The sequence below is a fragment of the Saccostrea cucullata genome, unplaced genomic scaffold (assembly GCF_032062105.1).
Source record: "Saccostrea cucullata isolate Sc308-1 unplaced genomic scaffold, CSIRO_AGI_Scuc_v1 ctg799, whole genome shotgun sequence".
Taxonomy (NCBI): Eukaryota; Metazoa; Mollusca; class Bivalvia; order Ostreida; family Ostreidae; genus Saccostrea; species Saccostrea cuccullata.
This window is the reverse complement of record NW_026918155.1, coordinates 21,253-93,341: the sequence shown is the minus strand read 5'-3', so window position 1 is coordinate 93,341 and position 72,089 is coordinate 21,253. Positions and strand designations below refer to the sequence as shown.

Sequence of the window (72,089 nt, the reverse complement as noted above, 5' to 3'; positions counted from 1 at the left end):
AGATAACATTTTGTTATATGGTTGTTATAAATTTAGAAATTATGAACTAATGTTAGTATACGAAGAATCAGAATGATGACATGTTCTGTTAAAAATAAGTTCAATAGAAAAAAAGAATAAAATCATAAAAAATGTTTTGAATTTGAAGGTCCATGATGTACTCAAATAACGTGACAATGGAATAGTTGCATAAAGCGAAGATGAAAGTTAAGCTAATCTTTCTCCCTCAGACTCTTACACGCTTCATGCCTTGCTAAGAACTGCTTGTCAAGATTCGAGAAATTAAGTGGATGACAATCATGCCTAGTATTAATTATCACCATTGAATTTCCTCTACGTTGACAGTCCGAGTATATCACTTATGCCACTGACACAAGAAGTTTACAAGAAAACGAAGAAAAAAATTTGTGATGAAACATATGTAAATAACGAATAGCATTCAAGATCAAAAATCCATAAAACAAAACAAAATAGAAGTAAAGCAAACACGGACCTCCAAAACATCAGAGGTGGGATCAGGTGCCATGAAGGAGTGAGCATCACCTGCCGACCGGTCACAGTCGCAGAGTGATCCTCGTCATGATGGGGAAATAATGGAAAAATCCGTCGTCAATTCAGTATTTAAATAATGGACTAAAATTAATATTGAACAAAGTCAGCCAGCATTTGACTCAATGATAAATTGTATTTGCTGACAAGGTCATCGTATCTACCTTAGAACTTACGAACTGACGACTTTAAACGAGACTGCTGTTATTCTTGTTTCATCAACTTGTTTGTCAATAATTTACCTCGTTTTAGAAATTGTTAATATGTAGAGCATGCTCTTGCGTATCGAATCAACTGAGATATATAAACTCCGTATGCAGGTGACGAAGGTATATTGCTGCACTAGTAAAGGAAGCTGACGATTGTAAAGTTAAAAGTCATCACATTTATCATAAAGCTTGGTTGTTAGATTACCAGATTATGATCTTTTTCAAGTAAAATATTCAAATATGAAACAAATGTGTCCGACTCTGTGGTTTATTTTATCTCAAGCTCACCGGGATATATTGTATCGACATAAGAATGGAAATTACCATTATTAATTAACAATACGTCTTTCATAGATCTAAATGTCGAGTTGAAGGACAAAGGAAGTTTTTCTTCTGTTTACGTATGATTTTGGACAAATTCTGCTTCATATAAATATAAAAATAGATCTGCTAATAACAGGGCGTATTTGGTACAAATGGGAATCCCAATAGATTGTTGGATATGGTGTCCAAAAACCACATAGATATTGTCAATCAGAAACTCAAGCATCTTTTTGATGTCAACTTCAGAGTACTTGTATGTAAATCAGAATTGATAACTCTCCACCGTTACATCATGCCCCTTTACTCAGTTTGCTAAATTCAGATAGGATTGTGTCAAGAAATGACTTTTACACCATTTTTACCTTTTATTTGTTTCTATTACCTTTGGCATTTCATTGCCTATACAGAGTAACAATGAATTTACGAAATCAAAGACACCAACGAGTCTGATACAATTGTTTCACATGGATACTTTGCTTGTATGTAAACTTATTTTTTTCGACATGTATGCATAGCAAAACATGAATATTGCAATTTTTCTATAATTTTGAAGGGTACCCATCTCTTTAATATATGCAAATCCTTCTGAACCAATAAACAAAATTTGATGATACTTTCACAGATTCTTTAATTATTTCACAAGTAACAGCTTTTTAAAAAGCTTGCCTGACTAAATCAATCAATTTATCTGCATGAAGAGTGATAACCCTTTTGAGCAATACTTTGTGAGTTTAAAAAATATCATAACTTTATATTTTGATAATTAATTGAAATCCTGGTTCTTGAAAAGTGGGAGGCATACTAAAGAACTTTGTAATTGAAGGGGGGGGTCTGCAAGTGATGTCCCCTTGGATCTAAATTGATTTCAAGTCATTGTAACACCTGTTATAAAATCTGTTATCAAATCACCTTGTGAACATTTTAAAAGATGGATATAATTGAAATTTAAAACACATTTTGTTGAGCACCCATCTCTTGTGTGTTCATTATTTTTGTTCGGGAGGGGGGTGACACACTCCAATACATGATATATTGAGAATGAATGAAATTCAATAGTTAGGCTTTGTAGACTTATTCACTACTTTTTTTATTTATTGTGTGCATACAAAGACATATACATTGGGCATTTTCTATTTTCCTTTTATGATCAGATAAACAAATGTTTTCTTTAGTGTTACATGTCCATATACATAGCAAAACATGTTATTTTAAAGATATAAAACTTGTAGATAGAATATCCATTAGAAGGAAGTTAAAAGGACTTTTTCCATGGAAGTTAGCACACCCATTCATACAATAGAACAATCCAAGGAAAAGGCGCGAAGATATCTTACTAGTGACATTTGGCTTTTTAAATATAATATATGCAAATCACTCATGTTGAAACGGCAAATCATATAAAATTTAAAAAAGATTAAAGGAAGTACTTTTGCACAGTAATATCTTTCTTTTTTCTGAAAACCGTTTCTTTTAAAATGCAGCCAATGTAAATCAGCTGCACAAATTCTAGCTCTTTAGATATGGTCGCACATTTTCGGATCTTGGAAATATCAATCCTTATACTGCCTGACGCCGTGACGTCAGGCAATAATGCCATATGGCCTCCATTTTTTTTACTTTTTGATATAACACTTATTTCTTGTATCCCAGAGGAAAAAAACTAATAATCATATGAGATGCAGGAGCATTTTTAGTGAGTTGTATAATATGTAGATTCTATTTAAAGTACAAATTCCCTGAAAATAACAGAAAAACATACTCAGGTTGTTTAGTTGTTTATTTTAAATCATAACACAATATTACATACATCTTATGCCTTACAAGACTTCTAATTAAAAGTACTCTTACCAAATTCCATACACCAGTGAAATTAAACATACGTATAAAATTAATATGGGCAAATGTCCTTCATCAACTAAGCTTCGAAGGGAAGTCAATCTTTACATTGAATTTTTTCACGAGAACTTGAAGTGTTCTCGCCAAAATTAAAATTTGTTTTCCGTAGGAAAATACAGAGCAATAATTACAATTCTTGAAAATTTTGTCTCGCATATAGAAAGTAAACGAGCATCTCGCGAAAATAAGGTGTCGCTTTAAACAATATGTCAAACTGATCTCACAATATGATTTTTATATTCAGACTTTTTCAGTAGAAATGAATTAACAAGCAAATTGTGTTTTGTCTCGGTCATGTCCTTTTGTGATGTACATGTAATAGGAAGTAAAAGTAAAAAGTTTATCACAATATATTTTTTTCCAATTTTATATTTATTGTACATGTACTTTTTACAACAAGATATGTTTGTGAAATGAAATTAATAAGCATTTTGTTTTGTCAAGGTCACAAGGTCATGTCTTGGTGTCATGTTTATGATGTATATGAAGATCTCTCATGTAAAAGTTAAAAGGTTCAAAAAAGCTATTTTTAGCCTATAGGTCATAATCAAGGTCACAATGTCATTGACCTAAAACATTTAATTGATATCTTTCCACATAAATTTGATTTGGATATGCAGTTATTGTACATGTACATTCGAACAAAATATATTGCAAAAATATGATGTAATATTGAACTTGCAGTTAAAACAATGACTTGGTTATTTTTCGAAATGGAAATTAAATTTAAAAAATTCACTTACATGTATATGAAAAGAAGGAAAGTTATGCTTTAAGTAAGTAAATGTATCTAAACTAGAAAACATTCTTGTGAAAATGATATGATCTTTGTAGATTCTTTTAAAAACCAAAACGGATCATTCTAATAAAAACACAAAAATTTTAATTTTATATGGACAATATTCAACAACGGCTTACAACAAAATCATATTCAATAAGGTTATTAACCATTCATTTGATCGTGATTTTTTTTTACACAAAATAAATACATGTACACTATTAGTCTGTAATTTCATTTTACCCCGGCTATACATGTACCGGTATAAAAGAGTAAAATAAAACTGTTCTTGAAAATATGTATACATAAGTACATACCTGGCCCACGGATCATGAAATTTATGTATATGCTTAAAACTCTCCCAAGAATTTGCAGATAATAATATTTTGATTAATATGCAATGATGTACAGGTTTTTAAATTTTAGTCTGTTTAATAGCATTTCAACACACCATATATGTTAAAATCAAATACTGTAAGTAGTGTTGGAACGCTGTCAAACGGATCAAAATATTTATATATTATTGCATTAGCAAACTGCTTTAATCTACAAATTTTATGCAGAGTATTAAGCAACTGACAGATGACTGAAATTTTGACTTAAGTCTAAGTCAATCCCCTGATCCAGGGCCAGATCAATTTTTACACACATACATGTACCATATTTTACAAGACGGGCGAATTCTGTGAGGTACCATAGTATTATAATTCGCGTGTACGTGTTAATGAAATTCTTTACCAATTTTAGTGGTAAATGGAAAATGTATGTATTTTAATGATAACACCGAATACAAGATCCAGTGACTATTTTTAAAAAATGTGGATGAAAATTTATGTCGCACAGTAATTATAAGGTTTTATAGCAGAGCGGATCGAAAGACTTTGAATATGTATAATAATTATTTTTCCAAAGACTCGGGAGATAGTGTTAATAGTTCAAGTGAAGCGTAAGCCTTTTTTACCCCATGTTGACCAAGAAAAGACTCTTAAACAAATCATACTACAGTGTAGTTAAGTTGACATTTAAATTTTCAAAAGTTAATAAGAATTTTTTTGTATCATAAACTTCTTATAGCAATTGCCATTTCCTTCAAAATTGCTTCAGTTGTCGTTCTTAGGCCTAAATTTGCAGCCCTTCACCGGCAATGGTGACGTCTCCATCAGTGAAATATTCTGGAGAGGGACGTTAAACATTATACAATCAATCAATCAATCATGAGAACAAATGAATGCTATACTTTTATAATACTTAGGGGATGCTTACTCCTTCGAGTTACCCGATCCAAACTACCAGGGAGCCGTGTTTCATGTCCATTTTACAGTTGTGTATTGGTTAGATCTTTTGGAGATCGAACACTTTTCATATTGTTATCTTCTCATTTTTTATATATGCAAAAATTAGGATTGTAAAAAATTCATCACAGAGGCAATTTTTTTTAAGTACCATATTGAGCGTCTACAGAGTTACAATTTTTTACTTATTCTGAACCTAATGAATAGCATGGAGTTTCATAAAATTGTGAAATTGTACCCCCTGTAGTATCAGAAGCCTAATTATTGCCTTGATTTGATTTGCGGTCTTAATAGCACACATTGCATGTTACATCAATATCGACTGTTCAATGAAACTGGAGGATTGGAACAGCTTATCCTCTCTAACAATAACAGTTTATCCAATGATTCATTCAATTACATAGTAATATGAGATAATAGCACTATGCATTGCTTAAATAAAAAAGAGTTTACGTTCCTAAAAAAAAAATTTGAGCGAAAAATTTTGAATATGTGTATGTTCAAAGATTCTCACAGTTTGAGTTGATTAATGAACAATTTTGACCCATCCTTTCTCACACAGCTCATAATATGATCAATTCTTCTCAAACGAAACAACAACAAAACAAGCACTCACGGACTACAAAATAATGGAGAACATAAAAGGACAAAGATGGTCTAATACATTATTTTTGCAATGTTACAAAGAGATGGAGAGAATAAATATAATGATTCCACAAATAACAAATATAGGTTTGGTGTGGAAACTTCAACGTCTTTATGTCTTAGCTTTGAAATGCCCTTTTGAACAATTATATATATTAGTTATTGATTTTCTGAAATCCCGTAGCATACAGCTGCCAGTATTCTTTCTGAAAACGAGCCTTGACACCCTGAAGACCTTTACACATTGATGACCTTGACACGATGATGACCTTCATACGCTGTTGACCTTCATACACTCGTGACCTTGGAGAACTTTTGAGAGTCCGAGGAATCTGGTGTACCCACTTCCGATTTTTCTTTGTCTTCCAAACTGGTTTCCCGAATGACCTTGAGCGGGAGGTCTGACACACTTCGGTACGGGGGAGGGGGTCGATTAGTCTCTGGGTCAGACATTCTTCTTTCCTTTTCCTGTAACCTGATCGTGGGGAATACCGACCTGATTTGAGACGACTCTTCTAATTGGCTGTCTTTGTCTAGCAAGTCCTCCTGATTATCTGTGACTATCTTAGGAATTATGCTAAATCTCATATCTTTAGTCTCTACCTTGAATCCTTGAAAATCGTGTTTCTTTTCATTAGGTGTAGTGGCCGCAGTAGAAGATAAAATGGTATTTTGTTCTTTTTCAAAAGAGTTTTTCGTTGCATGTTTGATTACCCTGCTGTATACGTCATTGGAACATATTGCTGAGCCGTAAAGCGAATCGCTGAATACAGACGGGTCTATCGGCTTGGATTCTATACAGACTCTTTGATCACTCCATCTGACGCTTTCTATTGTACCAGTAGTAATAAATTCCACCGTCGTCTCAGTATTAGAACCGATTTTCTCTTTGGTAACAGTTATATTGGGATGATTCAAGTCTGCAAATACATCACGAAGATCGGACAGCAACATAACAGCATGAATGTGGTTATCTCGTCTTCTTTTAAGAATGATAGGTGCCTCCCCAGTCGGCATTCGCAGACGAGATCGAACTTCAAAGTCCGCCATGAATTCGTCTTCGGTCACCATTAAGGTAACCTTGGTGATATGATAGGGGTCAACGGTTATATCACTGTCACATTGCCACGTAAACAATTCTTGGATGTTTTCTTCGCGTTTGGTAACTCTCAGATGGCCGTCTGCCGTCGCTGTAACACCACAATGCCCGTAATGCTCCGGAACTTTTAACTTAAAATTGGCATTATTCTTAATCACAAATCCCCTTTGGAAAGAAATGTGAGTTCTTGCCTGCGTCTGACGTTGTGTTTTTAGATTATATATTTGTTCTTTGGCAGTGTTATTTTTATAGTCAGTAGTAAATAATTCAACTTGCTTTTTCTCTCTGAAATCCTGTCTTAGCGTACTTCCTTGGGGGTTTCGAGTGCTAAATTTCGTAGTTCTATGCTCAAATTCATAAAAATTCCAGGGGATTTCAATATCGTAGTAAGTTCGACGCAGCAGGGGGCCCTGGTACCAGCGAGCATCTCTCTTAAGTTCCCTCCATGCGTAATCTTGAAGGACTGTGTCAAGGTCAATAATGGGCCCGTAATCCCCCGACTCTTCGTTACAAGACGAACACAGCATTACTTTTGTAACGACATTGTACCATTTCAGAACATGGCTGGACACTATGTGGTCCACTCGATGCAACTTTGACTTCTCTATGACTGGAAATTGGTGTTAACCTACAGAGTAGATACGTTACCAAAACTTAACAAAGGTGAAAAATGACTTGTAGCCAATTGCATAATTTAGAATTGCAACAAAGCTCTACTAAATGATTTTGTGAAAACTTGAAAATAAATTCAACTTCAGTTAGATTATATATTACTTAAAAAGTAGGAAAAAAACTAAATAGGATAATTCAACCTGTTTATCAGCTTATGTAATCCCCTGTTTAGATTGAAAAGTTCCAGTACTTTTTAAAGCAATTTTCTTATAATTCGGCCTTCAGAGAAAACTAAGCGGAGTTTAAATGGATGACTGATTCCCTCTCTCCGTCGAGCTCGGGGGAATGCTCCTATAAATGTAAACTAATCGATTTTACATTCGATAAGTCCGGCGGATTCTGTGTCAGGCTTTTAGTGGTGATATCCCGGCTTTTATGCATGGTAGATTTGAATATCCCTTTACGTACTTCAGTAAGCTAATTACTTTAAGTTAGTTATCATTAGCTTTTAATGCAGAACTTTTATTTCATGTCTGAAGGGAAGGTTTCCTCTTTACACCATTTCGAACTTGAAAATTGTTTGTGACATGATGAATGGTTTAAAACAATTGTTTGATACGTATTTAGGATAATTAATTGCGGGTATAATATTTATAGGTAGAGTTTTTTGGGGATAAAGACAAAAACAGAAGCATTAAAGACTATTTATAACCACGGGTTATCGAGCTTCAAATAACATTTTGATTTTAACTTAATAATTATATTTTAATTTTACTGATATTTTGACTAATGACTGATTTTAAGTAATATTTTATTGTTCAATTAAGGAGATAAAGCTCCCGATTTCAAAAATAAGCTTTTTAAAGTAAATAATCGAACTCCATGCTCCAATTGCATTAAAACAGACTAATCACTTTATCGAAACGTTGGAAACGAGGAAGCCAGTGTATTCATACATTTGTTACATTTGTATCAATTTCATTTACTTACTCATAACCACCATTATTCCTGAAAATATTGTGGAAAAAGTATTTCTTTATTTCTTTTCTTAACTTTTTATTACATTTTTTGTGGAATACCTAAACTGTGTGTATATCTAATAGTACATCTCCAGGCAATACTCTTTAAAATAATTTTAAGTACAAAATAAAGGGAACCTTGGAGGTCAAAGCATTATAAAGAAATGTATTTACCTGTTTTGTTCGGAGAACATGTAGATGAAAAAATCACATCTGGATCTCTATTAAATGCAACAATAGGAAAGACTATCACAAGCGCTATTATTTCAATTTACCCCTGAGCCACGTTAAAACTTCATTTCTAAGAATCCAAGGGTTGGAAATCGATCATTTTCCGAGGAAGCCGTAGGAATATATTACCGGAATTCATGTCACTTTCTAGGAATCTGGTCCCCCAAGCCAACAGATATGGCACGATTTTCACTTGAAAATTAGTTCTCTATCACAATATAACGATAAAGTATCTTCACTCACAGCGTAAAGAAAAAAAATAAAAAAATATAATAAAATCCTTGACACAATAATGACGGAGGGGAAAAAAAATAACACAGCAAAAATGCTTACTTACTATAGAAGGTATAAAATATTAAACGTTGACTGTAGGATCAGCGATTACAGTGAAGGGTCTGGGAAGACAGAGCGGAGATACCGCGCACTCTCCTAGACCTTGATCGATCACGACTATCAGAAAAGATAGTAATGAACAAATTTTAGCAGAGAATGTCTCCCTCGCTTCTTGATGTTTCTGTGTTTACAAGTATATCAATGTAGAGTCTTAGATTTCATTCGCTTTTGGCAAGTGTAGGAATCTGGAGAAGAAGTCCGTGATTTTGAGGCATGAAGGATATGGAGATAAAGAACAGTATTTAATATCAAAGTTCAAAAACAATACAATAACGGAAAAATCTGTTATCATAATTATGTTTCTTTGTCTTCATGTATTCTTGAAACAAGGGCATACTACGATACTTACTATGAAAATAAACTTGAATAGTTTTGGGAAGAACAGATAAATTATCAAATATAAATCCGATAAGTAAAACCCGCTTAGTTAAAAGAGGCAATGAAAGAAAAAAAGAGAGAAAAATATTTTTTTTTCTAGATTTAAAGACATAGATTTCATAATTGTACATGTAGTTGATATTATTTTAAAAGAAACAATTAATATAAAGTGCATATTATCAAAAGATTACCAGTGATATATATATTTAAAAAGATTTTTCGTAAACTAAGTATTGCAAGTAACTTTTTGAAATCTTTTTGTGTTATCAATAACTTCTGAACCTTAATTTTTATACCTTTTTTACATTCTCTATACACTTGTACATCTAGAAAATTCCAAGAATATCATTTAATATCTAGAATAGCTAGAACTTTTTATTAAAATTATAAGTTTATACACTTTTAATATATTTAAAATATTTCTTAAGTTGCTTGACATAAAATTTTATATTATTATGTTTTTCAATTTAGATTTTTTTTTCAATACAAACAATGGCTTTATTTTTGCCTAAGTTGCCAAAGTTAAAAAAGTATAAAATAAGGCGATTAAGCTAGATTCGAATGTTTAAATTTTTCAGTTGTCAATCTATTTACTTATTCCTTTTTTGGCAGTAAAATAGTATGACATCATTCTGATTCTAGAACTTCAATTACTGTTGTGAGTAACTGATTGAATACCAGTCCACGGGGAAACCCGACCCGGCGGTGATACCCACTTCTCTCTGGCACCTGATCCCATCCGTGATTTATTTGGAAGCCCTTGTTTGCTTTGCTCTTTATTTGTATTGTTTCAATGTACTTTTAAACATGATTAACTGTTCTTTATTTTCATATTTTATTCATTCATTCATTCTTTACTTCCTCATAATAAAATATCAGAGAAGCAGTGGGCGAATTATCATTGAAAAAGAACAAAGCAAAAACAATATTTTCTTGATTTGCTGATGAAGGGAGTAATGTGATAAAAGGTACATTTCTTGATTTTGTAAAATTTTAACACGAAAGAATTACCTATTAGATATAAGGATTACTTATTAGATGATACCTTCAGAAAGTTCATGGAACTTTTTAATCGAAATTGCTTTCGAAGGGTGCAATCTTTATCGCCGTAACCCAAGAAAGTATACTAGTTCCTTAATAAGTATTAACACATATTTTACTTTTTTTATCTACTATACATATATTTAAGTTAATGGACAATCGATACAACAGACAAAGCATGGACGTGATAAGAAATTCTTAGAAATATATTAAAGAAAGTGTTAAAGTACGTGATTTTGACGTCTCCTCGTCAGTTCGAACACGCTACGGAAATCCTGCTCATGCGATGCTGTTTTCATAAACAATCAACATGGCGTGGGATTTATACTGAAAATGTTGCTCAACTGGGCGATGACATCAGTGCTGATCAATGGCTAAAAGATTATCTCACTAATCGTTAAACGTTTCATCAGTGTGATAGGTTGTCAATGAGTTCTTTTTGCTGAACCAATCAACCTCTTATTACTTCCTTAATGAAGTCGCAGCTTTCCACCATAAATAGTCACCCGATACGTCGGAAGGAATCCATAAATGGGTAAGGCACCCGGTGCAAGGTTTGTTCGGTAGAAATGTGTGATTGGATTTGGTTTAAGTAAATAGGGAACTAAATTTCTTTTTAACAAAAAATGTCAAAAACAAAATGTTAAAGTGGTCCGGTCTTTCAAGTATGACAGACGAGACGACTTAGGTTTTTACACATCAACTTACCTTATCTATGCAGTATGTGCAATATTATGCTGTCACCTGTATATGGTGTTTACGTTTTCCTATTTATTTGATACTCAAGAGCATGTTCCGAGTGCGATCAATTTTTAAAACCCAAGGCAGGCTACTGACAGATAAGTTGATGATACTACCTGTGTATTTTAACAACATCATTTCAAGTCCTCATTTTGTTAAATAATGGACTTTATTACGAAACATAACATATCACTGGGTTGTCTTTTGGCTGATTTTTACTTCATTGGCTACAAAAACATCGTTTTCTTAGTGTGAACATTGCTTTGCCTCAGTATATCATTGTTTTTTCTCTCTTTTATAATCCTTCTCTGTTCGATATGTAAATGGTTTTATTTTTCAGATTATACCATATACATGTATTGAGGAAAAAAACGCTATAAAGTTTTATTTCACCGACAATCCTTTTTTTTAAAAAGAGAGTATAAACTTTATATTTTTAACCCATTACTTTCTAATTAATACCATTAAACGAATAAATGTAACACTTTCACTACACTTAATGTTAGTTTAATGTTACAACTCAGGAAAAAAATGGATTACATTTCACGCCCATTAAGGTTAATTTTATTTCTCAGTCTCCGTAGATCAGGAGGCGTTGATACGTCGTGTCAGGATTTATAGGAAAGGTGTCCGTAGACCGAATAACACACGGCATAGTGATAAAGCTGTCAGCAGTTCAGGGCCCTTTGTGCGCATGTGTGGACGCAGGAGTTCGTCGCCGTCTGCCCACATCTATAGCTATGTGTGGCAGGATGGTACAAAAATCAATATGGCGTCTAATTTATTTAAATCAAAGACGGGATTAGATGTAAATGAATTGGGATACGTAGTTTTCGGAAATCTGATATTTTATTTGTTCAAAAGAATAAAACAGATGTTCAAAATGTAAATTACATCATACTTTTGAAAACTTTTTCATCATATAATGAATTTTAAAACACAAATTGGGAATCCTTGTTCCGTATATTGCAAACTATCACAAAAGTACACCAAACTTCTCTTTTTATCTTTACTTAATTAGTTTTTCATCGTTATTTACGGGAGTATGTAGTAATTAATGTTTACTATCACCTGTACGATCAGTTTTTAAAAGAGGCATGTTATGCACTAATAAGTTGATGTTACAGAAATTAAAAAAAAAAACGTTTAATTCGGCATTTCTTGAATTTAATGGTCCTTTTAATGACCTTGTTGGCAAATACATGTAAAATATCCAACCATAAAATGTTAAAAATTTATATCTATTTTTCACACAATAAAGTTGCGCTTATTTGTTACTGAAAAAGACGTTAATGTTAATATAATAACTAAGCTCTAGGATAAACGTTCTTTTAACTTTTCTCAATTCGCAGAAAAAATATATGATTTTAAAAAATCCCTGAGTACTTTATGAACAATTTCTAAAACGTTAATATTTGTCACATCTGAACAAGAAGTTCGTTAAATATCATTTGAATTATCTTGCAGTAAATAAAATGGCAAATGTAAAAAGACGTTTTTCATACTAATTATTAGTCCATTATTTACAATTGACGATGGATTTTCCCATTATTTCCCGATCATGACAAGGAGCACAGACAGGAGGACTATTAACAATAATAATAAATATTCGAAATGTTTAAATTGTCAGCCTCTTTGGTGAGGTATGTAAGATTTTGAAAATCACGATGTTACAAAATGTATTTTAAAATTAAATAAATAATCACCAAAGAAAAAATTCCGTAAATTTTATGGTCATAATAATGACCTTGTTAGCAAACAACCACTTTTTTGTGCGTTAGGTCAATAAATATACAGTTTTTACAATAAGGTGGCACTGTTTCCAGCTCTTTTTTGTCTTCTTCAATACATTGTTTTTCGATTTTTTCTGATCAATTACTGTTCATTATTTTCACCTTTTACATTTATTTACATCAGTGAGATCAGGTGATTTGCTTCTCAAACAAATTAAATCGTGTGTGATACATTTAGGTGCAGTCATTATGAACGTTTATACATATTTTATGATATTTTTTTTAAACGTTATACAAATAAAGCACCGTTTAATTCTTTTTCATTATTTTAATTCTATGTTTCTGTCATCTATCATCCCACACTCGAACATTTTTTTCAATATTATTCAAGCAATTGTCGGAAAATCAATATTCTTGACAAAAATTTATTTACGCTGTTTTGACAGTCTTAACAGACATTAATTTCTCCAGTGGTTTCTAATCTTATACAAAATTCAAAGCGGGGAAATCCAATTATACCCATTGTTTCTCCATTTTTGGAAAAAACAATTTGTTCAACTAGCGAGACACGTACAAGAAATGTTTCCCAAAGATCCAAATAAAAGATATCAATTTTAACTTTATTTTATTTTCTCTCTAAGTTTCCTCTCTAATGGACGTTTATATTCAAATATCATAGAGCATTTAAATATTTTTTAAAAAATCTCCAGTAAGCTCTTACTGAATACTAAATTTTTAAAGTTTATACATATAGATAGTCAATTTTCTGTTACAAGAAAAATTGGAAAAAATATTTGCAAAATAGATTTACAGGCATATAAACATCATATTGCGATATAAATAGTTGGGGTTGTAGATAGACAAGATGAACATATTTCATTATTCATGCGGTTAACTTGTAAGTCTAAGATTAGTAAGTGTCCAGATAATAAAAAAAAAAAACAAAAAAAAAACGATGTATCATACTCAATGTAATACTCAATGTAATTTTTTTGTTATATATCGAGTCGACATAATTTATGTATTGAATTAATATCTCTCTGTTGAATAAAAAGCCAAAGTTGGAGAAATTTCTGAGGAAAAGGATCTGCTATGTAGGTTTTTTAAAAAAAAGTTTTTGCTATTGGTATTCCAAATCAATGTAATTTAAACATTGTCGAGGAAGAATTTCAGAATATGTGAAGAATCAGAATGAATTCAACTTGTAGATAACCGATCAAAAGCTATAAAATATTTTTAGTTTTTTTTAGGTTTTCCTATAAGGAAGAATATTAGGAATATTTAGAGTAATTTAGTGTAAAAAAAAAAGTCTGGTAAATATTTTTTTTAAGGAATGGTTGTTCAGAAAACATTCCTATCAATTTCTATTTACAAGAACCGTCAATTCAATCTTGAGAAGCTTATTTTGTAGTTTATATCGTTATGAACAGTAAAGCTACGGATTTAAAACATTAGTAAAATTTATTGTACTCTATTTTATGAACTTTTAGAATAGTATCAGTATGTGGAGATAACGAACAGTATTCGAGCTCAAAAGTCCAATAAACTTTACAAAATAGGAGTGAAGCAAACACGGACCTCCAAACATCAGAAGTGGGATCAGGTGACATGGAGGGGTGAGCATCACCTTCCGACCGCTCACACCGCAGTGTGTTCCTTGTCTTGATCAAAAGAAAATCCATGAACAACTCGATGTGTAAATAATGACCAAAAATTAGTAATATGTTTTACGGTGTGACCGTTGGGGCGAGCGCAGATACGTACTATCATAAACCTACACGTGTACTGCCTATCATTCAAGAAAAAGAAAGCAAAAAAGAAGAAAACAAAACAATAAAAAGAAATCACTTCCCAAGCATCGGGATCGAGATTCCGAACTTCTAGGAAGTTTTCGACAAAATCGGAAATACCTGAACCGTTAAAGTGACGAAAGTATGACGTCAGATAAAAAGTCCTGTTGACTTAGGACGCAAACGATAGTTTTGTGGCATGGAGATTGCATTAAATCATTGTTTGTAATTTTTTTTCAAGTAAGTTGTTGCTATGTTTTAGACACCATGTTGCTATGCACCGCAAAGGATTATTGGGAATTTCGAATTTTTTCAAGTGGACTCGGAACAACGTGCAGATTTCAACCTGAATTTCATCTGTTCGTACACGTTAGTCTATGAGCTCGCTACGCGAACGGCGCTTCGCGCCGCCTCGCTGCGCTCTCTATAAAAAACGTCAGTCAGCATTTGACTTAGAGATAAATTGTATTTGCTGACAAGGTCATTGTATCCAGCATAGATTTACGAAATGATGACTTTAAGGTTCGTTGATACTCTGATAAGAGGAATGGCAGTTAATGACATGGATGGCTATCATTTCTTTACAAATTTGTCAAGTTAAAGTATCTTTTTTTGTCAAATTTTCCCCCGGAAGCTATGCTACAATTGTTTGTATTTTATAAAACAAATACATTTCTTCTGGACAATCATAAGAGTGAAAGAAATATGTTATATGAGTGAGCAGAGGGTTTATGAACCTTAAGGGTACTTACCACAAACAAAAAATGGATGTGCGGGTTGATATATATTTTTTGACTGATTTTGTTTTATAATGACATAAATAACAAATCCCTGAAATATAAAGAAATCGTAGGTTTTCCTTGGTGCTTAGATTTAAGATTTTATTTTGCCTTCTATATAATTCCATATAAAATTTTGCACAATTTTTTAACTTTATGACAAAATCTTTAAAATTCTCCCACTCTACTTGGTAAACATTATTCAGGTTGTCAATATAAATGTAAATCTATGAGAAAGTATTCTTATTTCTGAAAAAAGTTTGTTTGTGTTATTTATCCTTAAACGAGTGCTGATATTCTTGCTCCCAACTTATTTGTCAATAACTTACCTCGTTGTTCATATGTAGAACATGTTCATTCTGAATGTTCTCAATCTGTGGTCGATATTGACCTTGTCAGCAAGTACAATCTTTTTGTTCAGTCGATTTCTGACTGAAGTCTTTCATACCCATTGTTATACTACTATTTACACACTGAAAGTCTCCGGATTTTCCCGCTTGTCCGATCATAACAAAGAGCGGGTACATGTATAATCGATCGACAGGGGAGTGAGGGGATGCTAACTTCTCTGTGGCCCCTGACCCATCTCCAATGTCCTAGAGTTCCTTCTTTGCTCTGCTCCCGACTTGTATTGTTTTAATATATTTTTTCAGCTTGAATACATTCCATGATTATCTCCATATTTCATTCTTAAATTTAGACGTCTCTGTATGAGTTAAAAATTCTCGAATGGGACGAATACAACACACCAACAATCAAGCACTTTTAAATTTAGAGTCCAGTAAACATACCAGTAATTATAATCAAGATCAAATAAATAAAAGATGTGTCATGTTTGTGAAATGATTGATTGATCTTTACTTCTTGGTTGTGGTCATTTACGTATTCAACTTCATGACTTATAGCTTGTAAAAGTTTAAATGATTTTTAAATTAGTTATCAACATTAAAACTTGATATTAAATGGAAAGCTACAAAAGTAACCTTGGCAACCGTTTTGTGCAAATGTTTTCGTTTTATTAAAAAGAAGGTGTTGCAGTTCTTTTGTTATTTTCCCTAAATGTGTAGCAGATTAAAAGAATAATTTTTATGTTGCAGAAACTCATATTAATTTTTTTCAAATGCAACAATATATAAAGCACAACGAGATACGGTATTTGAAAGCTGCGTATTGACTTTCAATTTGCCATTAAATGATGTGAAAATTAGTCTCACGGCAAAATATGTCAGATTTTCCGTTTTTTAAATAGGGAATCCCCATTGTTCTGAAAAAGTGCCTCCTTGAAACAGAATAATTTTGATATATACACAAAGAGGCAGGAATTTTCTTCAAAACTGCCATTTCCGATTTTTGTTTCAAAGAGGCACATTTTTGAAAAACGCAAAAATTGAATGAAAATTATTCTCCAAACAAAATGCAAAATGTGAACATTAAATAACACCCATTCTATCGTGTCAGTAATGGTCTAGAGGATATGCTGGTGGGCTTCCAAATAGTACTAAAAACAGAGAATGGGTTCGAATCCTGGAATGGATCATTTTTGCATATTTTATTTTTTTCTTATTTTTTCCCATATGTAATGGTAGTGTAATTATATATTTTGAAAGAGAGAGAGGGAATGTGGTTAATTGAGTAATAATTGAGAAATGCAGGATTGAATTCTCTTCCTCCTTTGACTTAAAACTAATGCTTTAAAAAATTTTAGTTTTGTCTTGGAAAGTAAAGTTATTGTATTGTTTAAATAATTTATTTTTTACATACTTTAGTTATTGCAATTTTGAATAATTTTGGTCTCTAAGTTAGTAGCCAAGATTTGATTTGAAACAAATGAAATGCCTTGGATGTAGCACCAACAGTGTGATTATGGGACGCAGTTTTATTTCATGAAAAACATTTCTGCACGATGTCTACAGTATATCTTTCAAAATACTGCTTTAGCTTTTGTGCTTTTTGTTGTTCCAACCTTTTTCGTGCAAAATGACGAGAGTGTTTTGCTGTGTCAAGCAGGAAACACCCGCCGTAAACATAGTCCTCTACGTAGCTGTAACTATATTTAGACATAACGAGGGTATTTAAATGTCATTCTCGATATATAGGGAATAATCGCGACTTTCTGCAACACTCTCTTTTAAAACAATCAATGTAAATTTCATTAGATATCATGTGTTCATTCAACCATAACCATTAAAATAGTAAACTGTCAAAAATGATTCCCACATAATTTTTCTCAGAAAAGAATATAATGTGTTTAATGGAATTTAGTTTTAGAAACGGATAAACCCACTCCTCCTTCCCACAGTGATTATTAGATCGCACACCTATAGGTGGTATATTGTGCCCTACATATAATTACTAATTCATCGCTGACAAAACGAAATTCCCAAAGGTTAATATCTTCCTTAGCTATTCCCTCTGTGTTTAGTACTTGTAATTGACCAGAACAACTTTCTTTAGACACAATACACCTCCGTGAGCTATTTTTATATCATTCTTATGTTAAATCGATGTCCATCTGGTCATATGTTTGCCAAGTAGCAATTGAAGACTGAACTGAAGCTGTAATGCATGGGTTGGACACCGTTAATTGCCCACAAATGTCCCCTAAATTCAGAGCCTGATGGACATCCCCAAAGATCAAAACCGTCAGAGAAACTTATATTTAAGAATTAACGATAATTAGGTCATAATGGAACGTATATCTTGGGAGGAGCGGGCTAATATAATAATGTTGGAGCATCAAGAATGTCCTGTACATGTCAATAACAAGAAAATGTTTTATTGGTGAGATTCATTTCATAAATGAATGATCGTGATGTGTTTTTAAATACACGTGGAATAAATGAGTTGTGCTTTGCATAGATCTGCCCTCCCTCCCCCCTCCTGCTTTGATAGAGAAAGATTTTATATGAAAGTGATCGAGATGTCCGTCCGTTCATCAGTTACGCTTTGGATGATGCATTTTGAGTTTCCCATAGCAAAACATGGACACGGCCTTTCTTTCTATAATATTGAAGGGTTACCCCATCTCTTATCCGCAACTCCACCCATACCACTGAATAAAATTTATAATGATACTTTCACAGATTTTTTTTTACATAAAGCTATTGTGCATCTCTTATTTTACTTTTTGATCTGACACTATTTCGGGTCTCCTAGTGCAAAACATATGGACTTTGCCATTATAATCAAATGGAAGGCGTAGGTATCATTTAGTGAGCTAAGCGCTCAAGAAAGTAATTCTTCAGACGTCTTTTGTCCACAAATTTGACAGATTTTACGTAGTTTATATATTCGTACTGGTACGTAATTAAACCAGAAGTCTCTGTCGAGACTGTAGCTCTACTGGTTTGTACTTATCAAAAACCAATTCCACTATTTTATGTATCTTTGTGTAGTCTACTTGTGTGCCAACTTATTTTGGAATCAAACTAAAACTGTAGAAGGAGTAGTGTTTTAAAGGAATTTCACAGATAATTCTATTTTTAGTAACCATGGTTACACCGTTCATCGAAATCAAAAACCGATGCACTATTCTATGTATCTTAGTGTAGTCTACTTGTGTGCCAAGTTATATTGAAATCAGACTAAAACTGTAGAATTTTCAAAGGAATTTCACAGAAAATTCTATTTTTAGTAACCATGGCAACACCGTTCATCGAAATCAAAAACCGATGCACTATTCTATGTATCTTAGTGTAGTCTACTTGTGTGCCAAGTTATATTGAAATCAGACCAAAACTGTAGAAGGAGTAGCGTTTTAAAGGAATTTCACAGAAAAAATCTATTTTTAGTAACAATGGCAACACCGTTCATTGAAATTAAAAACCGATGCACTATTCTCTGTATCTTAGTGTAGTCTACTTGTGTGCCAAGTTATACTGAAATCAGACCAAAACTGTAGAAGGAGTAGCATTTTAAAGGAATTTCATAGAAAATTCTATTTTTAGTTACCATGGCAACAACGTTCATCGAAATTAAAAACCGATGCACTATTCTCTTTATCTTAGTGTAATCTACTTGTGTGCCAAGTTATATTGAAATCAGACCAAAACTGTAGAAGGAGTAGCGTTTTAAAGGAATTTCACAGAAAATTCTATTTTTAGTAACCATGGCAACACCGATCATTGAAATTAAAAACCAATGTACTATTCTATGTATCTTTGTGTAGTCTACTTGTGTGCCAAGTTATATTGAAATCAGACCAAAACTGTAGGAGGAGTAGCGTTTTGAAAAATTGTTTATTTACAAAAATGGTCTTTTTGAATAAAAATCTGTGGGTTTCAAATTTTTCAAAGATTATTTTCCGCAAACCATTATAAAACCATTATAAATTATCGTCATCTATTTATGTACTTCAATAAAGTCAAATCTAGTTACGTAGAATTAAATGGAAAATATAAAGATAAAATTCTTTATTGAAAATACAAAATAGTCAAAAACATAATTATTATTTATATTTACAAAATCTCTTTCATTAAGTAATTGATGCTATCATATTATAAGGAAAAAAAGCTTCAATATTATATTCAAATGAATAAACATATAAAGAATTGTTTGAAAATATACAAATTTTAAAAGTTAACCAATAGATTCAATCCATAAATCTTAAAGTTACAAAACATACTTTGTTATATTAAGCAAATACTTGCAATATTTACCATTCTTTCATTTGAATAAAAAAATATTAGAAAGAAAACAATATAAAGATATTAAAAAGAAAACAATATATCGTCAGTTTAAATGCTTTTTAACATACTTTGCATGACTTGTGGCAGTAGCGCAACATATAAGCGGCGTTGGAATTGCAGTGGTTGCTTTTAGCCCAGAGTGTGCAGAGTGTATGCTGGTCTGTGCAAACTGAAACAAAAAGAATCAGTCAGCTTCTGTCTTAATTATTTGATGGTTTATAATTTTACTAGGGATGATAGCGAGTCTGAGAGTACTCGACTAGCACATAGTCATACCGACTATTGACTATTTTTTTTCTATTGATAAATATTCAATTATAAATTTCAATTCAAGTTTATAAATAAAGAATTTCTTATCAGCTTATCTTTTTGGTTTCATAGAATTTAACCTTGAAATTGTCTTATGAGGATCAAATTATTTTTTTTACCAAGAATGACTACATATAATCTGAGCAAGATTCGACGATTCTTAACATTTTGTCTTTTTTTTGACTATTACAGAGTGACAAACAAATGATTCGAGAAATCTTCCTTTTTACCTTTAGAAAAAATCAGTACATTTTTTTTAGTCTAGACTAATCTTTATATAAGGTAGACTTCGTACTGAACCATACATGTAAAGAGCATTACTAAATGTGTATACATACACTGTTTCAGTTTTTAGACTACATTTTCAGAAAAAAAAATATTTTCATAATGTGTTCCATTACTTTTGTTAATTTATCTTAAACTATTTTTTTCAAACGAAAGGGAAAAATGGCTATACCTTCCTTGCAGTTGTTACAAGACTTTCTACATTGTACCAGAGCGTACACTGGGTTTGTGTTACACACTCCAGTTTTAGCCCAGGAAGGACAACTCTCGTTGAAGTCCTCACATGCAGCTGAAAAATAAAGGCATTTCATGCGATCCATTCTTATGAGAATAATTGGTTTACTAATCACATCACAATTTGGTGTTTACAAGTGAATTCTAAATTTTGTTGGTAGTAATAAAATGAAAGTTTGCCGTCACTATTCCAAACCCCACCCCTAACCTCCATCCCCAACACGTACACAATCCCTCCTCTCTAGCGACAGCCTTACATTGTTTTGGTGTATTCTCAGTCGTTGTTGAAGCATCGTACGACTCGTCACGCTGTTCTTTATCATCTACTACTACAGGGTCCCTCGCCCTCTCATTCGTGTCCTCTCTGGTTCCTTCCTCGCACTTGTTGCAGGCTTTCTGGCACATCTTAGACATATAAGATGGGTTTATTTCACAGTGACCATATTTTGCCCACGTTGCACAATCTCTGTCGTTGTGCTTATTACTGCAGTTTGGATCTGAATCTTAAAGTAGTATTCAAAATCATCTCTAAATATTTGAAAAAAATAGGTTTATGGAGACGCTACACTTATTTTTTTTCACCAGTACAAAATCCTACGTGTTTGATCCAAAACAATTGCCAAACTGCTTAAAAAGCTTTAATTTTAAATCAAAAATTTCATCAAAATTTTTTATACTAATACTTCGACCTCTTTTGACTTTTGCTTTAAAATTTCATTCATTTATCGTACTGATGTTACATACTGTCATCTTCATCATCTTCTTCGTATTTTTGTCTTGGTCTTCTCGTCGTCGCCGCACCATCGTTCACATGAACTTCTATGTCATCTTCATGTGTCTGATCAAAGTCATTATTTCTTGTGTTCTCGTCATCGTTGTTGTTGGTGTCATGTGACCCATCAAGTTCTTCACAGCTGTTACATGATTCAGCGCAATTCTTTCTCATCCATGAAGGATTTTTAAAACATTCTCTCTCTTTTGCCCAATATTTACATTTTTTGTCGTCATACAAATTTTTACAGCCACCTAATCAGGAAAATGATATAATGACTTAAGGTTACTTTAATAATTCTTTAAATATTTGTAGAAATGCATCAGATTTATCGATAAAGTAATTTTACTTAAATGTCCTACGATATCTTGATTAATTCTGTTTTGGAGACATAATATTGAACTAGAATACTGTATAATGATAACAAAAGTAATTAACCATCTTTGCATCTGCCACAAGATTCTCTACAATTTGGAATCATCCATTTTGGATTTCTTCTGCATTCATCGCGTTTTGCCCAGCCTGCACACTCTTGTGAATTGTGTTTATCACGGCATCCAATTACGACTGAAAACAGAGATTTATAATAAACTGGAGGAATGAGCACGCAAATAAGAAAAAATTCCATTTATGAATTTATGTGTATTGAATTTTGATGTAGCCCTTTGTGGTTTGTAACGTAACGATGTATTTCATGTGGATTTACAAGGTTTTACCCAATTTTTTCTTTGAAAATCTCATTCAGGGTTGAAAGAGCTTCTAAAGAATACATTAAATTGAACAATTAAAAAAACTTGTAAAAACTCGTTTAAATTAAAAAAAGATATCTATGTAATCGTAAAACATATCTATCATAAAGTGTTAGTTTCCCATTCCTACATGTACTTGGAACCCATTATTAGCATTAATCCTAATGGATGTTAGAATTAATTTTTGTATATGCATGTATTTGTCCTGATATGTTGTTACTATTTTTAACTACCATCTTCGTCATCGTCCCTGTTTCTGGGTATGTTTTCGGTGCCATTATCATCAACATCATCATCATCATCTGTTTCATCTGCTGCCTCACACAACTGACATGCTTTTCTACAGTTCTTATGCATCCACGTTTTCTTTGTGATACACTCTCCCTTCATCGCCCACTTGTTACAACTTTTGTCTCCTTCAATGTTGACGCAATTCTTCGCTGTAAATTATATGATATACAACAAGAAAATAAAGCTAATAAATAATTCTTTGAAAATGATTGTTCATTTCATCTTTAAATATTCAGACTGAATTGGTGTTTGATACACCTCCTCGAAAACTAAACAGTTTTAGAATTTAACATCTTGGCATATCTTAAATTTTCCCAAAATATCCAATAAAAAGTATTATATTTATATGAAGTGATCTTGGTATCCTTCCTACTTTATGCCATATCATTTGTAGTGATTATTTGAGCTTACATGGCGTTTCCTTCGGCCCAGAGTTACATTTGCCGCAGGACTTCTTACAGAATCTACCCATCCAGTTGGCATTTGTAATACAATCACCGTTTTTGGCCCATTCCTGACATTTATCATTCTTGAAGTGATCAACACAGTCACCTTTGAAGAAAATTAACAAGATTAACATGAATAACTAATCTTATTAAAAATGAATAGGTATGGTAAATTATTGTTTGTGTTTAAAATGTTTAAATTAATATCTTACTCATAGCCCAATCCCCTGGAAATAAGTTAGCAAACAATCCAAACCATTGCCAGGACCATGCTGCCACGTGGTTTTCTGAAGAATTAAAATACTTTCCAAATTAAAAGAAAGGCATTTTGTAAACACTCAACCTGCTCCAATTGTTAATAGTTGATATTTACCTTAGCAATTCACAATGACCTCTCACAACTCAATATAAAATTCTTTCAAATTGAAGGATGTCTCTCAAACGGACGGGTTTTGGTCCTGATGAAGGATAAGGTTATAAAAAAATGATAAACTGTACACCTTTATATTTTAAATGGAATATATGGAGATTACGAACAGTATTCAAGCTCAAAAGCCCATAAAACAATACAAAATAGAAGCAGACCAAACACGGACCTCAAATCATCAGAGTGCCACGTAGGAATGAGCATCCCCTGCCGACCGGTCACACCCCCCGTGTGTTCCTTGTCATGATCGGGAAATAACAGAAAAATCCATTGTCGATTCAGTGTGTAAATAATGAACTAACAATTAATATGAAAAACGTCAGTCAGCATTTGACTCAATGATAAATTGTATCTGTTGACAAGGTCATTGTATCAAACCCAGAACTTAAGAAATGATGACTTTAAACGAGACTGCTGATATTCTTGTTTCATCAACTTGTTTGTCAATAATTTATCTCGTTTTAGAAATTGTACACACCTAGAGCATGTTCTTGCGTATCGAATTAACTGAGAAATATAAACTTTGTATGCAGGTATATTGCTGCATAAGTAAGGGAAGATGACGATAGAAAAGTTAAAGTCATCACGTTTATACAAAGCTTCGTTGTTAAATTACCATTAATGTCATTTTCAAGTAAAACATCCAAATATGAAACAGATGTGTCAGACTATGTGGTATCTTTTATTTCAAGCTCACCGGGATATATCTATCGACATAAGAATGGAAATAACCATGATTATTAATTGACAGTACGTCGTATATAATATATATATATATATATATATATATATATATATATATATATATATATATATATATATATATATATATAAAAATGTCGAGTTGAATGCCACAGCAAGAGTTTTCCTCCTTTCATGTATAATATTTGGGACAAATTCTGCTCATATGAATAGGAAATAGGTATGCCGATAACGGGGAGCAATTGGTACCCATGGAAACTCCAACAGATTGTTGGAAGACCTCTAAAAACTACAAAGATATTGACAATCAGACACTCCAGCATCTTTTAGATGGCAACTTCAGAGTACTTGTGCGTACAATTAGAATGTTTTTAACATGAAAACTTGGAATCAGTTTTGTTATCCTTTTCATGAACTTTGAGGGTTTATATTTTTATAGTCCAATGCTCTACAATGTTTTTGCCAGGTCCTGATTTCGTATGTCGTCAATCTCTAAGGTTAAATCTGATTTTTCAAATTTTCATCATATTTTCATACACGTTGACTACCTTTGTGTACTCTGGTTCAGATACTATAGGATAGTTTTAATAGGTTATTTTACAGTCTTTGTAACAATCGTTTCTGTACTTACCTCCGGTCAGCTTTCTCCTCTTCGTGACCACAGACTCGACACACCCTCTTACAGGAAATTTAATTTATATCTTCACTATTTTCAGTAACAATCGTTTTTGTATTTACCTCGAGCTTCCTCTTCTTCGAGCCCACAAACTCTCAACACGCCCTCTTACAGGACTTCCTGTTTGCATTTGCTCTATTTTTAGTAACAATCGTTTCTGTAATTACCCCCAGCTTCCTCCTCTTCGTGCCCACAGACTCGACACGCCCTCTTACAGGACACCTTCATAAAGTCCGGATTAATGTCACATTCGCCTTGAGTGGCCCACACATGGCACTGCCAGTCGTTATAGGTATTGATGCAGTCTGGTGAAATGAATAAATGACTAGTAACACTGATTCCTTCTTCTATTCAATTTTAGCAAAGTAACGAAATGATTTTTTAAATTAATACCATATTAAATCAGTTTATTTAGCGTTGGTTAAATGTTGCATTTGCCTACTCAAATGTATGCCAGTGATTTTTTTAGGAACATTTTTGACGTTAAGTAAAGTTACAAACTAGTAGCATGAATTGTTGCAGGTTTAGCAACCCGCTAATCACAGCTTTAAGCTAAGGTGTTTCTTATTTATATGACTTAGCTAGTGAGAAAAATGTAGATGTTATATATCCAATGCCTTGAAAAAGGTAAAGAAGTTTACCTTCAATCAACACTTTTATCTCTTTGATACGTAACGTTAGTTCATAGATATCGACCAATTCTTCCTCAGGATATTTTTTGAATTAACATCGAGAATTGATACATGTACTGATAAATCACTTTTACCTCAAACTATTTAGTATTATTTTTAGTTTGAACTATAGAATTTAAGAATTTAGTACTAGATTGATATATTCTCACCACTGGGTCTGTTCGTCTTTAGGGTTTCTCCGGGATTCGGTGCTGTACACTCATCCGATCCATCAGGACATATGCACTTACAGTTCTGGTCCACGAATCCTCCTCGAATACACTTGATGGTTTTAGGACAATGTGCTAAAAATAGTTTGGATAGTATCGAAAAATTTTACAAACGGAATAAAGGACGCGTTTTAATAGAGATTACAAGAAGACTTGTAGTTTCAGACACAAGAATACGTGCATAAGCAAACTTTAATGCTGATTTGATTATATCCTCTTGCCATTGCTGCTCATTTAATTTTATGTTTAAATACATGTAGTTTCAAAGAACTTAACAAAAAAGTTCAAGACTTCCAGCTTTTCAATTATTTTAACAAATATATACATTCTTCTTATTATATTACTCCTAGTATTTCGATTTCATGATTAATTGTCTCATATTTCCTTAATGTGTTAATATTTTATAGATAATAAAAAAATTTAGATTATTGTACCTGCGCACTCATACATTCGGTTGACAGCTTTAACGTCACTGAAGGCTAGCTCTTTTTTCCACACTTTGCCTATTATGTCGGTTGAGGTTTTATTCTTAGGGCGGATAGTCGTAGACCTCCCGTCTGAAGAGAAAGCCTGCAAGGACAAACATTTAGTAAATATCCACTGGTATATTTTCAAGAGACATTCAACATTGTATTCAACTTGATCAAAAAAGTATTTATCCGGTGCCATTAAACTATATGTTTACATTCCCATGCCTACCGTTGTTCCATAATGCATAACAGACGTCAGTTCGTAGTTGACGTCATATTGGTTAACTTCTCTGGTCCTGTATTTCTGGAACCACACGCGCATGCTTGGAGCAACATTTGCAAATATGATGTCTATGTAGTCATCTCGGTTTGGAAGTTGGTGTTCGTGAACAAGACCAATGGCGTGGCCAATTTCGTGCAGGTAAAGTCCTTTCTTGATTAGTCGAATGAAATGAAATATACATAATGTATAAAGGTACATCGGTGATTCCTAAAGTGATTTATGATTATAGCTTGAAATTTTCTAGGAATATGAATATTCAGAGTGTCGTTTCATTTCACTTCGATATGTACATGTATTTGTCGAAAATCATACTCCAAATGCTGAAATATATAAGTTTATACATACATTTCAAACAAACTTTTGAACCTAACATACTTTTTGAATGTACATTTTAAGAATATATATATATTTACTGAACAATGGCGCAGAAAAAAGATATATCTGCAATTTTTTTTAAGTTTCACATTATTGATTTGTATTTTCTTTTCTAACATATACATGTTGTTGCTTCCTTTTGCATAAAATATAGTATTTTGTTAACTTTAAAAGCGTTGACTGACGTTTTCACATTTAACATTTAACATTTAACGTTTTAAGAATCTGAGATCAATTCCCACTGATTTCTCCAAAATGTTTTTTTTAACCGTTGACATGCTTTCACCAGAACCCTCTTATTTCACTTAATGTTTTTAACACTGAAGGCATGGTTCAAGGCATTTTGAAAATATATAATGAACATGTTCTATTTCTTACCCATCGGCATCCATTGATATCTAGATTTAGGATTTGTTCTCCTCCAACCATTCCAAGTTGTGAATTGCATCTAGATATAAGAGGTTTTCAATGATGATTTATTATAATAAACAATTTCTAGCAATCTCAATCTAGCACTTCCATTATCCTTTATTATTTTCATGTACGCACGTATAATAATTATAAAGGGCCTACCCGTGCCCATTCTGAATGCGAACAAAATTGACATCGCTGCTCGTTTTTTCCCGGAATTTGATGCAGGTATACTTTTCCCATTCTCTCATTGCTGTTTTCATGATGTACAATTCCTTTGTTGCTTTTTAAATAAAAATGTAAGAAAAAATATATTTTTACGTACAAAGATCTTCGAGAATTATTCAAACACTGAAACCACAAATGTCTAATGAACATCCAACATCCAAAACTGTGAATATGTTAATATAATGAATTGACGCCATTCGGAATTTTAATAGATGTATTTTTTTTCTGATTTTCACTTTAATTTCAAGTACAAAAACACCCAATAAACTAATGATATATTAATTAGTAGCTTACTAAAGTGTCCATTTGCAAAAGTATAAGGCATGACCCCATCTGTCCATCGTAGGTCTGTTCTCCTCACTGCTTTCCTTTTCTTTCGCTTTTGTTCAAAATATGGCATCATCTCTAAAGAACCACTAGAGTAAAAAAATAGAAAGTATAACACAACATCTTTTCCTTAATGATCTACAATTAACATTCTGACCAACTAGAGAAAAAAATAAGCTATTTGGTTTCTGGAGCAACGGACATAATTTGCATACAATGTCAATAACAATGATTTGATTACATTAAATATGATAAACATAAAGATAAAATCAAATTAATTTCTACAGAAATGCCCTTGTCACTTAAGTTTTTATCTATTTATTTAAAAAAACGAATAAATGATTATAAGATTTTTGTACTATTCTGGTGCACTGTAGAAGAGTTGATACTGTATATAAAGTATATAAAATAGATAAATGATTATTAGATTTTTGTACTATTCTGGAGCACTGTAGAAGAGTTGATACTGTTCCTCCGTTAGGTTCATATCCAGTTCTGCCAAAATATTTCCTCCAGGGGTGATCATCTTCTGAGCAGCTACTGTAAAAGGAATAAATAAAATGAATACTTTTTCCAGTCATATCACTTGCAAGTACGTAATGTTAATTCAGTGTGCTATTGGTGTGCAATGAAACATTCTTATACATGTACATAATTTTCTAGGTTATGGGGTTCTCAAAGTGATTAAAGTTTCCTTCGACTTTTTTTGTAATTTTTCTGGACATTTTATCAACAGCTAATTCCACAATTGTGCAACCTAAGTATAATTCTGCACTAATATTCCTGGTAACAGTCTTCAGTGTCAACATTTTGCCATACTTACGGTCGATCCCTCCTAGTGCCTGGGTGATGATTTCGTCTATGGTTAGATCAGTGTATTACTTACGGTCAATCCCCCCTAGAGCCTGTGTGATGATTTCGTCTATGGTCAGATCTGAGTATTACTTACGGTCGATCCCTCCTAGAGTATGAGTGATGATTTCGTCTATGGTTAGATCTGTGTATTACTTACCGTCGATCCCTCCTACAGTATGAGTGATGATTTCGTCTATGGTCAGATCAATGTATTACTTACGGTCGATCCCCCCTAGAGCCTGTGTGATGATTTCGTCTATGGTTAGGTCAGTGTATTGCTCCACACCCTCTATGTTCTCGGGGGAGATATCTAGCTTCTTCAGCTCCTCCAACATTTGACCAGAGCACCCAGCGGCCAACGCCAACGTCTACAATAAGTCTTGCATCTATATATTGACATACATTACTTTTCATTATGTTGGTAGTTTCACGTTTTATCTCTGGGGATGATTTCTTCAATCACATAATTATACAAAGTAGACGTTGAATATGTGTGAAGAAGAAATGAAACTATTTAGAAATTGTTATTCCTTTTTTAATTTGAATATTTCCCAAATTATCTTAATAGCAAATCAGAAAAATGAAGATGGGGTTCCACCATCTTAGGAACAATGTCATCATTTAAATACTGTAGACAATTTAATGTACGCGTTCACAAATTTTCCGAAATTTGTCGCGTACTTAATATAAATGTAAGGCATAAAGTGACAGTCTGTTTAATTTTCTACACGCGGATTCCAAAATTCTTTTTATGACCCCGTGGAAAAAAGTTCGTTTACAGTATCAGAAAATGTAATGGAACGTGCTGCTCGTTTTTCCGACTTCTTTTAGAAGGAAATCAACGAAGCAGTATATGTTGTAATTCAGTTCACGAAAGGTGGGTAATACATGTAGTTTACTTAAAGGAGATTGAATAGCATAGATCTGCATTAAGTCACCTTTTAAAACCCTCAGTAATCATTCAGTTAACTGAAAGGTGCAGTTTTAACTGTGATCTTGCAAAAGTAAAACTAATGCCATTTCATTTTGTTCAGCAGCATGGCGATGGAGAATGATATGGAGATAACAACAGTATTCAATATCAAAGTCCATAAAACAATACAAATTATGAGCAGAGCAAACACAGACCTCCGAAACATTAGAGGTGGGATCAGGTGCCATGGAAGAGTGAGCATCCCTTGCTGACCGGTCACACCAGCCGTGTGCTCCTTGATAGGGAAATAACAAAAAATCTGTTGTCAATTCAGTGTATGAATAATGGACTAACAATTAGTATGAAAAACGTCAGTCAGCATTTGTTTCAATGATAAATTGCATTTGCTGACAAGGTCATTGTATCGACCATAGAATTTACAAAATGCTGACTTTAAACAAGGCTGTTGACATTTTTGTTTCATCAACTTGCTTGTTAATAATTTACTTCGTTTTAGAAATTGTTCATACGTAGAGCATGCTCTTGCGTATCGAATCAACTGAGATATATACACTCCGTATGTAGGTGATGAAGGTATATTGCTATATAGGTAAAGGAAGTTGACGATAGAAAAGTCATCAGCACGTTTATCATATAGCTTGGTTGTTAGATTACCATAAGCGTCCCTTTCAAGTAAAATATCCAAGTATGAAACAGATGTGTCAGACTGTGGTAACTTTAATCTTAAGCTCGCCAGGATACTAGTATATCGTATCGACGTAGTAATGGAAATGACCATTGTTAATTTACAATACGTCGTCCATATATATCTAAATGTCGAGTTGAAGGCCACAGCAAGTGTTTTCTTCTTTTCACGCATTAGATTTTGCACAAATTCTGCTTCATATGAATATAAAATAGGTCTGCTAATAACTGAGCGCAATTGGTACCCACGGAAATTCCAATAGATTGTTGGAATACCTGGTCTCCAAAAACCACATAGATATTGTCAATCAGAAACTCAAGCCTCTCTTTGATGTCAACTTCAGAGTACTTGTGTGTGCTATCAGAATGTGTTTTAATAATAATTTTGCAAATTGACTTCTCTGGAATGAGTTCAAGAAGGAAGTGTGCAATACTTTTAATTTCTATATGTGAATTTGTACACTTCTTTTGAAACAATTTTTGATGAAAAAAATCTGGAATTTTTGTTTTGTAATTTTTGTACATTTTTCTTGGAATAATGCAAAGATCATCAAAATTTGATATCTTTTCGAAATTCCTGGTAACGCATGCTGATTTTTGTCTAAGAACATGTGATGGCATTATAAGTTTAAATTTAGAATATCTTGAAAAATTTTCAGTAGGTAAGGTACCTTGCGTATGTCCTTAACAAAATAATTTTGCAAATGACTAATGGCCAGGTAAGTGAATTACGAGTTCCATTTTTATTGAAAAAAGCAGCTGTCAATGATATAAAAAAAGCCTGGACTTTAATTTATCGTGGGGTATGGTTGTGTATAAAGTTGAAAAGTCGTAAGTTTTTAAGCTGTTGATTTTGGTAAAATCTTGAGTATCCACATCTGATTCACACCACTCCTTGAATATATTGTAGCACAGTACTCTTAAAGTTTTTCCTTCACTGCTGTCAATATCTTAGTGAGGAGTAACGAAAGAGGCTTGGTAGAACATTTACTGGAACCCACGATATATCTTTGTTTGTAAGGATTTTATGAAGTTTCGGAATCCAATACATGTAGGGTAGTTCAAATTCATTTTGGCTCTGCGGAATATTAAAAAAATTTAAAACTGACAAGATTTTGAAGAATTTCTTCCTTAGAAAGGGAAGTATGAGTATAAGTAAGATTACCACTTGTAGATTTAAAACCAAGTTCTTCTAAAATACAATTTATATAATGAGCCTTACAAACGAAGACAATGTTGTTGCCTGCTTTGTTTATAGGAATCGAATTATGACCATCGGCGTATTGCATTGGGAGTTACTTGGAGAATTCAAACATACTTTTGATATTGTTAAAACCCATCAATGCATTTACAGATGCATTCATTTATAATTTTCTCTTGCATTCAATCTCTGGCTGGGGGTGGGATGGGGTGGGGGTCATGAAACTTATACAGCTCACTTTTGATATCAATCTCGCTTTCACTGAAGGAATAACTAGTGGAAAGTGAGACTGAGATCAAAAGTGAGCTCGTCTAAGTTTTATGACCCCCAGGCCTTAGGTTTTCGTTGGCCGAGTTTGCTCTGGATCTGCTTCCGATTCCGATTCGTATTATTTCAATGGACTTTTACTCTTTAATACTGTTTGTTATCTCCATGTTTCCTTCTGCAGTATTTTCATATAAGTCGACTTAAATTCTATAAAACTGATCAAAGTTTGCAACCTTTTTCCATGGTTTTTTTGCAAAATAAATTTGTTGAAAGACGCTCCAAAATTTCGTTCAGACAGTAATTTCAATTTAAATCAGAAGAGAGTGAACACATTGAACAGTCATCAACACCTTCATGTAAGACTAAATTTAGATTAACTTTCCAAAAACTCTAATAGGGAAGGAATTTATTGTACATCTGCAGTAGTGAATTGCCTATGGGCAGAATTAGTACGTAATAAATTATATAATTGTTGTTAATTAATTATTATAATAATACATCATTATAGCACACAGAGAATAACTATTTTTCTCTAAGATGTATCATCAGGCAGTGGTTTTCATCAAGAAGGACTCATTTCCTGTTGTAGATTTTCCTCTTGGATGTTAATTCATTTGTTCTAGATACCTAAGTGCATCATTAATTGCAAGTATAGTCTAAAATATGTATGCCAATGACACAGACATGTATTCTATTTCGTTGGCATATTTATAGATTTGATTTTTGGGACCACAAAAGTGTCCTCATTTTACATGTAGCTTTAACTATGCCTTTGAAAAAAAAAAATTGGTTATATTTGTTAACTAATACTGATAAGATTTTTTTTTTATCAAATAGAAAATGCTACCATAGGGAACATTCACATCTGTGGTTATGATGTTCCAAACTGCACAATGCTGTCACATACCTGGGGTATTTATACAATGGATGTTAATAGATTAATACATGCATAAGTATCACGCTTTCTATCTTTAAACAGTATACATGTTCAATATTTTGTGCAAATTAGCAAATAAAACCTGTTTATGCATTAAAAATATTTAAGAATTCAATGGCTGAGAAAAAATAACAAAATGTTTAAAAAGTCCAGTAGCTTGGATGCTTCAGAAAACCGAAATGTATGGGAGAGAGGAAAGCACGTGCAAAAAAAGTTTTACAATTAGGAAGCATCTACATTATCTTTGAAAGATACTACATATCAATACGTATTGTAACACACTTACCGTTAAAACCAGCAGCTGAAACATTGCTGTTATATCACTGGTATATCGACATGGACGTTGTATTCGATGACTGTGGAAGGAAGAGAGATTGGTTTTTGTATAGTTGTCGACAGGACGACAATGACGGAAAACGCTTCAAACAAAAGCACTTCTTCAAAGTGCTCTCGGTACTTTTTTTCTTTAATTGGGTTATGTTTTCATTTTGAAAGTGAACCGTATGTGGTTGACACGATGGTTGACTTGAAGTGGATAAAGTAATGACCATGTGCATTTTCTGAGTCGGTTAATTTTAGATCATCTTTTGATTACTCCATCGAAGGGATTGTTCTCAAGGAAACCGATTCCTGAATGCTTCACATCTAAAACATCAAAGCTGGGGAAGAGCTGAAAAAGAAACACTTTAAATCCAGAATATGTGTGATTCATATATTTAAATAAAGTACATTTATTTTAGAAAGGAAGAGCATTTAAAAAAAGTATCGTCCTTTTTTTACACTCTGTACATCTGCCAATGAGAAGTAAACTTCGGATCCCCTGTGAACAGGTCACACCCGCCGTCCGTAGACAATGCGGTAAAAATAAATTATCAGATATCATTTCGTTTTAATTTTTTCAACATTAAAACGTCGATTCAGTATGAATATCATTGCCTTATCACATGTATCAATCTACATGAAAAATGTCAGTGAATATTCGACTTGTATATTGTATATTTGCAACAAAATGTTTGATATCTTGTAACATCAACTTTTATAAGTAGAAAGTTTTTATACTCAAAACATGCTCTGGTAAATAGGATCAATTGGACAACATTCATAAAGACTATTATATTCAAATTTTGGTATATTTCTACATGTATGCACATGAGAGAAGATGGGTGAAAATCTAAAATGTCAAAAATTACGCATCTGCATCGACCAGAACCTTTGAATGAGGGATATGGAGATAACGAACATTATTCAATATCAAAGTCCATAAAACAATACAAAATAGGAGCAGAGCAAACACGGACCTCTAATACATCAGAGATGGGATCAGGTACCATGGAGGAGTGAGCATCCCTTGCTGACCGGTCACACCCGCCGTATGCTCCTTGTCATGATCGGGAAATAACGGAAAAAATCCGTCTTCAATTCAGTGTATAAATAATGGACTAACAATTAGTATGAAAAACGTCAGTCAGCATTTGACTTAATGATAAATTGTATTTGCTGACAAGGTCGTTGTATCGACCATAGAACTTGCGAAATGATGACTTTAAACGAGACTGCTGATATTCTTGTTTCATCAACTTGCTTGTCAATAATCTACCTCGTTTTAGAAATTGTTCATACGTAGAGCATGCTCTTGCGTTTCGAATCAATTGAGATATATACACTCTGTATGCAGGTGATGAAAGTATATTGCTGCATAAGTAAGGAAGATGACGATAGAAAAGTTAAAGTCATCACGTTCATTACGCATCTTGGTTGTTAAATTACCATTAATGTCATTTTCAAGTAAAACATCCAAATATGAAACAGATGTGTCAGACTCTGTGGTATCTTTTATCTCAAGCTCTCCAGGATATATCGTATCAATGTAGGAATGGAAATTATCATTGTTAATACGTCGTCGATATATCTAAATGTCGAGTTGAAGGCCACAGCAAGTGTTTTCTTCTTTTCACGCATAGGATTTTGCACAAATTCTGCTTCATATGAATACAAAATAGGTCTGCCAATAACGGAGCCAATTGGTACCCATGGAAATTCCAATAGATTGTTGGAAGACCTGGCCTGGGGCCATAAAACTTAGACAATCTCACTTTTGATCTCAGTCTCACTTTTTCCAAAGGAACGTATAGCGGAAAATTGAGACTGATATCAAAAGTGAGCTCGCCTAAGTTTTATGACCCCCCAGGCCTGGTATCCAAAAACCACATAGATATTGTCAATCAGAAACTCAAGCGTCTTTTTGATATCAACTTCAGAGTACTTGTGTGCACAATCAGAATGTGTTTTAACAAAATAATATTTTGCAAATGACCAATGGCCAGGTAAGTAAATTTACGAGTTCCATTTTAATTGTAAAAGCAGCTGTCAATGATATCAAAAAGGCTGGACTTTATTTTATCGTGGGGAATGGTTGTGTATAAAGTTGAAAAATCGTTTTTAAGTTTTTAAGCTGTTGATTTTGGTAAAATCTTGTGATTTCAAATTGTCCAAAAGTTCTTTGGAATTTTTGAGTATCCACAACTGATTCAGTCACCTTCTTGAATATATTTATGCACAGTACTAGTACTCTTGCAGCTTTTCCTTCACTTCTGTCAATATTTTAGTGAGGAGTAACGAAACAGGCTTGGTTCAACATTTACTAGAACCCGCAATGTATCTTTGTTTGTAAGGATTTTATGAAGTTTCGGAATCCAATATATATAGGGTAGTTCAAATACATTTTGGCTCTGTGGAATATTAAAAATATTCAAAACTGACATATACGTCTCCATATGAGTGAAAAATTCTCGAGAGGGACGTTAAACAATATACGAGGGGTGTTAGAAAAGTTCGCGGACAAGTTCTATTGTGATCGCGCTATTTCCATGAAACCGGTCAAACTTTTCAGATATAATCTTGACATTTTTTCCAATAAATATACAAGAATTTGGTGCTCTCCGCTGATTATTGAAAAATATACGGCATTTTTATTTTGATAAATCTTGCTTCACGGAGCATGCTGCATTGTGGCACGTTTACAATACAAAGACTCTTTATTAAAATTAGAAATTGCACAATTGTAGTGCCAAGAGATTTGTGATATTTTACCTGCCGCTAAAGTATGCAGGAAACGTCACTGGGAAAAATTTTGAACTAAATTGGAGGGTATATGGCTGTTTTATAGCTGTTTATAAATGATCAACGCGTAAGAACACAGCCAAAAATCGGAACGTCATTGAGCGTCATGGAGCAGTGCACTACGTAAAAATTATGTGTGCAGACAGGAAAATGTCTAAAAAGAGACTAAAATGTTTAAGATGCTGCTGGGAATATCCTACACATACAAAGAACAAGTTTTCAAGTGGTTGTAGCTTCATAAGAATGGAAGGAGAAACATTTTGAATGATTAACTACATCGATACTTCAATACCCCTCTATCGCATGGACGTTGCGTTGCGCCTATGTTTTGCATAGTTTCCATACCTGGTCGATTGAATGCACAGCCTTTTTATTTTTTATTTTTTAAGATGTCAATAATATTCAAAACTGATAAAAAGACATAGTTGAAAAGTAACATGTCTTGATACAGATATTCAATTTTAAAGTAGAAAAAATATGAGAAAAATATAAAGAAATTAAAGATTCATAGAACTGCGACAAAGCTTAAAGGGTTGAAATCTGGTTGTCACGTCGCCTTACGTCAAGTGATTGCTCCGTGAATATCATAACCCCATAGTAAAAATTGTTGTAAAATTTTAAGATTTTATTATATTGACCTGATTTTTTACATACCAATAAACAAAATGTTGGAATTCATTCAGTCACAGGTCATACTTCACAGTAAACAATAGATTTTCTGTAATTCAATGTGTCCGCAAACTTTTCTAACAACCCTCGTACAAACAAAACTGACATATGATTTTGAAGAATTTCTTCCTTAGAAAGGGAAGTATGAGTATAAGTAGTATTACCACTAGTAGAATTAAATCCAAGTTCTTCTAAAATACAATTCATATACTGAGCCTTGCAAACGAAGACAATGTTGTGACCTGCTTTGGGTAGATCTATGTCGAAGCCACTACCATCTTTCTGTGATCGAAGACGTCTTGCTTGATCTAGCAAAGGATCCCTTTTTCCTGATAAGCGATTTTTTAAAACATAGTTTTTAGCATGTGGAGCTCGACGAGCAATCCAGTTACATCTACCTTACAACCAGGTTTGGAGCGAATTACATTGTAAAAAATTAATAGTTTACATTACCATTTCATCAAGGAAAAAGTGTAAGTTACAACTTTTGAAAATCCGGACGGTTTCGTTGGCGCGGCCTACCCTTTGACATCTCTTCAGTGTCTGAGATTTTTTAGTATCACTTGGAACTAGCCATATATAACTTTCGCTGATGATATATTAATCTATGGAGAAGGAGATAGTGATGCAGAAGCCATATGCGATCATATGTAAAAACCTGTCAAATGTTCTTAAATCTTTGTCGTGAGCAAACATTTTAAACTGTGGTTAAAGGAAATGCCATATATTGGACACGCCCTTACACCCAATAGACTCAAACCTGTCCACCGTAGCTAGAGTACAGACTATTACTGAATTTTGCAAACCCAAAAGATGTGCAGAGATTCGTAGGACTTGTGAACCATCTAGAGCTGTCCAAGGTTATGGACAACTTTCAAGAGTGATCGATATGTGTGAACCAATTCGTTCGTTTGTGCACAGAGATGTTGTTTGGCAATGGACTCATGAACAGAAAGAAGCGCTTCGTAACTTTAAAGAAACACCATGTTCTATACTTCCATTCAAAAGAAGAAACCACACTTCAGTGTGACGCATCAAGCACAGGACTTGGCACATCTCTCTTACAGCAGGAACAACTACTAGTAGTTGCTTATGAAAGTAGAGCCTTGACGCCTTTGCACTAAAAGATTATGCTCAAATGGAGAGAGAGCTTTTTGGCTTTTGTATTCGGAATGGAACGATTCAACCAATATACATACTGCCTTACGGTATTCGTGGAAATCGACTACAAACCCCTTGAAATATTATTCGCAAACATACTACACAATTAATTTGTTTCAGCTCCAAAACGTCTACAACCTTTGTTTTACGACTCCAGAAATATGAGATTGATATCACAGGCAAGACATGTATATACTATGTCATGCTGACATGAATGAAGACTCCAATTTTCTGATATAGACCCTACGTGTATAAACACCGCTAACCTCAACACGGGAAATGACGACCGCCTGCTTACCCTTCCCTCCTAGCAGAAAGCGCCATTCATCTATTAAACGAAAAGATGAATGTTGGTAGATGTTAATACGGGAGTGATATATGGTAGGAATTTTAAAGGAGTTACTGTACCTAGTTCCTCGTACTGTTGCTAGAGGGGGTTGGTATGATATTGAGAAAGCTAAGTTGGTTAACTATTTTATACCTGAGTGGTAAATTACTTCAGTCCAAATACGCTTCTGTTCTAGGGTGTTCCATTTGAGTTCCTGCATCATAGATGTTCCGCTTTCAGTTTTTTTAAGGATTGTATGGTTTGTTGTTAACGAATCTTGCTGCATGCATTGCGTTGTATTTGTTCTATCTGTTTCTGTTGTGTTTTCTGTAGTGGATTCCATATTGGTGTTGATGTTAAATTTCATTTGTCATGTGTCGATCTCCAGTTTCCCTTTGGTGTGCAGTGTCGAAGGTTACGCTTCAAGAATCCCAATTCACTATACACTTGCAGATGTCGTTTATGTGTATTACACTTGCAGATGTCGTTTATGTGTAGGTCCTTCGGATGAGACCGTATAAACCGAGGTCATGTGTCGCAGTAGTCCGACATATCTGACGTTTACCATGCTTTTTAACGACTTTGATATTTTACGTGCCGGGAAAACGTCAGAACCGGCGCCATTACGAAAACTGGAAATTTCGCCGTCTTCAAAATGTTCAACCGGTGTTGATTCTAAATACTTGCGAACCGAACTAAATGGCGAAATCAGAATTTATCAGAAGCACAATGCCTATAGTACTCACCAATATTGAATTAATGAAAAGAAAATATCACTCCACATTTCGTTACAGGACTTGCAAGATTTTAAAATGCATGAAATGTTAACAAATCTCATCAGTCTGATAAAATGTTTTCAACGGATTGTATATTTTATAAATGAACCTTAGAAACGATATTGATAAGTACTCAAAGATTGTATTATTCATAACTTGTGACTTTGAAATTTAATTCGGTTTGCAAGTATCTAAAATCAACTCAAGAATGCCACCTCACGTAGGAGGCGGCGATTTCCCAGTTTTCGTAATGGCGCCGGACCTGACGTTTTCCTGGTACGTAAAATATCAAAATCGTTAAAAAGCCTGGAAAATATATATATATATTGTCCATTTCTAGCATTTTTTTTCTCACTGCTCAATGGCTCTGAGTGCCGAGTACAGGACAAAATGTGTAGCTCTCCACCGACAAGTGGTGGCGCCTCCATATGAGTGAAAAATTCTCGAGAGGGACGTTAAACAACATAAAATCAATCTTCTATGTGTAAGTTGTACTTCAAGTTGTCATGCACTGAGGTCAACTACGAGGTATGGATGGTGATCTACTATCTCAAGCGACTCCCCCTTCATGGTGTAGCTGAATGTGTTCTTTCTAGTTGATGTTCTAAACTGCATGATGGCACACTTCTTGATGTTAAATTTCATTTGTCATGTGTCGCTCCAGTTTACCTATGTATTCAGATCCCTCTGTAGTTGGTTGTTCATGGTCTTGAACGGGTCTATACTCTATAGATGACACAGTCGTCTGCGAATAATTGGATGATTGACGTAATGTTATCTGAAATGTCGTTATTAAAGATGAGAAACATTGTTGGCCCGAGCAATTGTGGGACCCCGCGATGTTACGGATGTTGTGATAGATGTTGCGTTATCTACTACTACCTGTTGATGTCGGTCCTTCAGAACCATCTTTGCGTTGTTCCGTGGATGCCATAGTATTGTAATTTCTTTGAAAGTCTTAGATGATGTGGTACTTTATCGAATGCCTGTAGACAAGGGACCTGATCTAAGCATGCTAAGACACGGCCCCAACCCAAAGCCACTGTACATGTACAAATGACAACTATACGGGCTTAACCATTATAAAAAAGACTGACTTAACTAAAAGACCACCTGCCGACCGTTACCCGACCCTTTCGACGAAAAATGCTAAATAAGGGAATATATGTATACATGATCATATGCCAATCTTATTACTCCGGAATTATCTAGCATTAACGTCATGGGGTTTATCTCTTAGTCTGCAAATCTGATATCCGGTATCAATCGAGGAAAGTCGAGAAAATCGCGGTCGGGGACAAACAAGCAAGTTTAATTTTTTTTCAGCTGATAACATGGCAGTTGCTGTCTGAAATGTGAGTTTTGCAGATAATCTAGGCCTATGTAAAGACAACTTGTAAAGAAAAGGACAGATTTAATTATGAACGTCAAATTATTGGTTGCATTGTCAACAATATTTTAATTTTTTTTATTTTTAATTTATATATTCAATGTACTTTACAATGTAGTATTTTCGGTTTACATTTTATCAGAGGGAGAAAAATATATTCTTCTTTGCAAAGTGTCGTTATGAGGATTAAAAATGTTAATAATATACTCAATAAATAGCTGCGCAGGATTTTGGCCATTACCTGATTACAATCAATAATAATCTGCTTTATTTTTAAATGAAGAACTGAATAAACTTCAATGACATTTCTAAACAATAATAGATAGGTAACTCAATGGATGAAGTTCAATGTATTGTATATGAAACACACTTAGATCTGATTTTGTTGGTAAGGCCTAGAAAAAAAATATGTTTGTTTCCGCTTTCAGGCTGAAAAAATATAGGGTAAGTAGGTAGGCAATTTTTTTTTTTTTGAAAAATTTTTTTTGCTTCTTTAATCAAAACGTGTGTAGAAATAACATTAATGACAAAAAGAAATTGTGTTTTCAAGCATTTCTGTAAGTAGAAAGGTGACCCAAACTTCTTTCTGTCTTGAAAAGCTAGCAAAGTTGGAGACAATAATTCCCTGGGTGAAATCTTGCACATCATGGGACAAAAGCATTGAAAAAATATTTAGGGTTGGCACTATATATTAGGGTCGGTCGGGAAAGCGGAAACAAACATTTTTTTTCTAGGCCTAATAAATAAATTGCCATGTCAAAAAAGGACTAAGATTGAAGGCCCAAGGATATCATAACGAAAAAGGAGAAAATGTATGGGTGGAAGGGGAATTATCCCATGTTCATCACTAGTCAGGTGATCTATAGATAACCGCTATCCAACCTGTTATCCATGGCTCAAATTTTACATGTACATTCCTCCCTCCTTGATTTGTCCTTGTGGCTTGACTGCCAGGGAATCAAACCCAGGACCCCTGCATTTCTACATGTTGTAATCATGTGGGTGTTCTAACCACTGAGCTATTCAGGCCAATAGGCCTATACCCAAGGCCCAAACTTTTCCATTTGTTGAGGTGGAGTGTTTATAAAGTTTCTTTCATGTCATATTGTTTACATGTACATGTATGTACATGTACTATGTTATATAGATTTAACAAATGTGGATGAATACATAAACTGAAATCAAATCAACTTAGTCCTAAAACTACTGTAATGCACTGGATGATATTTTACAGTGTTGCTTAGAAACAGGATAAAATATACAATAAACACAATTATCATCAATTCTTGTCATGGTGTAAAGTGTGACATTTGATGACATTTTGTCATCTTTGCTATCAAAAGAGACTGTAAATGAAACCTGGATATGTATTCAAGATAAGGTATGCTATGAACCATCACAATTACTGACTGCTTAATCTCACCGTTTCCAATTGTCTAAGCTCCAGTATTACCTACTACAAAAGTGTAAATATGATTAGAATGAGTTTGAAACAATTTACATGTACAGTACTGTCTCAGTATTACGGGTGCCATTAATCAGGTTGAAATTGTCTTTTTTGATAGGCATCACACCTTGTTTATCATTGTGAGCTACCTCATTCTTTAAGTTGTCTTTGTGTGTTGACAGACACCACACCCTGTCATGTTCATCACCGTGGGCTACCTCATTCTTGCCGCCTATCAATGGTACAGAGACAGACTACGCCACTCCATGATCCACCGATGCATTTCAGCCTCTCTTCGAGTTGGAAGTGTTGTGGTTCAAAAAGTGAGCACATCAAATCAAAGTAAGACATTTTTTTAAAAAACATTTGTGCGCATTTTCAGTTTTCTTTATTGGCAAGGAAATAGACTATGCAGTTTCCCAATTTTTTGGGTTACAAATGTACTGTGAGTTATATTGTTGAATTTTGTCATTTTTCAGACAATGTGAAGCTGTCCCTCAGCTGTTCCAAGCTTGTAGAAAAGGTGGATAATTTGCTTGTTACAGAGGTTTACAATGATGAGGATATCTCTGTCTCACAAACTGTACCCAAGGTAAGGATACTGTTTCTACAAAGACCATAAACTTTTAAGTCATCAAGATTTTGAATATCTTAGCTTGATCTTTATTTATCAAGTTTATTTAAAGTTGCAAGTTTGTGAAATATTGAAACTACAGGCATATAATTATGATGAATTTCTTGTTATAATTTCAAAAAATGTGGTCTTGAGACTAAGTTAATGTACATGTACCTTGTACTGGCTGCAGATTATTTAATATAGTTTATACAATATTTGGCAGAAATTGATTTTAACAAGAATTTTGTAAATTTAATTTAGCCCAATTCTTTCCTGTTCCTATTCACTCATGTTCATTAACATCATTTAAAATGATCAAATTTTAGGTTTGCGTAAACTTGGAGAAATGGACAGCGTACTATCAAGATATCAGTCACGCTCAGCTGACCGCTCGAGATAAGGAGGTCACGGTTCTCCTGGAGTCTATCCGTCCGGCTGATCTTGAGACGTTTGCTGAGGAACAGGTGCATGTGTCCTCAAAAAAGTCATTCCATGTAAGTTGCTTATCAAGCATGCTGTGCTATGTTGATCAGGGTTGTATGCTGAATGCATGGCTTAACCCCTTCCCCGCAGTCACGCATTTTAACGCAAATACCATTTCCTATTTCTAACGCAAAATCACGCATATACCGTTTCCCCACAATCACGCATTTTCACGCACTTTAAAAAGTTCATTTAATCTTCAATTTATTGCCAAATTCCATCTATTTTATACTTGCACTCATAAAATATTATTTTATTATTGAAATATTGCGTCATAATATTATTTACGCTAAACGTTAGAGATACTTGTACCGCGCTATAAAGTGCTTGCAAGGAAAAGGTAACGTTATATTTCTATGACGAGTACATTAAGTGTATGTTGCGTCACAGATCAGTAAGTTGTAAAGAGTTAAATGCACACAAATAATATTTCGAATCATAGACAATTACCCAGAGAGTGCAAATTTAATGAAAGTAAGTAATATTTTTTACCAAAAGAATCATCTAGCGGTATCTAGAGGCATATTTTAACCAATCAAAATCACAATATCAGGAAAATACTGTAAAATCACATATCTTTGTGGGGTCAGAATTTATGGTTTGAGGAAAATCTCTTGTTTTGTGGGGATTTGATTTCGTGGATCAAGAATAAATGAGTACTTATGTATGTAACATTTTACATTTCGTGGTGGACATGAATTCATGGGTCTTGTCATACCTCGAAAACAACGAAAATTAAACCCCCACGAAAATTTGTGATTTCACAGTATTACCTTTTTCTATAACATCAATTTCATCAATAGAATGCTAAAATATGTTCACATTACTGATATTTTCTTTTGAATGTGGGTCCAGATTCTTGCCTAATAGAACTGAAAAGAGTCGTCATTCTTTGTTATAATAATGATTGATTGGGCAGAAATACGCATTCAGATTCCAAGATTGATTTTGTCTTTTGGATGGATGCATCTGAATTGACAAAGAGAGACAACTGCTGGAAATTTTCATATTGTTAACATTGAATGATAAGACAACTACATCGAGTCCCCAGAGTTTTATCTTTCTTACTTCACTTACTATAGAAAATCTAGCTTCAGATCCCTGTCTGCAAGTTTGGAGTGATTTTAAATCAAGGTCTAGCCAGGGTAATGCAAACGTTCACGAAAGTCTGGCATTCTTTTATAACGGACTCATCATGCTCTACATACGAGGATTGATCCAAAAGTAATGTCATAGTGTCCATATCTTTTATATTTGGCGTTGTATTATCAAATACAATATACCAAAAGATGCACAAATATAAATCTAATTAACATTGAAATTTTGATTTAATGATGTTTATTTGACTTTATTTTATAGGTATTTAAAACATAGAGCATAGGGGTGTCGCCGCGTCACAACGGAACGTCACATTTTGAAGTGTATTTTTTCTTAGAATGAAAAAGACAAACACATTGAAAAGATTCTAAAAAAGCACATAATCTCCCAAGTTTTTAAGACACAATTCTCGTCATTTTCTAGTCTTTAAGTGAAAATTAAATGACAGCATTGATATTTGTGATCATAAACATTGTTGTTTTACTTTGTTGAATTGAATAAAGGGATTGTCGAAATGGGGAAAAAAGGCTCGACGAGTTGTAATGCATTTTTGCTTCAAAATATGGGAATCATCACAAGTGACAGCTACGTTAATCAATCAGACTCACAGAATTAAGAATGTTAATAAGAGACATCTTAATAGATGGTTTCAGCAATTTTGGGCGGGTGATTGGTCACAATGATTAGCAGAGAACAAGAAGACCGAAAGATAGGAGATCGGACGGAAATGTTCAGTGGTTTCTGACGTTGTCAAAAAAGACAGACGTATAGAGTGACATGTGAATTTTTAAGTTAGTCTTATGCTACTGTTCAAAAAATGTTGACAGAGGGCTTAATTATGAAAAGAGTAAGTGTATAATGGTACCAAGAATTCTTAAAGAAAGTGGAATTGGTGAAAGTGTTTGCAAATCACAAATATTTTTAATGAAACGAAGGGGAAATGCTTAAAAGTATGACCGCGTGTGTATCCATCATATGAAGTTATATTTAGGTGCGGCGACTACCATAAACACGCACTGTTTAAAATCCGATATTTTGAAAAGTATACATCATATTCCTTTGAATTTTTCAGGTCTGATTTGAAATAAATAAAGCTTTCATCATGTATAATTTTGTTGCTTTACGTCAATTTATATCAATTTTATCAAAGTTGTGACATTACTTTTGGATCAACCCTCGTATCTTAAATTTCCTTAATAATTATTAAGTTTAGCATATTCTGATCTGCTTCATTGCATTTATTGATGTATTTTCCTCTGTGATGCACTTGCTCTTTGGTCAGTTTTCTATGATATAGGATTTGTGATCTTTTGATTTGATTTTTTTATTTATAGATACTTGATCATGGTCATCCGCTGGCTTGGAACACAGGTCCACCATTTGGGATTGTGATGCAGTGTTCTGAACTGGACTTTCTAGCTCTCTGTTTATCCTTCATGGATAATTGTATTATTATGGAAGAAGATCTACAAGTGAATAAAATTATCAGTAAGTATTATTAACAATAAATAGTCAAAATTTATAAAATTCTTATGCTAAAGTTGTCTTAATATTTTGGTGCAAGAAGAAAGAGAGTCAGAGACTGTTATTTTAAGAATGTATTTAAAAATCTATTAAATGTATATTACTGTAATGTCAGGCACGTAGCATCGTTTTTGAAAGGGGGGGGCTAGCCAGACAAAATTTTTTTTACTTACCTGGAAAAGTTGACAAGCAAAGGAAAAAAAAAACAACAAACCATTGCCCAAACTCAAAAATCCTATTTCGTAGGAGGTGGGGGTGGTAGAAGCCAACTTTTTTCAGATGCTGACTTCTTTCAGTCCCATTTTTTTGCATTGAATACTGCATTTCCCTTATATTTACTTTACCATAGTATTAACTGGGGGGGGGGCAACCTGTATTTCAGTGAACATTTTCCCCCCCCCCCCCCCCCCCCCCCCCCCGTTGCTTTGTGCCTGAATGTACATGTACATGCAGTTTTATGTACCCATATAAAATAGAATCATTATGACATGAATATCTTTCAAGTTGACATAAGAAAGAAATGTTGATGTTGAAGACAAAGTGGTGGTATGAAGCTAGAGTTATCTTTCTTTCCTTGCTCTATTTTAGGTGTTCAAACATCAGGGAAGGCGGCCAGCTTGGTTAATCTTGACCTCAGAGAGATTCAGGCCTTGGAGGACACGAGTAGCCAGTGGTCAAATGAGTCGTTAGCCGACACGGCCAGTCTGGTCAATCATGACGTGCTAGAGAGCTCCAGCCAAGACTGGGAAGGGTTGGAGGCAGAGAATGGGATAGACATGGACAACTCAGAAGATATGGACATTGTGATGGCAGAAAGTGGGTCAGGGGAAGCCATGTTTGACCCAGATAATCTCAATGTAGTCCCACCCACAGCCTTGAAGTCTTCTAAACCCCCTAACATCGTGGTGTATTGTGGGAAGAAGGATGCCAGTAGGAAATTTCAGAATCTGAAGCAGGTTTTAGAGCAGTGTGTGCATAATGACTGTTATGTTATTTATCATCTGAAGCATGAGGAGGTTCACACAGTGCCTTGGGCCGAAAACACGGCTCTGCTGGTACTGACGGAGGAGAACTTGTACGACCAAAATGACGACATCATTTGTCGCTATTTTGAAAGGGGCGGCAGGCTGATCAGCTTTGGTAGTAACGTGGATGCGAATTTTGTACCTAGAAGAGAACTGCACAAGGGAACAGGGATAAGGAATGTGAGCTATGGAAAAATTCAAAACGTGCCTTTGTTATGTGGGCGGTACTCGTACATGATTGACAGGACTAGAACGGACATAACTGTGGATGTATTGGCTACCGATGACAAAGAGCAGACATTAGCTGTGGAGGTTACACAGAATGTTCCAGAACAAATTCCTGGCAAAGCTATACTGTCTCAGGTAATACCCATACCATAATACTGAGCAGGGTTTTCTTATGACCTAGAATCCTAGCCAAAAGAGGCACAAGCCACCCCCCCCCCCAATGTCTCCCACGCACCCCTAGGAAATTTGCTAATTCTTCCCCAAAATTAACTAAACTTTCCAGTTAAAATCCTTCCTAAAAGTGGCTAAAAAGTAGCTTTTAAAATACAGGAATCGCTTGTACAAAATAAAGCAGAGCAAGTAGAGATTTTAATGAGATATTGATTGAATAGCAGATTGATATTGTGATATTGTTAATTATCATTATATAAGAACAAGAAGAGCTCTATAATACCTTTTAATACTACTTTACTGCCTGATATAAAGCAAATGGGAACAATTCATAGTCTTCTTTTATGAAGTAATTTGAGATTACTCAAGTTACATGTAGTTTTAGAGCTATTGGAGAATTATACATTTATATCTCCAAGGTGTAAAAATAATGTGACAGATATTTTAGACTAACGCCTACACTAAGCATGGCTAAGAATTAATAACTCTCAGTTCAATTCTCATTTGTACAATATTAGAGTTAGAATTAGGATAGATAATAAGTGAGGCTTGAATGTTGTCCAAAAGATCTAATAAACTTTTCAATCTTGGGGGAGGGGAAAACCCCCTGGAAAAATAAATCTTTTATCGTCATGTAGTTTGGATTTTATTAAGTAAATTCAATGAAAAAATTAATACTCTTTAGATTGCATGCTCTTTTGAAATATGGTTTAAGGGCACATAAACATGATAATCAAACTAGAGAAAATAACAGCCAGAACAAGGACAAATTCAATATAGAATTTGTTTTAATGAATAAGAGTATCATTATGCCAAGGTATGAGTTTTACCTGTTGAAATTTATTCCCATGATCAACACAGTTTAGTTAAGGTGTCCAATGGAAATATCAACAATATCTATTTTGTGATAAAAAAAAAGACACTTTTAAACTGGGCGGTGATTCTTTTGACTACTTTACTTATACATGTATCACAGTATCAGATTCAGACAAATGTAATTATGGTTAATTTCTATTGAAGAGTTTAGTTTATAAATATTTTCATTTCCCATCATGCCCATTGTAGTTTGTAAAACTGCATGTGCTGCAACCCTAAAAGTATGTATAGATTATACTACACAAGTCTGTTAAGGCTAGGTATGGGTGTGTCTATGCAAATGAGCTCATAAAAATGCATAAGATGTATGTTTTATACTCAGAGAAAGTTCAAAATTATTTTTTTATTCATATAAAATAAATAATGTTAAGAAGAATGTTCTAAAAATTAATAAAATTGCTGCACAAATCCTATGCACTTTCTCAATTGATAAAAAACTTACACTGGACTGTGAATTTTTACCCTCAAAAGCTTATAAAGGCTGATCAAGATATCTCGTGGAAAGTGTCAAAATGGACATAATTTTTTAATTTATGATCTTTGAAGATTTTACCTCAAAATCAATAGGGATATTCCTTCGGCCATGGAGAGTTATTGCATAAAATTTCATTGCAAAAGCTCAAAAGCTTCTTGAGACATGGCGTGGAAACAAAGCCCTGCGCACAGACAGAACTACAGATGGATAGATGAACAGACGGACAGACAGACCAAAATTAATATCCCTACTTTCAGCGGGGGACTAAATTCACTTTAAGATATCTATATGAACTTGATAAAGAATAAAGTATATTGCATATTTGCTTCCGTTAATAATTGGTAAGGGATATTTAAATACTCTAGATGATATCATAAAAAATTCAAATTCTCAATTTCGTAATTATCATCAATAAATTATCTGTCAGTGAAAAACAAGGTAAATAAACTAGTATTCATTGACCTTTGATCTTGGTGTTTGTAAATCTGATTTTTAAAAAAAATCTGAATCAAATAAAAAGCTTAATTTTTGGAAAATTAGATCAAATGTTGAATTTTTATATTAATTGACTGAATAGATCTACATATATTTGTTAGGAGTGCATGACAAGTGTGGGTTTGGAAACATCTTTTTTATAATTTCGAAATGCTCTCATTTCTCTGAAAAATATAGATTAGGAAATCTAGTAAATCTGATTATCAATCATGCTTGAACTTGATTATTTTATCCTTGAACTTTTCAATAACTGGCATTTATTGAAGAAATAAAAACCACAAAGAATAATAAAATTGGTGCCCCAGATTTATCAATTTCCTTTTTTACTTTTTTTTTATAAATTTAATTTTTACAGTTATAAGAACTGCTTTCACAATTAACACAGGATTAACCCATGTTTAATTCATACAATATTTTTTTTGATTTACATTTTATTAAATCGTAAAAGGAAATTTAAAATAATTAAGAGGCAGTGGTTTGCAGTTGTGCCATTGAAGAGCAAAGTATATACATTAATTTTCAAAAAATCAATTTAAAATAAAAATTTCTATCTTCAAAAGATCTTTGGAAACAAAAAAAAAAATTTTATTCCAAAAGTATAATTTTTTGATAAAAGTTATCAAATGACAAATGCATTCAATTTTTCAGTGCTATTTTTCCATTAAATGATGTATAAAGATGTGATAGAGAAAACATTGTATAAATATATATTTTAGCATACAATTTATCTGTCTTTGGCATGGTAAAAGTATATATAATCCTGTATTTTGTTAGTGTGCTTGCGAAAATTTAACTTTTTATACAGTCATATAATAGTATTCCTATATACATAGAGCACCATCATTCGTGAAAATTTTGTCTTAGTATAATCAAAAGAAATAATTATGCCATGTTTCATGTATATATTTTAGCAATGTTTTGGCATGGTAAAAGTATATAATCAATTTGTTAGACATTGCCTTAAATTTTCTCATATTTTTTACTGACATCCAATGTTAAAATTATAAATTATGAGGTTTCTAAAATTTTATGCAAAAGGCATAGATTTTCATGTCTAAGGAGAAAATTTTATGCAATTATATTTACAAATTTTATCAATGCCTTAGCCTATAGCTAACTTAATCTCCAGATAACATCTTAAACATTCAGTACCAATACCAAAATTAAATTTTCTAAAATTTTAACGAAGGGATATAGTAAAACATACAAGTTTTTCAATGCTTATTATATAGGTGTATACATTTATTCGTGAGAGTCGTGATTAACAATTTTAACAAAGTACAATCGTAGGAGGTAAACATGTACTGCTTGCTCTAACAAGGATTGTTATGGGACCCCCATGTCATGATTCCTTTGTAGGTGTTGCTAGATCAGGATCCGACAGATGTAGCCCTGACCCAGGACTCGTTTAACCAGTTGAAAAAGTCAAATCCTGCCCGGTTTGAAATTCTAACCCTCATGTTAACAGGAATGGGAATCCATTGTGAACATGTGACCCAACCTGACCTTTCACCTTGTTTTCTACTGGCTAATGACCAAGTAAGTAGAACAAAAGTGCAATAGACATTTCTAAATTTCTTTTAAATCATGAACTTGTCTTCAACTTCGGGTTAATTATGTAACATGTGTTTTCCAGAAGAAAATCTGTTTGAAGTTGAAAGCCCGGTTACTATGTCAATTTTTCAAGACAGTTGAAGGTTTTTTGTTTCTCTTTAAATTTGACAGATGCCATGTTTTTTCTCTACATTCTATGGGTGTAACTGTTCATTTTATTCATTTAATTAAAAGTTTGATTGAAATGTGATATTTCATTTTTTGGGGATTTGCTTCTTTTATGTACTTTCTTTCAAATGTCAAGTGTGAAATTATGAATTTATTTTTAAAAAAATGAACTTCAAGATTTAATGAAGCCAGGTGCATAATATGTACTACTGTAACTTTGAAAGTTAGTCACCCCATCCCCACAAAAAAGTACAGAAATTGTGAAATTCAGAACTAAATACATGGAAAGGCACTCTCTACATTTTGCATGATACAAATTTTATTCTTAACTAGGGAAGGCAATAGATTGCAGAATTGCTAATCAGTTAACCACAAAACGTTCCGACTGACTAACCAGTTAGTCGTATCAAGATATACATATTGACATCTTATTTTCATATACACAAAAAGGCTAAAACCCCAGTCACATTTCCAAAAACGACCAACGGCCGATGGGTTTTGAAGCAAAAATTTCTTCGGGTGACAGAATCGGCCGTTGTCTTGGCCGATTTTGACCTATTTTTTTGTCGGCCGACCAATTTTGTGTCCATCGGTCCAAGTTATAATTTTTCATGCGTCGGTGGCCGATTTCTTCAAGTGCAGTTATCCGTCGACCAACCTTCGATCATTGTCCGACCATCGGCTGTCAGTTTATTAAGTCGGTCGTCCGTCGTTGGACAATAAGGGTGTTGATTTTCATAAATCAAATTTTATTCTCAAGCTCGATGATCGTGCGAATTGGCCAACTTGTGAATATTTAACCTATTAAGGATACATAGCACAAACAAAATTTTGATGCATGGATTGACATAAATTTTTTGAACGGAGATAACATAAATAATTAATCCGTAAGATATAAAGAAATCTTAGTATTCTTTGATGCTTAAGTATGCACCATTTGTCGTTTTTATGCAATTCCATACAAATTTTACACGCATTTTCAACATTGAGTCACAATTTTATAAGATTCTGCCACTTTGCCTTGCAAACATTACTCACGTCACCTATCTGAATATATATCTATGAAAAAATATAGCTGATTTCTAAAGAAAAAAGATTTTTTGTGTTATTTATCCAAGTCATCGGTGTCCCTAGGAAATAATGTGACTGCTCCGTGTCGCTCGATACTGTGTCGGCCGATTCTGTTCTTTCAGCCGACAAGACCAGAAAAACTTAGTCGCCCGACCATCGGCTTAAATGTGACCTAGGCATAAAAAGACATTAGAAGTTACATTCTGTTTATTATTTTGATTGGGGAATTTTATGTACATAAGAGTATATTTTATTTCAGTTTCAATAGACAAGAAAAAATATGAAAACCATGAACCTTGCTTAAGAAATCAGACAGGGATAATTTTCCAATGCAGATGTTAAAGAATTTGCATTGTCACCATAATCAGAACTAGTCTATGTCCGAACTTTCACTTTATTTGCAATTTACAAAATATATATAGACATACTATAATTGAAAGTGCTTAAAGCAATATGAGCTGCACCTTTGGTGTCAAAATTTTTTGTTGCAAAATTGTAAGTACATGTAACTATTTCAATGACAGCAAAAATAACGTTAATAAACTTCTGTCTTTCATATTTGCGATAGAAGAACTATTTATAAGCTTCGATTGAATCAAAATAACATTATTGTCGTCCTGTACAATAATGATTTCTTATATAAAACTGTATATTGAATTGTATACATAGAAGTCTTTCATCTGCTTTATTTTGGTCTTATTGATCACAAAGGTTAAAGTTACATAAAACTATTTTGACAGCAAAATAATTTTTTTTAAAATGCAGCTCATATTGCTTTAACAGGGATGTTTTTTAATATCATAAAAAAAACCACAGGACTATCTGGGTAACGGCATAATGTTATAAAAACAGTAATTAACACTTCACAAATTGACCGATTACCCAGCCATCTCAATCTGGAGAGCTTAATTACATCCAAATATTTTTATTATAAGATGTGTAAAAACACTAAATAAAATCTATGCAGCGCATTCCTCTCTCTAAAATAAAAAGGGATTTTAAGGAAACTGCTCTCAATTTTACATATATTTTACTTTTTCCGACTAACTGATTAGGGATTTTCTAACCGATTAGCATCATTTGGACCGATTAATCGATTAACCGGTTACAAATTGCCATCCCTATTCTTAACAGTGTGTTCCAGTTTTGCACACATTTGGTAATTAGTATAGAACAACAGGTATGAAGTGTGTTTTGATAGCAATTATAGTCTGATTTCTGGTTTGGATTTACCTGTGAATACCTGATTTAGATTAATGTATTCTTAAGAGGTTTAATACAATTTTAATAAGCATTTTATTGAAATTCTATATATATTTTTTGAAAAATATTTGATTTTATTAAAATTTGTTTAATATTATTTATTATTAAGTCCAATTTCATAAAAAAAAGAATAGTATTACGTACTTTTAAATCTTGATAAAATTCTACTGAACTAAAGATATAACATGTAATAAAGAAAATAGTGAATAAAAATTAATTTGAAAATAATGCACAAACCAAGAACATGAAGAAGATGTTATAATAAGATCACCAGATAATCAAATACATTAACTTTGTATTTATTCTCTTGTTTTTTCACTACAAGTTCACCTTTCACATACTTTTCACTAAGCTTAGTATGGTTAGACTATAGCAATCTCACCTGGTCAAATTCCTGTTTTTCACAGATATTTTAATTACCTGTAATTCAAATGTGTGCAAAAAGGGAACAAACCTTCTTAACCCATTTCATAGCTTAATATTTGTATTAATTGTTGGAGGTAAATGCAAACTCACATTTTTAAACTGGTTGATAAGACATAATTTTGTGGGTAACTTGTATTGAATAGAAGAACTGGGCCAATTTCATCCAAACTTGCCATGAAGTATCCTAAGGTAAAGGGATTTAAAGTTTATTCAAATGTAGGGCCACATCTTACAAGGGGAGATAATTAAGAATACCTGAAAAATTAATGGCAATCTTTAGAAATCTTCTTTTTAAGAACCAGTAGGTAAACAAATATGAACTTATGTGGAATCATGCATCCTGAAGTTCATGTAGATGAAGTGTAAAGTTCATTTTATTTTGTTCAAATCACGACCCCTTGGGCTAAGGTCACCAGAGTATACAATGGATGATCAGAATTTCACATACTTGTAGGAAAATATTCGAGGGTTGTCCGTAATGTTCGTGGACAAGCTCAAATTTAAATAAAAATGGTGTCATTGATATTTATTATTAGTATATTTAAAGTCCTTTATTGAATGTGAATTACGGAATGTAAAATTATATCCAATTTTTAATATATATTACAATTATGGCTTCATTATTAGACTTGGGATGATGACCCGGAGCACTGCAAAATTTCAATTAAAAAATTATTTATCACTTTATAAATTTCATTTGTATTTTGTAAAATTACACGGAAATTCGGATTGTTTATACATTATGAGGTTGGCAAAGCTTGCAAAATTTGAACGTTCAGAGTTTAGAAATGACTGAGAAATGGAAGTTAGAATCTATTGAGACAGGATTAGCATTGTTCGAAAAAGGGACATTTTTGGAAAAGGAGGAGCAGAGAGTAGTGATAAAATTCTGCATAGACATCGGAAAAACACCAACAGAGACCCATAAATACTGTAAACAATCGGGAAAATACAGTAAAGGAAGCCGTTCTTTAGAATTTAAGTGGAATATAAAATTTTTGGACGGTAGGAACAGCTAACAGGATGACATGCATTAACCCCCTTCCCCGCAGTCACACATTTTAACGCATATACCGTTTCCTATTTTTAACGCAAAATCATATACCATTTCCCCGCAATCACGCATTTTCACGCACTTTAAAGAGTTCATTTAATCTTCAATTTAATTCCAATTTCCTTCTATTTTATACTTGCTAAAATCTCATAAAATAAAAAAAAATATTTTCTTATTAAAATATTACATCATAATGGTATTTACGCTAAACTTTAGAGAAACTTGTACATTAAAGCTTGTATAATGGCTTGCGGGGAAATGGTAACGTCGTATTTCAATGACGTGAACATGAAGTGTATGTTGCAAATCAGTTTGGTAAGTTGTAAAGAGTTAAGGAAGACCATCATTCCAAGATTGCAGTGCTATAAAAAATGAATTTCATAACGTGACTTTGCTGTATTTCCGTAAATAAAGTCGTTTTATGATGACAAAGGTTTGATGATTTGCAGGATCTCATTCAGGAAGTGTTGAATATTTTTTTACATATGAAATCTGAAGAGTTTATACACATTTTTGATGACTGCTTAAAGTGATATAAGAAATGTATTGAGTTAAACGGTGACTGTGTTGAGGAAAGTTTCATGTATTATTATGGGTAAGCTTTTGACGTAGGGTAACTTCAAGGATTATTGTTTTAGTGCTCCGGGTATGAGTGTGTGTCTTTTTTTTATCTGATAATTAAAATTATAGCTATTTGTGCTTTGTTTTTGTTTAAAATTTGCATATGTATAAAAGGAAACATTAATTTAATGAAAAATAATAGTTTCATATATTTTATCAATGTTTGTCAGTAACTATCAATGTTGTCCACGCACTTTACAGACAACCCTCGTACATAGGAAAAATCTTTCAGAATTTTTTTTTCTCAAAAACAGCAAATCCATGATTTGTTGTATTTATACGGAAGCATTCTCAGATAGGCATTATCAGATAGTGTAGAATCAAATTTGTTAAATCATACCCCCAAAAGGGGGGAGGAAGGGGGATCTTCCCATAGTACAGCTAAGCCATGATTGACATATTTATTTGCATTGTAAAATCAAGGTTCTTAAAATCATTTACCCTGGGTGAAGGGCGGGGCCTCATGGGGCATTCAAAAAGTTTTACATGGGAAAAAATAGGAAAAATCTTTGAAAATCTTATTCAGAAAAGCAAATCCACTACAAGTACTAGTTATCATATGTTTGTTTGGAAGCATCCTGTCAGACAGGTTTAGTGTAAATTTAAAGTTTGTTCAAATCATATGACTCCCAGGAGTTAATTAGAGATGGCCACAACTGGGGATCAAAGTTAAATTGCAAAGAAATATAAAGAATATATCAATATATTTTTCTTCACAATAACAGTAAGACCATGGTTATAGTCATATTAATTCAGAAGCATGCATCATCAGGAACTATAGATTCAAGTGTGTTCAAATCATACCCTGGGGGTAGGGTATTTATAAAATAAAATACACAATAAAAGATCGATCATATTGGAAAAATTCTTGGAAAATCTACTTATTAATAGGCCATGATCTAGTCAAAGAAAAATGGAAGAAATTCTCAGGTAGTGTAGATCCAAATTTGTTCACCACCTCCCTGCGTTTGACCTCTTATATAATCATACTTTTAAGTACTTAACTGATTTCTGCTTTTTCCCAGCCAAATTGCTCAGGTGAGCGATGTAGCTCATAGGCCTCTTGTTCTATATAACAGTCTTATTAGAATACCTTATGCAGGAAGTCTTAGACACCTATAAATATTTCAGGTCATTCATACATATTGTATTTCAAGTGTCAGATACATCCTGGGCTGGCAGGATGGGTGTTTTCCATATTTGTATTAATATTGGAGCTCAGTAAATGGTGAAAAATAATTCATTCACCTTGTGTGGTATGGTCTTTCAGGTTCCAGTTTTAAGATGGGTTTCAAACACCAAAAGCCACACTTGTTAACTAGACAAAAGTTCTACTCAGGGCATACTACAGTTTTTTTTCAATAGAGTTCAATCTCCTTCGAAGTTATAGCACATAGATCTTCACCTAGTTTTGAAACAATAAACCTGTCCTAAAACTGGAATTGGGAAACTAAACTTTGTAAGAAAAGAGACAGAGTTTGTATGATATCCAAATCCTGTATCATGTGAAAAGAATCTAATTTTTTGCGTTTTATTTCTAAGAATTATTATTTCTTGAGAATTCGTGTGATTTTCTTTTTTTCTGATTTATTCTTTTGTTTTTGTTGTATTTATTAAGAAAGGTCTCCATTTTTTCTGTCTATTAATTGGCTAAATAAGAACATATTATAATCAGGTTATAAATATCATTTTATATATATGATTAATTACACCTGTTAAATGCAAATAAGTTCCTTTTCACCTAATTTTCTTATTACAAATATTTGGCAATTCACATATTGTTTGAAAATACAAATACCTTTGAAAACATCCATAAATTGAGTTTTTTCTGAGAAGGAAACATTTATGATGGCAGAATATTTAACTTAAATTCTAGCTCTATTTTTACTGGTCCTTTTCAGGTGTGTTCTTTGTGACAAGACCTTTCTTAAGGTAGTACCAAATTTGACCTCCTGACCTTTACCTTTGAGTTTGACCCTCTTTTACTAAAAATTCTAAACTTTAACCTTGCTATGGCCAAAACTTTTGAGCAATTGGTGCTTGGGTTTTAATTCATACTTTCATACAACCTGATTTAAAAGTGCTTTAAGATAAAGCATCAGTGTGAATGGGTATTAGGTTTTAATGGCCTAGCTGGTAGCTCAGTGGTAGAGTGCACCCACACGTTTAGCTGAAGGTCCTTGGTTCAAGATCAATTCTGACTGACATTTATATATTTGGCACCCATGGCCAACAACAAAACCCACAGGTGGTTTCAAAGAAGATTTCAGGATTAAAACCCTAAAGAAAAGGGAGAGGTTTAACAAAGGGGGATGGATATGTCAACCTGGTAGCTCAGTGGTAGAGCAAACTCAGGGTTAACAGGAGGTAACAGGTTCAAATCCCAGTCTGCCTGAAATTTTCTGGCACATCTTACAAGACTGTATGTATAAATGCAATATCTTGCAGGTAAACAAAGTTAGACTGTTGAACAAAATTGCGCAGCGACTTAAAAATGGTATACTGAAGTCGGCCAATGTCAGCCTGCAGTTTATTCCTAAATGGGTTCCCGAGGTCAAGGTCACATCGACCCAACTTCCTGTTGTCACTGACAAAATGGAGGAGTTGAAGTACTTCAATATAGATGAATACTGGGACAACTTGACAACAGTCAAGTTAGGAAATGTTGTTCTCTATACAGATGTTGTCCCTTCAACCATGTCATTGCTAGATGGGTATTTTTATTTTAGTAACTTTTTTTTTATTAGAAATGGAAGATCCTTGAGTTTGCTAAAAAAAATTAAAAAATCAAATTAATATTTAAAGAGCTTCCATTCTGCAACATTTTAGCTTTAAAATTTCAAAAAGGTACCTCTTCAAATTTGGAAAGGAAATCTTTTTTATAGAATGTGTTAAAAATTGTGAATCATGTTGGTGATTTGTCATTATTTTAGCTTCAGATTGGGATTGTTTCTTCATTTCTATTGAAGAATAAACTCTTGTACTTCGAAATTTTTTCAGCCTCCAGTTTTCTGAGCCGAAAACAGTTGGATTGGTAGCCATTGCTGGTAGACAAACTCAAGGACAAGGTAAACATAAATTCGTTACTTCTGTAGCTTCAGTCTCATTTTGTAAACACAGGGTAAACCAAATTTTGTTATCATTGATGTCAGAATGCATAAACATGTTAACACTAAAAATAATATTCAATTATTATTTGTTTAAACAAAGTTGTTTTGTTCCTTATAGTGTTTAGTGGGTGTCGCTTAGTGTAAATTTAATTTTCGAAGAAAAACCCTTGTAAACAGGATTGTTCGAATTGTTCTTCACACATTTTATGTCACATTACAAGAATAAAAAAAAAATACTCCTATTATAAGATAATTCCCAAAAGGGGAAAAAACAATAAACAGGAAAATTATTTTTTCTTTGTGGGCAAGCCACACAATTTTATAAACTTTCTGAATGAAAGAATTTCGGAGTTGCTCTTTAATTACTTTATTTTTACTCATTTCAATCTGATACCAAATTCCACCAAGTGAAAATATGCAAATGGAGGGGTTGGGTGGGGAGGAGGCAGTACTTAGCATTTTCTGGTTTTGTTATTGGAAGATTGATTTTGATGAGAATATGTGCCTCTTTATGTGTTTCATGGTCCCTGGGTAAGAAATTGGGTGTTAGAACAGAAGGCTGCATGTTGATTATATAATGAAAATGCTTTACACTATACATGTAATCCCAGGGTATTAAGCAGAAAAATTAAGTAAATGGTTATATGATGATCAAAGGTGTCTAATCCAAACTTGTGAATATAAATGCCACTAGGTAAGGGGTACAGGTGTTTAGGGGATACTCTAGTGAACATGCACTATTTCTTTGAAAATCTCTTGTCATAATCTTGGATAATTTTTAACAAAAACTCTGGTACAGTACAGGGCTCCATTGCTCTCGGACTAAGTGTGTGACTTCTAATAGGGGCTCTCGGATATGTCGAGTGAACAATCGAATATGGCTGACTAATTCCTATAAAGAATCGTGTTCAGCTTTGATTCCTATATCATGAATACAATCAGTTTACAGAGAATGCAGGATTAATGTGTCTCAACTATCCATACACAAGTACGTCAGCATTACCTAGTGACATAGTAGATTTACAGTGTAATTAAACACTACAAGTTCACATTGTGTTGATTCATGGTGAGAAATCGGCTCATTGTCGATTTAACAACAGATAGCTGTTATTATTCCACTGACAAGTCAAGCACCACTAAAGTGTGTCTGGCACCACTAATGTGAGACTACATGTAGCACCACTAAAGTGTGTCTGGCACCACTAATGTGAGACTACATGTAGCACCACTAAAGTGCGTCTTTCACATTATTAAGTATCTGTAAAGTCCTTACTTTTCTGTATAGAAGTATGTGTCAGTAGACTACATTTAATCTATAGAGGGCAAAAATCGAAGGTACCGGTATATTAAAGAGAAATTTATACTGTTAGGTAGGAAGCTAAATGCGAAAAGATTAGGTCTTGGGATCTCGGTACATGTAGTTAGGTGATTAAATTGTTAAAAAAGATGTAAAATATGTAATTGTATGTGTAACTCACAGGCCTTTGGATCGCTCAAATCTGACATAAAAAAAATTGGGGTATATAAAAAAGGTATATTTTTTGTGACACCTAGCACAAATTTTTTGCAAGTTGAATGAAACTGCGATCTATAGGCCTGTGGTGTTACTCTACTTAGATATTAATAAAAGGATAATCTGAGATTTTTACAGGCTAAAAATGTTATACTTGTCAATGTTGATGACATATTTTGTGTAACTTACATCATGTATATGTAGGGAGCAATTGCCTTGAAATCACCAAAGAACTATATGCGGTATTAACCAACATTTGCCCCCCAAAATCAAACTTTGATGGAGTAATATTTAATTAAGTCCTTAAACAGGGGAGTATATGCTGACTTCAAAGCACTGAATAATTTCATAAGTAATGACGTCATATGTACGTAATGACGTCACAAATATGACGTAAATTTCAGGTTTTTTATGAATTTTGCAGAAAAATGTACATATTTCGTCGATATTTTAAATAAAAGTCACCGAGCGCATGTGTGTTCAGGATAAATATTTTGATATAATGTGTAGAATGATAATATCAATGAAATATGTCAATATTGTTCCTGAACACACATGCGCTCTATAAATTTTAAAGCTTAAATTGTTGAAATTTTGTCCATTTTGTCCTCTTTCTGAAAAAGGATATAAAATTGGACTAGTTTGTGACGTCATAAAAACAGAAATTGTGAATACAATGCTCTGGAACTATAATATTTTCTGTTAACTTATATTTCTCGTACAATTTATTGAATTCAGCACATTTCAGGAAGTTTTCAAAATTTGACTTTTGTGGGGGCAAACATATGCAATATACCGCATATAGTTCTTTAGAAGGTATGGAGCTGTATGAAGGGATCCACAAATTTGTTCCCCTCTCAATGATATTGAAATTTTGAAATACAGAAAAGTAATTTATCTTCAACCACAAAATCAAATCCCCTTAAAGTAAAATTTTTTTGTAATCCAACCTTTCAAACCTTAGTGAATTTATGGATATTACGGCAGACACACTTCTAGTTATAACTCCAGGCATGAACAGTTTTGAAGACTTTAATATGCATTATGATTTGTGTATTAATGAGTTGTTACATGTATCACTATGATTTGCTGTGCAATCAATTCAAATATTCCTTCTTTAGGAAGAGGAGGTAACTCTTGGCTGAGCCCTGAAGGTTGTGCAATGTTTTCCTTGCATGTCAGGATTGAGGGAGAAAATTCATTAGCACAGGCAGTGTCATATCTCCAACATATCACATCCCTGGCTGTGGTAGAAAGTGTACGCACCCTTCCTGGATATCAGGTATTAACATATCTCCATGTAGCTGTTGACTGTTGTATAGAGTGTACGCACCATTCCTGGATACCAGGTATTAACATATCTACATGTAGCTGTTGACTGTTGTATAGAGTGTACGCACCATTCCTGGATCCCAGGTATTAACATCCCTAGCTGTGGTAGAGAGTGTATTCACCCTTCCTGGACATCAAGTTATAACAAACTACTGGGGTAGAGAGTTATGTACCCTTCCTGGATATTGGGTATTTTAATAACATCCCTAGCTCTGGTAGAAAGTGTATGCACCCTTCCTGGATATCAGGTATTAAACATGACTAGCAGTGGTAGAGATGGTATGCATCCTTTCCTGGATATCAGATATTAACATCCCTTGCTCTAGTAGAGAATTTAGGCACCCTTCCTTGATATCAGATATTCCTTTCATTAACATCAATATGTGTACAAACACTCTACAAATTTAGCTGGAGACATCACGAGGTGAAAAAGAAAGTCAACCTTGATACAATTGTCAAGTACATAATTATACTGTAAACGTGGTTATATTGACGAGTTGAAAAATTGACGATTTTTTGTTTGCGAAAATTAACGAGTGTTAATTTTGACAAAATATTTAATCAAGAGTTTCAAATCTCTGAATTCACAGGGACAAAGGCAGCATCAGAATCACTTAAATTTAATTTATACAAACTATTTACGTATTTAAGATTTGATTAAATAAATTGCCCTCTCGTAATTTGTTTTCAATATAAGTGGTCAATTGCCTGAGGTGACAAACTAAGTCAAGCACAGCGTGATAATTACGCCAAGTTACACATGCAGTATTTGATACACTAGTAGATTCCATGATTTTAAAAAATGTGATTATATATCACTTTGTTTTCATAACTAATAACAAAAGAAATTAACAGTGACTTTGATCTAGTGATAATAGGGGAAAGCCGTGAAAATTAAGTGGTAAAGTTGTACAATGGTCAATGTCTGTTGTGACGCTATATATATGATATGTGAAGTTTGACGAGTGTAAATTTTGACGAGAAAAGAAAAATCGTCAATATCGTCAAAATTAGCACATCGTCAAAATGTCCATGTTTACAGTACACTGTATTCACATTACAACTTTTGGTAAATTGAACGTGTGAATCCTCTTTGAATATCTGATATTCACATTAACTACTTCTGGTGTGAAGGGAGAGAGTGAAACCTGTTATGGATATCAGATATTAACACCTGTAGCTGTTATGAAGATATCACCTCTAATTCATATGACTACTTTTAAAGTCCGCAAAATCCCTCCTGAATCTCATCTATCCACATCCGAAGCAATCCTTATGTTTTTTGAGGCAAACCATTGTGTCTGGCAACGCAGGTTTTTATAATATAAACTTAAGATATATCTTTTGATAATCAAACAACATATTACATCCAGAATTAAATGATTATAATTGGTTCCTTTAAAAGTTACAGGTATGAATTTTTAGTCAAATTTATTTTATTAAATAAGATTATTTTCACGTCGAAATATAGAGCTGATCAAACCAAATTTTTATACAATGAACTTGCACCAAAAGCATATTGATGAGACTGAATTGATAAAATACATTTCATAAAATTTTAAAGGCTCTTTTTGCAAAGTATTGAATTTGATGATGAATTTTTTTCCTATGACATAAAAAAATTCATCAACTTGGTTAGAGATTATGTAATAATGAATATATTATATTGGAATTAAAAAAAAATCAGTATGAATAAAGTAGAGATTTGCATACAAATTCTTGGGTAGGGCAGGACCATAATGGATTAGCAAAGTTTTAAATAGGAATATATATATAAGGAAAACAATGTAAGTTGAAATATAAATAGCAGTAAAGCCATAAAGGTAATCAAAGAAATATGCAAGCATTCTTAGTGTAGATTCATGTTTGTTCAGATCATACCCTCTCCTCTATAAGGATAGGTTGGGACCACTTATGGGTTTTAACTTTTCAATAATATACTTATTACTGGGGTCCTAGCCACAGTGCTCAGGTGAGCAATGTTGTCCATGGGCCTCTTGTTTTATTTCAAAATCTCTAAGTTATCATGCAATTAAAAAGAAACTTGGTATAGAGAATATGCAAGTTTATATAACATTCAGTCAAATTATATCAATATAAATATTTTAAAAAGTAATTCAAGTTCAGAGGTAACTATTTTCTTCCCCTACATGAATTGTTTGAACAAAGCAGTAGAGCTACACTTTCTTCAGAGACTTCTTCCTCATTTTAGGACATTGATCTCCGTCTGAAATGGCCGAACGACATTTACTACAGCGACAAGATGAAGCTGGGAGGAGTGGTGGTTAAGTCGTCCTACGTTAATGGTGTTTGTGATACCATTATAGGTAAGTTACGCTTTCATATAGACTACATTCTACTGGGCTTATTGCAGAGATCAAAGAGATATTGTGTTCATTCTTCTCCAATAAATCACCAACAACATCAGCAAATTATTAATAATTTTAACAAATTATTAATAAATTTTAATTGGTTTTCCATTAAAAGGCTTATTAGGGGCATCTTAAGATTGTGAAGGAGATGGGTGGGAATAAATTTACGTTTGGATTATTTCACCTTATTAGTCTTATTTCTAGTGCCTGAGATACAAATAAACATTGAGATGCATTAAATTGTGACATTAATAGACACTTCTGAAAATGTCCAAATTTAGCTTCTGCATTTCCATTTTAAAATGTTTAAATATAGTAGAATAAAAATAAGTTCCTAGTTGTTAAAATTGATTGAGAATATACCCCTTAGACTCAAATTATTTTTGGACTCTTTTCTTATTTGCCAGCAAAATTAAGCTCTAAACTCTTGAGGTATATTATTACTTGTATTTCACAATAAGACTTTATACCTGTCTCTTGGTAACAACTTATTTTACAATAAGACTTAAGGACAGATGATACAAACAAAAAATGGATGCCTGGATTGGTATACATATTTTGGCCTAATTTTATTGCAAATGATGCAAATAGTAAATTTCTAGAATATAAAGATTTTGTTAACCTTCAGTGATGTTTAAAATTCTGCCTCTCTGAAACCATCCTTATTAATCTATACAAATATTTTTCACTTCAAATTCCATTTTTGTGCAAATTTGAATAAAATATTAAAAACAACGCGGTGAAAGTTATTCATTTTACTCATTTAAATATGACCCAAGTTGCTATTTTCAAATTCTTTGACAAAAGTTTGTTTGTATCATCTGTCCTTAAGTGGTTACCAAGAGACAAGTAAAAACAGGTGTACACAGATGTGTATGGAGGTGGTTAAGACAGGTTTACATAGGTGTGTATGGAGATGGATGAGACAGGTGTTCACAGATGTGTATTGAGGTGGTTGTGACAGGTGTACACAGATGTGTATGGATGTGGTTGTGACAGGTGTACATAGATGTTTATGGAGGAGGTTGTGACAGGTGTACACAGATATGTATGGATGTGGTTGTGACAGGTGTACACAGATGTGTATGGAGGTTGTTGTTGTGACAGGTGTACACAGATGTGTATGGATGTGGTTGTGACAGGTGTACACAGATGTGTATGGAGATGTTGTGACAGGTGTACACAGATGTGTATGGAGGTGGTAAAGACAGGTGTACACAGATGTGTATGGATGTGGTAAAGACAGGTGTACATAGATGTGTATGGAGGTGGTAAAGACAGGTGTACATAGATGTGTATGGATGTGGTTTAGACAGGTGTACACAGATGTGTATGGAGATGGATGTGACAGGTGTACACAGATGTGTATGGATGTGGTTTAGACAGGTTTACACAGATGTGTATGGAGGTTGTTGTGACAGGTGTACACAGATGTGTATGGAGATGGTTGTGTCAGGTGTACACAGATGTGTATTGAGGTGGTTGTGACAGGTGTACACAGATTTGTATGGATGTGGTAAAGACAGGTGTACACAGATGTGTATGGAGGTGGTAAAGACAGGTGTACACAGATGTGTATGGATGTGGTAAAGACAGGTGTACATAGATGTGTATGGATGTGGTTTAGACAGGTGTACACAGATGTGTATGGAGGTTGTTGTGACAGGTGTACACAGATATGTATGGATGTGGTTTAGACAGGTGTACACAGATGTGTATGGAGATGGATGTGACAGGTGTACACAGATGTGTATGGATGTGGTTTAGACAGGTTTACACAGATGTGTATGGAGATATTGTGACAGGTGTACACATATGTGTATGGATGTGGTAAAGACAGGTGTACATAGATGTGTATGGATGTGGTTTAGACAGGTGTACACAGATGTGTATGGAGATGGATGTGACAGGTGTACACAGATGTGTATGGATGTGGTTTAGACAGGTTTACACAGATGTGTATGGAGGTTGTTGTGACAGGTGTACACAGATGTGTATGGAGGTGGTAAAGACAGGTGTACACAGATATGTATGGATGTGGTTTAGACAGGTGTACACAGATGTGTATGGAGGTTGTTGAGGCCAATAGAGCAGTATACTTTGAAGTTGACATATGGTGCATTGTTAATTTATACATGTACAACATGAATGACGAATAGCTGATATAAGCATTGATGAGCTTAGAACAGCAAAAATTTTAAAACTATTTGTTGAAACCAGATCCACATACTCTAATCTCCTTTTATATAACCTTGACAAAGGCCTACATGATCAGAGGAATTAAGTGCAGTATGTCACCAGCCCCTGTGATTTGAATGGCTAGGGTAAATGCTTATAAAATGTGTTCTTATTCTTCAAATTATTATTAATGATTGTGTAAATCCTCACCACAGTAAAATAGCTCTTACTCTTAGGCTTTTTGTGGACTTTGTGGATATATAAATAAAAGTTGATTATCGTAGAAACAGAAACAATTAATGTAAAAACTTTAAAACAGCTACATGTTATTACCTGACAAACAGGTTGTAGATGATTAAAATAGGACTGATACCACAAAAAGGGTGTTGGAGATTAAATATGTATTGAATTCTTATTTTTAGATGTCATTGGCCACGAGAACAGCACTTCGCCATGCTGACAAATTGAATATTGCACGTTAGGGTGGTATGAGAATTTCTCTGCGTGGAAAGCTGCGATCATATCTTTTAGACTGGTGGCATCCATAAATAAAAATTCAATAGTTTTATTTACATTCTCTAATTTCCTCTCTTCATTAGTGTTAATTTAATCAATTTTTATTATGACTTGAGCGCCCTTGAGAACTGGTTTGCTTATTACACAATATGTCTACAATAAAGCAATTACATATTGTAGATTTATTTGCAACAAAACAACAACAGTAATTCAAAAAATTGCTTCCATTGCAGGATGTGGTTTTAATGTCAGTAATACAAATCCTACAATCTGTATTAACGATGTGATCAAGTTGTTTAACAAGGAACAGAGCACGTCTCTTCCATTGCTGTCTAAGGAGAAATTAATGGCGCGAACCATTAACATCATAGAGGAAATCGTTAACGAATTTCAGAGGAATGGACGGACGGAATTCTGCAAAAAGTATTATCAAAGATGGCTGCATGGGTAACTATAGTTATATACTCTTTACCATTCTTGTAGTTTAGAGGTCTGAAATGAGAGTTTGAGAAATAAAGTGAAAAACTTAAATAATATGTAACATTCAAACAGGTTTGATAAATTTATTCTCCCATCAGTTAGGTACCATATTAATCATTTCTGCTATTTCAAAACTGGGTGTTAAATTTAACATAGGAAAGACATGAAGAAAAATGCCCATTTTTAGTCATATATAAATTTGATGTGTTATTGCAAAAAATGGGTTCTAAGGATATAGCCACTATAAATTTTTCTCCTAAATCAAAAACAATAATTTACCTGAATCATATTAAAAGATGTTGATTTACCAAGTTTATGGGAGAAATTTATCATATATACTGGATAGGGCTTAGCAAATCATACCATTGACTTTATTCAAAATATCTTTTTAGGTCACCTGAGTAAACTCAGGTGACCTATTGCTATCTGTTTTCGTCCGTCGTCGTGCGTTAACATTTGAAGATTTTTAGCTTCTTCTCTGAAACCACCGAACCAATTTCAACCAAATTTGGTATATAACATCTATGGGTGAAGGGGAACAAAAATTGTGAATTTCATGGTCCCCGCCCCCTGGGGCCTGGGGGGTGGGGCAAAAACCACTAAAATTAGTGCAATCTTTAAAAATCTTCTTCTTTACTCCGGGACATCAAGCAGTCAAACTGTTGGTATGATTGTAATCAGCATTGAGTCCTCTACCAAAATTTTGAAATTCATGGCCCCAGGGTCAAGGGTTCTAGTGCTAGGGCAGGGCTAAACAGGTTTTATAGTGAAAATGCATTATTACTTTGAAAATCTTCTTCTCTGCTCCTGGGCATTAAATAAGCTAACTAAGTACATAGTTATGTTGAATAAGATTACCTCTTCCAAAATTGTGAATTTCTTGGCCCCAGGGTCAGGGGTTCTGGTGTTAGGGCGGAGCTCTATTGATTATATAGTGAAAATGCATAAATTCTTTAAAAATCTTCTTCTCTGCGCTTGGATATTTAACCACAGAACTATGTACATAGTTATGATAAGGAAGGATGCTTCTTCCCAATTTGTGAATTTCATGGCCCCTGGGTCAGGGGTTCTGGTATTAGGGCAGGGCTCTATTGGTTATATAGTGAAAATGCTTTAATTCTTTGAAAATCTTCTTCTCTGCTCCTGGGTATAAAACAAACAAATTAAGTACATAGTTATTATGACCGAGAATGCTTCTTCTAAAATTGTGAATTTCATAGCCCATGGAAGAGGGGTTTGTGTGTTAGGGCGGGGCTCTTTAATTGTTTATATAGTGAAAATGCATTAATTCTTTAAAAAATCTTCTCTGCTTCTGGGTATGAAATAGACTATCCAAGTACATGGTTATATTGAATAAGTCAGCCTCTTCCAAAATTATGAATTTCATGGCCCCAGGGTCAGGGGTTCTGGTGTTAGGGCGGGGCTCTGTTGATTATATACTAGTGAAAATGCATAAATTCTTTAAAAATCTTCTCCTATGCTCCTCAGGGTATAAAACCACTGAATTATGTACATAGTTATGATGAGGAAGGATGCTTTTTCCCAATTTGTGAATTTCATGACCCCTGGGTCAGGGGCTCTGGTGTTAGGGTGGGGCTCTATAATGATTATATTGTGAAAACGCATGAATTCTTTGGAAATCTTTACCTTTGCTTCTTGGTATAATGCCAATGATCAAAGTGTTATTGCTGATGAAGAAAGATGCCTCTTCGAAAAATGGTCAATTTCAGGGCCCCTGCATTAGGGGTACTGTGAGAGGGGCGGTTTACATAGTCTGAAAATAAAGTAATACTTTGAAATCCATTCTTTGATATTAATCACCCATTTCTGAAGAAATGAAATTTATAAAATTTATAAAATTTTAAAATATGTGGCCTCAGGGTCAGTGGTTCCTTTGGGTTGGTGTGCACAACTGGTGGTTATAAAGTGGAAATGCATTTTCTCTCTGTTACTCTGATCTCCCTTTGGGTATTAAGTAACCAAATTAAGCATGCTAAATGTATAGTTATCATAAACAATGGTGCCTCTTTCAAAATTGTGAATTTCAATGCATTTGGTTTAAAATAGTCAAACCAAAGTCAGTTGTTGGAAAGTTGTTACATGTTACTCAGGGGACCTATAAGGCCCGTGGGCCTCTTGTTAGTGAAAAAAATCTTAATTGATTATAAAAATTCTGCACATAAAATTTCTGAAACAATGAAAAGAATTGTCTAATATGGTAAGATTTAGAAATACATATATCTCAATTTTAGCTTGGTGTAAGTGTTTTTAGTTAAACTAATATAGATAATTTAAAAAAAAGATATTGGTAGTAGAAATAGTTGTAAGATTGGTCTGGGTGAATAAGTTGATTTAATGATTATTCTCATTATTAAACTCTGGTAAGACAATTCATTGCATTGTTAGGAATAAATTTTATGGAAAGTTATCTCCCTTTTCAGAGAGATATAACACCTTAAGGTGCTTGCAGTTAATGTACAAAATTTCATAAGGTGTGAACTGTGAAAATATCGTGAATCAGATTTGTTGTATAATATTTTTGTGTGAAGAGTTGCATAAGATGTGAACTGTGAAAATATGTGAATCAGATTTGTTGTATAATATTTTAGTGTGAAGATGCAGTATCTTTCATCTAAAACCTATAATATCAAATAAAATGCCAGCAAAGTGCAATACACCTACGTTTTTGTGACTAATGAACTTTTGCATAAATCCTGTGGGAAATTTTATATTCAGTGTATTTGATTTCAGCTATAAATCTACTGGCACAAAGTTTGTGAAAGTCTGTTTATGTCTGTGTAAAAGTTTTACCCCCCCCCCCTCTTGAGCCCCCCTTTTTCTCATATCTGTTCAATGTCGATTTCATTATACAATGCACCTTACTACCTATTCCATTTTTTTAAAAAATATTTTGTTGCTATAATGACATACATGTTCATTGTTTATCATTTTACAAATTTTAAAATATAGTTTTAGCTGTTATCTGCTCCAAACTTGATTCAGAGGAGGTTATGGCATACCAAGTTAAAAAAATCACACAGGTCCTTTGATTACCAGGACTCTAAAAATAAACAGGAAAAAAGAAACTAAAATTAAAAACTACTGTGCATGTGTCCTTACTTAAGCACTCAGTATGTCTTCATTGTGATTCAAGGTTATATCATTAATATCAGGGCCTCTTGGTAATGAATTAGTCTTGATACACATGTTTTGCATGAAAATCTTTCAATATGCCTTTTTTGTGTTAAAATATAAGCACCACAAAAATTAAAAAAAAGTACTTTGTGGTCCTAAGTTTAGAAAATGTTAAGAAATCTACAATTTGTTGCCATACTGTTAAAGTCTGTTATGTTTTCTTGTAGTGGCCATAAGGTGCAGCTAGAAACAGAGGGGGACAAAGTCTTTACCGTTCAGGGAGTGGACGAGTATGGCTACCTTAAAGTAACATCAAACGATGGACAGATGATCAGTGTTCAGCCAGACGGGAACAGCTACGACATGATGAGGAACCTGATCCATATGAAAACTCACTAAACTATGGTGAAAATCAGTATCTCAAAACTGATATCTCAATTGGCATGGATTTATCAAATTGATTTGAAAGTCCCAACCTCTTTTTCTTTACACATTTTAACCTGGATATCTTGAATACTCGGATATCTCAAAGATTTTTCCGTGGTCTCACTGAGTTTTCTAAATGAGGTTCCCTCAAACTTAGGGATGTTTGTCAATTTTCTTATCAGGAAAGTTGTTTTTATGATATCAAATTTAAAGAGAAAGGGTTCTTTCAGTGGTTAGACCCCTTAGTTGTCTCATTTTCATCCTCTTTAGCTCTTGAATAACAACTGGATAATATGCAACTTTTTCTTGATATAAAGAAAGGTTTACTGGGGTTAAGCTCAAAAATGGAAAGTCAGAATATGCAGCTTAATGGTAAGACTTTAAAATATTGCTGGATAAAAATACCATAGAAAATATTTATCATATTAAATGTATTGCATAATACATGTACATTATTTCTGATATTTTCAGTTTCTTTATAATGATTGAATTATTAATATTACATGTCACAACACTCATAGAGCTATGCATATGGATTTACAAACAAGCATCTTTGAAAGTTGGATTGAAAAAATAGCAAAATTCATAATCCATGCATGTTGTGATATGATATTCCAACATTTTCAAGTAGAAAGTCTGACCACCATCATATTCATGTAACACACAGTGTCATGGTCATAGTATCATAGTATTCATCAATCATTACCTACAGTTATGCAATAGAATCTCCTAGTTCCATATTCACCTTTGTGATTGTGCAAAGTGATTCACAGACAAGTAGAATTAATTATGTCTAGCAGGAGTTTTGGATTGTTTGCAGCAATTTTGTTATTTCTAATACCCCCGGTACATATGTATTTGTGTTTCTTACATATACCTTTATACTCTAATTTTCGATTGTTTTAAAATAGTAATTCAAAGAATAAAAGAGTGGATTAATGTGTAGCAGGGTTTAAGGATGTTTTACAGGGAACTTTGTTCAGTATTTGATTTTGATATATACCTTTGTATACATGTAGTTATTGTTAATGGTAGTCACTCAGGTGACTTTTGTTATCTGTTTTCATTTGTCCTCTTGTTGCATTAAGCATCACATGCAATTTTTGATTTGAATTTCCAAAGACTTAAGGACATATGCAACACAGATCCTGACCTACTGATAAATTTTCAAGATTTTCTTAATTTAAGTTTATAGTGTCATCGGATGTTCATAGACAAAAATCAGCATGCATTGCCAGGGGTTTTTGAAAAATATCAATTGATGAACATTCTTGGGGGAATCAATGAAAATATATAAAATTTTGAAAGTACTAAACAATATATTCTACACGTTTCTTTTAACCAACATTGTTTTAGAAGAAGTGTACAAAACCATATATAGACATTAAAATACAGACACAGTTCCTACAAGAACTGTAACTCTTCGAAAAAGACAAAAAATTCAAACTACGTTGCATATGTCCTTAAAGCATAACTGGTTATAGATGAATTTCAGTATATATTGAGCACCAATACCTTCTTTCCAAAAACTAAATGAAAATGAAGAAATGGAGTTAATATATGAATTTATTAACTTAATCTAAATTATCCTTCGTACTGATTACAGGTAATATTCCACCAGGCAGTATATAGCTATAGGGGGAATAAAAGGATATGTGTCTTAAACAAGCCCTGCTTGATATTCAGGTGATCTTTAAGGTCCATGGGCCTCTGTTCAATGTCGTGCCATATTTGTGTTTTTGAAGTGCTATTCACTTAGGAAGAATAAAGAATGTGAAAAAATGCTTCTTTTTTATTGCATTAATATAGGAAAAATTTGTATGATAATACTGATAACTAGAGCAAAGCTCGTTGCAAAGCAACGAGTAGGTCTTCCGTCCTGTTTGACCGGAAGTAACTTTCATTTTTTAAAAAAATGACTAAATACAACCAAAAACTGTTTAAATCCTCCAAATCAGTGTTAACTAATGCAAAAATAAGCCCTTTCCCTACTTCTGGTTTGACCGGAAGTGACGACGACGGACGTA

General features: G+C 33.4%; 3 protein-coding genes across 4 annotated transcripts; 1 reads left to right on the top strand and 2 right to left on the bottom strand.

The window, feature by feature from the left end:
* Positions 1–5,015: 5,015 nt before the first annotated feature.
* Positions 5,016–7,399, bottom strand: LOC134258356 (uncharacterized). Its single transcript, XM_062740884.1, has one exon. The coding sequence runs from the start codon at positions 7,317–7,319 to the stop codon at positions 5,982–5,984; it is 1,338 nt and encodes a 445-aa protein (XP_062596868.1). The 5' UTR covers positions 7,320–7,399; the 3' UTR covers positions 5,016–5,981.
* Positions 7,400–19,906: 12,507 nt separating this feature from the next.
* LOC134258341 (uncharacterized) lies at positions 19,907–33,415 on the bottom strand. 2 transcript variants are annotated; one of them, XM_062740866.1, is made up of 18 exons: positions 33,248–33,415; positions 29,159–29,306; positions 28,521–28,623; positions 28,051–28,172; positions 27,691–27,811; positions 27,496–27,565; positions 26,689–26,892; positions 26,424–26,559; positions 25,930–26,064; positions 25,256–25,393; positions 23,496–23,570; positions 23,249–23,389; positions 22,780–22,986; positions 22,236–22,364; positions 21,770–22,051; positions 21,283–21,528; positions 20,964–21,080; positions 19,907–20,366 (listed from the first exon to the last, which is right to left on the bottom strand). In XM_062740866.1, the coding sequence occupies exons 1-18, from the start codon at positions 33,269–33,271 to the stop codon at positions 20,257–20,259; spliced, it is 2,508 nt and encodes an 835-aa protein (XP_062596850.1). In that variant the 5' UTR covers positions 33,272–33,415; the 3' UTR covers positions 19,907–20,256. The 2 variants fall into 2 exon arrangements, with proteins under 2 accessions (XP_062596850.1, XP_062596859.1); XM_062740875.1 differs by lacking the exons at positions 29,159–29,306; positions 33,248–33,415 and adding an exon at positions 28,907–28,984.
* A 6,852-nt stretch (positions 33,416–40,267) lies between these two features.
* LOC134258331 (biotin--protein ligase-like) lies at positions 40,268–70,167 on the top strand. The gene is made up of 13 exons (XM_062740857.1): positions 40,268–40,370; positions 42,035–42,194; positions 42,332–42,444; positions 42,795–42,962; positions 45,384–45,537; positions 46,162–46,961; positions 50,203–50,382; positions 57,449–57,714; positions 58,001–58,068; positions 60,745–60,905; positions 63,168–63,282; positions 66,255–66,468; positions 69,864–70,167. Exons 2-13 carry the CDS (start codon positions 42,050–42,052, stop codon positions 70,033–70,035), a joined length of 2,556 nt encoding a protein of 851 aa, XP_062596841.1. The 5' UTR covers positions 40,268–40,370; positions 42,035–42,049; the 3' UTR covers positions 70,036–70,167.
* Positions 70,168–72,089: the final 1,922 nt, after the last annotated feature.

What these genes read in the sequence shown, in the direction of transcription:
- LOC134258356 (XM_062740884.1), bottom strand. Translation starts at nt 7,319, where the DNA reads ATGCTGTGTTCGTCTTGTAACGAAGAGTCGGGGGATTACGGGCCCATT.
- LOC134258341 (XM_062740866.1), bottom strand. Translation starts at nt 33,271, where the DNA reads ATGTTTCAGCTGCTGGTTTTAACG. An exon ending in CCGAATGTATGAGTGCGCAG is followed by an intron (nt 26,065 to 26,423) that starts GTACAATAATCT and finishes AACTATTTTTAG; the next exon opens with CACATTGTCCTAAAACCATC. An exon ending in CGAAGAGGAGGAAGCTGGGG is followed by an intron (nt 23,571 to 25,255) that starts GTAATTACAGAA and finishes TTAATTCTTCAG; the next exon opens with AAAACCACGTGGCAGCATGG.
- LOC134258331 (XM_062740857.1), top strand. Translation starts at nt 42,050, where the DNA reads ATGTTCATCACCGTGGGCTACCTCATTCTTGCCGCCTATCAATGGTAC. An exon ending in TCTCACAAACTGTACCCAAG is followed by an intron (nt 42,445 to 42,794) that starts GTAAGGATACTG and finishes ATCAAATTTTAG; the next exon opens with GTTTGCGTAAACTTGGAGAA. An exon ending in TGTTTGTGATACCATTATAG is followed by an intron (nt 63,283 to 66,254) that starts GTAAGTTACGCT and finishes CTTCCATTGCAG; the next exon opens with GATGTGGTTTTAATGTCAGT.